We start from the raw sequence: 67,649 nt of genomic DNA, 5'->3' as shown, positions 1-67,649 counted from the left end.
TGTGTCATTTCTCTTCAGTTTTCATACACTCTTGGCTACTTCACAATGACCACCTCAGATAGATAAATAACAACATTTTCCCAGGCCAAGCTAAAAGCTCCTTGGTGTTAGATAGTCACAGCCACATGAAAACTTAATAGCATTAAGGACAGGATTTAAGTGTAGCGGATCAATGCTCAGGAGAGTTGTTAGAGTGAACTATAGAGACCTCAGCCACTGATGAAGGGAAGAAAACAACATCATAATGACAGAAAAGAAAATCATGCATAACATTTTCATTCATTTTGCTGTGCGTAGCAAAAAAAAAAAAAAAAAAAAAAGGAAGAAAAAAGTGCACATAGACATGATCTCCAGTACGCTCTAACAGATCAATCAGCAAACTACTCCTTTTCTACTGTGTTTTTATTTTTTAAGCTAAATCTCTGTGAAAATAAGTTTTTACTCATTTCTCCCGAAGCAACAATAATTGATGCTGACTGCGCTGACATGAATCGCAGCTCTCTGAAGGTTGTGGTTTGCTAAAGGGATGAACCTTGACCATGCAGGCAAATGTAGCTGCCAGAGCCACAGATCTGCCAGGTGGGAGATTAATTTCCAGCAGCCTGAGTCAGCAATAAAGAAATAAATACAAAATCCTCCCCAGACCTTTTAGACATCAACACGTCAGAGCAGATTAGCTCCCTTCATTCTGCTTTCTTTTCCTTTATTTATTTATTTWTTTTTCCTAGAAAACTCATCCCACTATTTTGGCTGAGCCAGTCAGTTTTGTGTAGCTTAAAAGTATGTAAATCTCTCTGCACATGCAGCAACCTCTTTGCAGCGCCTCCGCAGTGCCAGGGTCACCTCTCCTCTTGCTGGATAAAGAGGGAGGTGGGTACTGAATCACCACCCTCAGGATATGGTGGTGATGGTGAACATGAACCCGTTGTTTTCCTGCAACAGAGGCACGGCCAAAAGGCCTCTGTTGGCTAGTGAAGCATACCAGAAACATCATTTTTGCCCATTCTTCCAAAAGTTCAAAAAGCTTCCATTGGTTGCTCTATGCATTTCTTTGCAACACTCAAGAAGAAAGAGCCTAGTGAATAGCTGCTTATTTAGAGCGAGATCTTCCCCCTCCTGCACATGTTCAGCTTTTCAAAGCAGAAATAAAGTGAGCTTTTCCATGAGAGATAAAATAGTCTCCATGTGTGGGAAATAGCAATTCTGCTGAGCAGAGGCATGAGGAAACTGGTCATGCTCCCTTCAAAGATATCAGATGCTTACCCTTTCCTTAACAGAAGAGGAGATGGGTTGGAAACACATTACTCATCAATCTCTTAAAATAAACTTTCCAAACAAGTTCACCACCCGACACATCCTTATATGCAAGAATAAATCCCCCTCAAAAGCATAGACAACACATGCTAGAGCTGCCCTCATCTGAAGCACAGCAAATTATGAACTGTAGCTCCTTTCTTCTTCGTGTTCTTCTTCACCTTCTGCACAGTAACATTTCAGTCTAGGGTCCTCTTGTTGCAATCTACTTAGCAGTTTTAAGGGAGTAGGAATTGCTGTTTAGTTAAAGAATACACAAAAAAACATGCAGAAGGTCTCCTGTTTGCAAAATAACATCTCTTTGCAAGACAAAAGCATAAGGAAATTGGGTCTCCCTCTCAAGGAGAAGACCTGAGAAACACAGTCTCAGGATGAGGTGAAACATGGCAGCAAGGACAGAAATGATGGGTCTGTTTGGGGACCCAACTCCCCACATCCAACTCAGCAGCTTCTTTTACACAGTGAAGAGAGAGCAAAAATAGTCCAAGCTGGCTATGCCATGTGCATACGAGAACCACAAGCATGTGCATCTGTGGCTGTTGAAAAAGGGAAAGGGCAATAGCCCTTCTTTTCTTGATTAGAGATAAGGATATTTACTTTTTTCCTTAAGTGGAGTGTATAGTTTAGGTCAATGACTTTCCTACATTATTGTCCGTCACGATAAGAAGAATRTATTACTTAAAAAGAAGTCCTATAGAAGTTGAATTGGATTTTCCATCAACAATACCTAGCTCACATTGTCCCTGCTCAAAAAAAAAGGGTTATCAGCAACGAAGCTACTACAAACCTCTCTCTGAAAAAAAAGGGAGTTTCTGGGGAGTGCTGCAGCCCCAAAGGACAGCTGGAAAAGTGGACTTGGAAAAGCTGCATTTTCAGGAGTCAGAGATAATCTAGCTGTGCTATATCTGAGACCACAGTTGAGGAGGGGAGATGGAGAGTGAGAGGATGCTCAGGGAGAACATGACATCAGCTGGAATGGCAGATAAGCACTGCAGTACTGCCTCTGCTCACTGAAATTGCACAAGTGCAAAGAAATAGAGAAACATTTCCTAGGAAATTGGCAGTCTGAGGGTACAAGATAATAAATATCTTTGGAAATCAGCACCGTTGTTTTAAAAAACAAATAAAGTGGGAAAGTCTCCCGCATGGAAAGCAGAGGAGGCAGAGTTAGGAATGCTGGTTAGGAAAGCTGGATAGATGGTAGGGGAAGAATCCCTTCAAAGATCAGCCTGTCAGTCTGCTGCAGGGAAGGGTAGAACTAAGCTGGCTCTTAGAAGACAAGAATCCCACTCAAAGATTTTTTTTTTTTTTTTTTTTTTTGTGACTTAAGGCCACCTGAGCAAGTGCACGGCACGTTCAGAGCTTGTTAAGACTTGCCAGTTCTGAAATCGCATGAAGAAGGGGGCTCGGGAAGCCTCTAGATCCTCTTTAGCCACCCTGCAAGCTCTTGCGCTTTCCTACCCAGAAGTTCAGCTGTGTGAGCCACAAAAAGCGACTGCTGCTCTGAACTGCTCAGAATAGAGGGAGGCTCCAGCAGCAAGGCGTGAACCTCAGGCTCCTGCTGCTGCCCCCGRGTTTGCCTCCTCCTGACTCCCGTGATGACCACTTTGCTGCAGAGCCCCCAAATTCTGCACTCATTATAGGAATCGAGTAACTTGGGCCAGGGATCTTGCCACATCTGCTGTTGGCAATGCCCTTCTTTGGACCATGGACCAGTATGGAAGAAAAGACCAAGCATGGGGAGAGCCTGAACCAGGAGAGCCAATGATTTGTTTCCAACCATTAGCAGCAGTAGGGTGACCAGGCACCCAGACTCCATCTACCAAGCTGGTTTGTTTTCTTCTTTCTTGCCTGTGCTTGTCTTCTACTTATTTCCTCGGGTTTCTATCAACCCTTCCCTCCTTTAACTCTAATTGCCAACTATCCAGCAAAGCACGGTTCAAAGGGCTCACAAAAAGTTGTGAGGAGCTGCCCATAGAAAGCAGAATCACAGAATCATAATGGTTGGAAAAGACCTTCAAAGATCATCAAGTCCAGCAACAAACCCATCGTACCTGCTGAGCCATATCCCCGAGTGCCTCATTCTACACGTTTCTTGAGCACTGCCAGGTACAGCAATTCCACTGCTTTCCTGGGCAGCCTATTGCAATGCTTCACCACTCTTTCTGTGCAGAAATTTCTTAATACCTAACCTGAACCTCCCCTGGTGCAACTTGAGGCCATTTCCTCTTATTCTATCTGCAGTTATTTTGGAGAAGAGACTAAAATGATGTAAGGCTTTCTGTATTTATTCTAAGCCAGCTGCCTGGCAGCCCCTGCACAAGCCTTTGGGGACACACCACCCCTCATTCAGAGATGTGGCCAGTAGGCAGAGAGGAGACTGCAGCAAACCTCTTTCTTGTTGGGGTCCTCCAAAAAACACCTCTGGGGCACCCCTTGGAGTGGGCATTGGGCCAAGCACTCCCTTTGGATGCCCATGTGCAGCGCTTGCAGCAGCAGCACGGGAGCGCTCCTGCTACCCAGTGAGGTACCTGCAAGGTGCTCTGCTTTGGTGTGCTCTCACTAAGGCACATTTTCTTTATTGTTATAAAGAACTGAACTGTTTTTTGCTGAGCACTCCTTACCTACTCCTCCACCATCGGGCAGTGAAATTTTTACAAGATTAATAATAAGAGATGGAATGCATTAGACAGCTACATGCATTGCTACAAGCCCTACTGATAACCACAACAGACTCAGGCCAGTACATCATGTTTTATACACGTCTCTATATTAATAGCTTGAATTTCTTGTGGGATTTGGCAAGGGATATAAAGTTGTATTAATGTTTTTTCCTTGCCTCATCAATAAAAAACATACCTATTAAGCAAGGTCTTAAGTTGTCATGAATTCTTTCTATACAAAGTGTAATTGCTATTTCAAAAGGAGCAAAGTGCAGAAACTACAACTGTAGAAAAATAAGAGAAGCTATTATGGAGATTTAAAGCAAACAATACCTGTGTTATGTCCTTTTTCCTACAGATGGCACATGCCTGAATGGCTTTCAGATATTGCCTTTTTTTTTCTTCTTCTTTATTTRGTCTGAGCAACATATTGATTTTTTTATGGAATGACGTGATGAAATCTGAACTGACGTTACATTTCACTAATGCACAGCACCCTTGAGCCAATATCAATTTTGTCTCTGATGGCTTTGCAAAGGCGGAGGTCACTTAGTTCACTTTCCCCCTTAACACTGTAACAACCTACTGAGTTTTCAGAAGTCTCTTATAAATACACTGGACATTTCAAACAATGACCACAATTCTGAAAAGTTTCCACAGTTCCATGAAAAGTATTATTTTTTTCCACATTTTAGCAGTGAATATGAGAGGATATAAAATCTACAGGTGTTCACCACCTGCTCCTGTGCATGGAGACATCCTGTGGTCTGCACATGTGTGGCTCAACCCTGTGGCTTCACTTATCCAGCCATTGCTCCTACCTTCAGCATCCTTTGGCACTGAATTTCCAAAACAATCAGCCTAGCTGAAGGCTGGTGAGATGACATCTTCCAGCACAACATCCCACCATCCCAGAGACACTGGTTTGCCGAAGGATCAGAGCACAGGTCACACATCTCAGCTGGTCACTGTTCCTGATAACCCTGTTTCTCACTTTTCTGAAGTAACGCTGGCTAGAGCAGAGAGTTAGAGTTGTGGACTTTCTTCTCTGCCTCTTCGAGCTAAAGAGACCTGTATGTAGCCTGGGACCTCCCATGAGAAAGGGTCTGCTGTGGCAAACCTCCCAGCACCAAGCTGGAAGCTCTGCTCCTGGCCTCATCCAGAAGGGCAGTGACACATCAACATCTCTGCAGCAGCATCTGGCCACACTGATAGCTCATCAGGAGCTGCAAGCAGCCTCCCTGGAGAGACCTCAGCCTGGAACCAGACATCGCAGATACATTTCTGTACGGGCTCAGGGTGGATTTCATTTATCAGTATCTGCTGCAATGTGAATTTGAACTCACTTGACTAATGGAGTAGGTGGGAAAAGCTATTATTTTACAAATACAGGCCAGGCCAGACTGATTGCCTGATAGGCTCTAATTACTATTATTACTRTTTTTCCCTGAGTCTATTTGGGATCCCACCCTTACCAGTAGCTCTATCCAAGCCCACTCACATTCTGTCATCAGAGGTGCTTTTCCCACACAGCAGCTGACAGACCATCCCCAACAACACACAACAGCACAAGCTTGGCAGCCTTCTTTCCCTTTCCTCAGAGCACATCTCAAATCAAACTGGAGTCTCTCTTGTCTCTGTGGATACAGAAATCATCCTTTGCAAGCAAGGTACGGTAAGGTTTATATTAAATCAAGTCTCTGGGAAAATGTAAATATTTTTAGCCAGGTGACAACAGTACCATCAAAGCCCACTAGATCTTTCCCCTTTCTTTTCACCTAACAGCTCCTACCCACTATTCTTTACATTTATATTGGGTTAAATGTAAAGTAATATAAAGTACAGGGATCTGCCAGCATACAGTCAGAGCAGAGCCTCACACTCACACTCACACGTTACAAAATAATCCAAACACACTCCTCACCATGAATAGTCCAAGGTGGTCCCAATAGCCCTGGTCTTGTGTTGCATTTGTGTTGGGATATATTTAGGAGTCTTTATGCTTTTCCTGCCCCCAGAGCCGTGAGCCTGTAACCTCCAGCTAATGACGGCAGTGCTTTGCACCAGCACAGCTGGACCATCAGTCCAGTAAGACACTACAAGTTGGGGTAAGAACATGCCAGTTCYAGCAGTCAACCCTTGACTTGGTCAAAACTCTCTTAGTGTTTGTACATAAGTCATCTCCAAGTCCTTTTAAGTGAGCTAAAGTAGGTTTAAGAAGAAAGAGTCCAGCACATACCGCCTTTAATCACCTTGACCTTCCTAAAGAGGATACTTAGAGGAAATATTCAGAAATATTCCTATAAGGGCAGCTAGGTTGAAAACAGTTGCTTTCCTCCTGCCTCCAAGTAATAGAAACATAGAATCATAGAATGATTATGGTTGGAAAAGACCTTCAAAATCATCGAGTCCAATCATAAAACCTTCAACAGCATGCCTGCTAAACGTGTCCCTGAGCACCTCATCTACAGTAGAATCATAATAATAATATAAAGTATATAATAAATAATAATATCATAATAATAAAGTAATTGAAAAAGTACCAGTTCTCCAAGAGACCTGAAATGCATTCTTCAGGCTCTGAAAAGTTAAAAGGAAAAAAGAAAATATAGCCTTCCACTTGACTAGGACACAGCGAGGAATAACACGAAATGGATTATGAGTTTTCCAGTTCTTCAATAATGTTTCTTTCCATCAGCTAGATCTGATTAGATTAGGTGACTAATTTACTTAATGATGTGAAAAATGCTGGAGTTCAGAGGAAATTTCTTGTCCTTACCTGAACTCTCACCRGAGAGGAATTTTTCAACTGAGTAATGATGAATTCAAAACTAAGTTATCGGTCTCAAGGGAAGGGCATTTACGGGTTTAATTCTCAATAGTTTAGGTCTGATTCCTCAGTGAAAGATGCCACAATGCTAGCAGAAGGAAATTGCTTACATAGATTCAAAACAAGCTGAAAATTTGTCCTAAAGAACAACTTATAAAAGCGGGGAAAAAAAGCCAAGATATTAATAAAAAAAAAAAAAAGGCACATCAGCTAAAAAGGGGAATAAAAGTAAAACCACAGATCTGTGGGATTCATTTCTCTGATAGATTTTCTGCTTCCGTTGAGCACAATTAATTTGTATCAGATGGTTTACATCAGRCTTTCTTCTCTTGATCCCCTAGGGTCTTAAAGTTATAAGTCTGGGTAATGATCTTCAGCCTCCAAGAGGGTTTTACGTAGTTACCAGAGCCCTCTCTGGGAAAGCAGAGTTGCTTTCATCATGAGCTTGACTGGATCAAATCCACAGATATTACTTAAAATCAGAGGCCTGGAACCTTCTCAGTAGGTTTTGGCCAGCCTCTTACAAATTACAGCCTTGCTCAGCCCAAGGATGTCTGTTTTATGGGATTTCCCATGGAAAAAATCTAATTGCAGGTAGCATCTCGAATGCCAGAGACATTCGCCCTCTTACATGCCCCTATGCCAGGTGGTGATAATGACACTACCTGAACGGAGGGTTCCCCAGAAGGGCAGTAACTGATACTGGGCTCCTTGATAGTCCAAATGTACTATCTCTGTCAAGAAGTTGAATATACAAGTATTGCCCCAAAACATTACCTTGTAATTTCCAGGTGCATCCACTTGCTGGAAGCTTTCAGCAATGATCTCTGTCCTTTGCTGYGGTCCAGCGATGCCCCAGAATCCCGGGATCAGGGTTTCCCATTCAGAGCCAGCATCTGCCCAAGCACCAGCTCACAGATTGGGAAAAATCATCTTACATTTGCATTACTCCTCTCTGAATGGAACTTGCACCCAAGCACTCTCCTCAGGTGAATCCCACTCCCATTCCTCCTCTGTTACCAGTGCTCATTTCCTCCATTGCATCTCCCTAAATGSGGGTAATTCATTCAGAGATGAAACTCAACCCTGTATGAAGGCCTGGGTGAACCTAAACACTGCTGATGGGAACATAGGGGATATAGGCTATCCAAAAAATAAAAGAAAAATTTCACTCTATTTTCATTTGGCCGAGTTTTATGACCTTTGACGCAAGCTCTTTAGAAACATAGYCTCCATGTTTCAGTCCACTTTAAGCACAAAACTCTCCGCATTAAGGACTTTATGTTCAGTCCACCTTAAGCACAAAAGCCCTGGAAACATATTAATTTTTATCTTCCTTTCCATGCTTATTTTTCTCTAATTGTTAATAATTTTAATTAACACCAGAATTTATCAACAGCATGTCATCTTCTTCATTTTTGCYGTAGGTGTTAATTGCAAATTCAAGTAAAAGGTGAGAAAGAAATCGAGGTAAACATTAAAAGGATCTGGGTTATGGATGAACTATTAGTTGCACAGTTGTCTTTTGAGAGCGTTGGCTGATATATAACCAAGTTTTAAACCTATTTTTAATACCTTCATGTATGTATTATCTTCTGTAACATACATGTCAGGCTATATTTTTTCCCAAATAACTTCTTTTCACTTAGGCACAGCTCACAGACAGATCATAGGAGCATTCATAACTGTAAACCCTATCTACATTTTTACATTCAATGCTGACTTTGGGAGATTTGATCAGTAAGTGGAACCCTCAGAGCAATCAATGTTGGGGACTCCTAAAATCTTGGCCTAAGGATTGCCAGTTATCTCTGGTATGTACGTACACACACACATGCATATACACTGCTCTATATACACACACGTACATATGCACACACCAGCTCCTTCCACTGATTATATCTCAGCAATGACCTTATAGAAATACATATGCATGAAAACAAAGAATTACAGGATTATATCTCTCAAAGTGAAATCTTTGACTTTTGGACACAGTACAGATTTTAGGCCAGGGAGGCATCAGAAAGTCAGGGCATCTTTGATGAGGACAGGAGGGGGATGCTGCCTGTAAAGCCTGGCTGCAGTATCCAGTCCCATTTCCCAATACCAGCATTTTCATTCTACTTAGTCAGAGGTCTAGAGGAAAAAAAAAAAAAAARAAAAAGAAAAAAAGACAAAACCTCAGAAAACCAAAAAATTCCCTGAGGCTTCCCAGAAAACAGAGGGGTCAGCAGGTAGATGCTTCCCAACTGAAAGCTGTCACTGCAGCATTCGGTGCGTGGGTAAGACAGGAGGTCCCCAGGGCTGCCTGGAGAAAGGTTACAGCCTCTCCATCACCTTCCCTCCTGCCCAGGGATTAAACAAGGTCCCAGTTCCTGAAAGACTGGGCTCAACAGCACATCCACGATTGGTTTTCTCAGACCTGCCCAACTACAGCCATGTGGGAAGCTGATTCCCATCCGTCAAATGCCAGGAGCATTGGAAGGAGCTCCTCCTGCTGAAACGTCGCTCCTGGCAGTACTGCCTTCSTGGCGTGAAAACGCTGCCCTGGGGTAGGGTGACACAGAAGGAGGGGAGAAAAGCGCAGTCAGGCTCTGTGATTGCTGCTCACAGCGAGGCTTTTCTGTGCTGTTCAGCACAAGGGAAGAAAAGCAGCCTTTAGCATTTTATATTAAAAATGCATCCTGAAATAATGAAGAAAATGAACGGACATCTGGTAGATCACAACATGTCTCTTCCCTGCCCAGTACCACTGCAAAACTAACCAGCGAAGCATGTGCATATTCATAAGGGCTTTGCCTATACACGTTCTGAATTATATGATTGCCTCCTTTATGTCGCTTCCATATGTGCTGCTACTGCCTTAAGTTGCACTGTCCTTACTACTGAGGGCACTTAAAGAATTAAGACTTATTTATTCCTACTTGCAAAACAGACTGTCCCCCAGAAGCACCTCATTCTGCCCCATCTATACCCTCAGTTGTTCCTATTCCTTTTTATATCCTTCTAGGTTTTATTCTGCTTTGGTTTTGCCTAATCTTCTACTGTGGAACAAACAAAAGCACAAATCCCAACCTGCAAAAGAGAAACAGCTTCTTCTAGACACTGCTGAGCATCTTCCCATCACAGAGACTGAAACTCAGGCACTTCTAAGGTTACTGTGGCCACACAACTCCTTGGGAAAACCTGCCTCACATAATGAGGATTTGGCCTCTAAAGCATTCACTTTCCTCTCAGCATCTGGAGCTTTGACTCATGGTAGTTGCACGGCTAATTCAAGCTTAGGCTGCAGGATGATAACAAGTCTTCTTAGACCCTTGCRCCCTCTCTCTTCCTGCATTGCTGTATTTCCCCTAAAAAGAACTAATCACCTTCCGATTTTCAGAATTACTTTCTTGCTGTTTTCCATTGTGTTTGGTRCTTTTCCTGGGTTCTGCAGTTATTCAAACTGCAGATTGCTGGTTTAAGTAATTCAACAGCAATGTCAACCTGCTTTTTGGTATTTTTTTGGTGTCTCTAAAAAGGGATAAAGAAAGAACAGCCTGGTRACCACTGCTTCTCTCCTGCTGCTCCCCGGTTCTCTACACCTCTCCATCCCAAAAGAGAAACAGCATGGCAATGTGACAGGCAATCCATCATGCAAGGTTCACTTGATTTAACTCCAGGATTTCACAGGCCTTTCCAATCTAAGCCCTTGAAAAGAGTCTCAGAAGAAGCGCTGCTGCATGCTGCCCCGAAATTTCATTTTTCAAAGTCCTTGTCTAYTCATTAGACTCTCACTTCATGGCCTTTTTCTAGCCCATACCCTCTCTTTTTCCCCTCTACTGTTTCACATTATATGCAACACAACAGCCCCTCCAAATTCTCTTATCTTGACCTTCTACCAGCAAACAGCACAATCTGCTTTTTGAGGCAGYGGGAATCAGCAGAGAAGTCTGCACAGGATCGTCTTTTTGCATCATGATTCCCTGCCAGCTTGCCTCAATTCCCAGCACTTGCTTCCTGCTTTCAGCTCTTGCCTGCTCCCCTGTGAACTGTCACTCTGCTCTCCTGTGTTTTCCCTGCTCCTGCAGGGTTTCTTGCTTTTATTTCCAYTTTTTTTTCCAAAAGGAGCTAAGACCTGTTGTGCTTTAATTACCACTCTAGTTAGCATCCTCCAGCCTTTTCAAGTCCCTTTCATTTTCACTGCTTCCTCTCAATGGACCTGGCCCACTCAATTTTATAATTTCCTAAAATTTACTTTCTTAAATGGAGTGCCATGTGCATAAATCATTCATTAATTGATTTTTTTTTTTCCTACTGGGATAATGATACAACCCTTCTTAGCATTTTTTCATCTGTTATTATTCTTTCCTTCTTGGTAATTACATGCATATGTATACATATTTGGGKCAGGAAAGTAGCAGATAACAGGTCTTGCTCCAGAGGCACAACTCTCTCTCTTCACAGAGACTTTTAGCTCTTCCCAGAAGAGCTATTTTTTCTAATTCTCCAAAATAGTCCAAATAAGGTGACTATGGCCTAAAGGAAGCAGGATTTCCACTTGTGGGGTTTCTGTCCCAGCTCTACGGAGGACAGAGATTTATAAGCACAGTAGGGCAGACGTTGCTTTATAGCAAAAGATAAGTTAGCCAGAGTCAGGCTGTCAGCTGAGATAAATCAAGACAGATCTATTGTCTTCAAAGTAAATGCATCCATTCCTACCAAAAATAAAATAAAATACATAACTGGAGTTCTGCAGATGCAGCACAGCTGATGACCAGGACTACCTTTAAATCTGAAGAGTTTTCTTTTTATTTTCCTTTCTCTAAAAATTATGAGCTTACTCACTTAACACATTATTTTTTGAACCATTAGTAGCATAGCTTCTGATTTAGAAGCAAAGCAGCACAGATGACAAAATTATCACACCTTCCTTGGTCCTGGCAAGCCGCACAAGGGTGGAACGCTTGCACATGTGGCTTGCTGGCATTAGTGTGAAAACAAGCACTTTGGGAAAAGAAATATTGTATTTTATTATTCAAATCAGATCCTTTTTTTCATGTCACTTTATGACATGACATCTATTTTCATGATTCTTTCCTGTCAGGAGAGAAACATGCTCACATGTCTCTGCTTTCCACATTATCCCAGGACAAACAGTGATGAATAGCACCCTTGCAAACAAGTTCCCTTCACATGTGCTTACCTCATGGTGAGAGGGGAGAGAGAAAATCAGCCTGAACAGACAGCAAGTGGACAGAGCATGGCTATTTGTAGTATATCTGCAGAGAGCTTCAGGGAGCAGAGATACATCCCTGGGCTCCTTGCTGCTCCTGTAATACAAATAAGAAATATATAAAGCACCTCATAAACCAGCTTGTTGGATTTTATTGCAAGGAATCCATCAGCTGTCATATTACCATGCAGATCCTCTTATCGCATTGTCTGACAAGAGCATTTCGGGAAAAAAAAAAAAAAAGAGAAAAAAAAGAAAAGCAACCCGCAACATGGRAATAAATTCTGCCCTTCGTACGTATCACCAGCGCCCATTAGCAGCAATGGGAGGTGGTCTGCAGGGGCTGTCCGGGTGGGAATGGGCTGCCCATCCCTCTCCCTGCTCCACAGACCAAGTTGTGAATTGCTCCATACACATGTTTTTCCCCTCCTCAGAKATCAAAGCTGGAAACCAGGATAAAGAAACAAGAGTCAGGCCAGCTCTGTAACGCAAGCACTTAGAATTACCTATTTGCTCAGTCTTTGGCAGCCTCCTATCTTGGTGAGATAAAATCCCCTTTTTTTATGCCACATGGCTATCACATCATATTTGGGCTCATCAGACCAAATCTGGACAGTAGGACACAGATTCAGCTCGTGAACTGAGTATGCCAAAAAACATTAGAAAATTGCATTCCTCATTCTTCACACGAAATGTACATTCCTGAAAATGTAATTTCCTGATGAAAATTTACAAATCTCATCTTGAAATAAAAACTTCCACAGAACAGATTTATTTGAAATTTGGTATTTAAATCACAATCCATCAACTCCAAGGCGACACAGAGGAAAAGACATATCAGGTGTTTTTTCATCTTTTTGTCCACGTGTCTTTATAACAACTTTCCTTTTTTTAAAGAACAAAATAAAGAGTAGCTATCAACATTAAATGTCAACATTTAAATATTATGCAAAACAGCTACTCTATAGGTCTTTTTCCATGAAAACAGACAAACAAACAAACCTTCCCCCCTCCCCAATTTTCACTTTCTGAGAGACTGAAAGAATATGGACAAACTTCAGCCTAGAAAACGATGTTTTTAATTTCACCTCATTATTTTGAGGTTCATTTGATGKTTCCCAGACCTGGCATCTTCCAGGCTACCAGTTACCAGCATTATAGACATCAGAAAGACACTGTACGACTTGGTGGTGCTAGCTAGAGGATCACAGCCCGGCTCACAAGGGAAGAGTGGCCACCCTCAAGGTACTAGAGATTCTTTTTCCTCCAGAAACAAATGAGTTCGCTTCCTGGTGCCACAAAGCAGCTCTTGGCACCTGAAAGAGGTCTTGGCCTGACAAYGTGGAGAGAGGAAAACTTATGTAAAAAGAAAGGGTATCACAAAAGCAAGAGRAGGGAAAGGAGGTGCATCATGTCCAAGAGGCATCAGTGATCCACAGCAGATAGATGATGTTGGAAGGGACCTCTGCAGACCATCTGCTCCATCAGATAGACTGGAAGGTTCAGTTCACAGCTAAACAAGAGCAGGAGGACAGTCAGCAATAGCAAAAATTTATGGCCTTTCTCTGATCCGGCCCTTTGGACCCCCTTCCTGACAAGACTCCCATGAATCAAACTGCGTCTTAGCAGGCACCAGCAAGGGAAAAAATACTGCCTCCACCAAACACCATCTCAGCACCTTCCTGTTCTTTGAGTGATCAAACACAGCAGCATCCTGTCCCAGTTCCCTTTGATACGCCGTACCTAGAGACATCGTTAATATTTTGTATTTGTCTAATCCCAGAGATCTGAATAGCAATCTACCTTTTAATTTACATTTGCTGAATAAACAGGATAAGAAACAAAAAATGACTTGTTGTAACCTCAAGTGCTGATGTAGCTACAGACTCCATAAGATGGTTTAGTCATCAAGTGCACCACAGAGTCGGTCTTTTTTTTGAATTTATCCTTTTGATCATGGTGGAAACATAAAATAAAATTTACCATTTTTTATAAGATAGGAGAAAAAGTTACATGACGTATAAACAAATCCAGCTCTACCTTTAACCTGTGTGGGAGGAGGAGGACYGCATATGCATTTATCTTCTAGAAGACAAACAATTGGGTGATTGGAAACTTACTCATATACTTCACAGGCTTTTGTCATTGACTAAACAGAGCGTAATAAACCTTACTGGATTTCATATTTGGTAAGAAATSACTCTTTCATAACTTTGTCCCTTTAATGGGTACTCATTTAGGAAAGTGCTGTATACGTTTTATTGCATCAAAAGGAATAAAAGATTTTAAATGAATCTTAATGATGTCTCAGTCATAAAAGTGCTAGTGTCAGGGATTTCAAGCTAAACTCACAGCTAGAACCAATATCTTTCATAAGCTTTTGAATGTATAGGAAACTTTAGGGAATAAAAGTATTTCATTTTAACAAGCCTTCAAATCTCCTTTCTTGTTTGATTCACGAGGAACCTCTTTCACCTCTCCTCCGTTTCCTCAGCTTTGTCTTCAAGTTTCTCTTAAACTCCTTACTCTTCACTTTTTTGTTCCACTTTCCTTTCAGCCAAAGCACCAATTCCTGCAAAGATCATATAGTTTTCTTGCCTTGTATTTGAAAAGTATCTGTCCAGAGCTTACTGCTAATATATTTTCATATGCTTTTACTCCTATAGGGTTTCTATCAGCACATCTGGGAATCATAAAATAGCATGGTCTTGTCTTTTGGCATTGTTGTTCCTGGATAGTGAAAATGCCATGAAAGAAAGAAAGAAAGAAGAAGAACAAAYGCCTAGCTTTCCCACTTCCACAATCAACTCCCTCAAGAAAGGCACAAAGACTTCCCAGGCATGTAAASARGTCTCACAGACCTGAAGATGTCTTCTCCAATACTACTGACTGCAGCATTGAGGTTACCCCTTCCTCTTTGGATAGCATTTATTTGTGTATGTTACAGATGCTCTCATTTTACATACACAGCTACTTTCTGCATGTTTGTGATGACCATGGCCATGTCCCCCTGCAAAGCAACCAGGATGTGSTCAATGTCCAACTACTCGATACTCCAGATTGTTGTTCTTGTTCAAATCTTTTAATTCCAATTCAGTAATAAGCTTCCCTTCCAGTGACTCAGGAAATAATTTGCTTTGTCTCACATATCCCTGTGTCTACAGAAGCTTTGACAAGGGGTAAACCTACAGTTTATGATATAAATATATAATAATCCTAATGTTGTCAAGCAAGGATGGCATTTTTATTTTATTTTCAAAGAGAATTTAATCTAAGTTCCCAGGAGATTCTTCTTTTGTGTCATAACAAAGTCAGTTTGCAATGGATTTCCCATTTTTCTTTCGATCTTGAATAATGACAAAATTGCTGCACAGAGAAGTAGTGTTCTGTAATATGTCACAAAATGCAAGTGGGAAGTGACAGTTGTCTTTGAGAGGCTGGGCTCAACACAAACCTTGATATCTAGAATCACAGGTACTAAATTATTTAATATATCTATACAATTAGCCTCCAGCCAAACTTGGAGCACACGGAAAGTCCATATTTAATATGAAAGAAAGCAGACAATGGTGGAAAAATAATTAAAAAAAATCAATAGGTAGCACAAGGATCAAAACTTCAAGTATATAGATGTTGATATAAACCATCTGAGAAGCTGATTCATAAATATCCAGCTCTATCTGCCATTCTAAATAAGGCTTTTTTCATACTAAATTTATGTCAACTAATAGTATATAATGGAATTCATGTATCCTTTGGGGGAAAAGGACTTTGATTATATTCCATTAAAAGTCTTTATGTATCAAAGCACTAAAAGCTACTTCTCTCTTCAATGCCATGCCGTAATTTTCTTCAATGAATTCAAGAATTCTTTCATTGCTGTAGAGCATTCTAATAGAAGTCTAATATTTTCTACAGTGCTTGGATTACTAGATCTATTTTACCAGCTCACAAATGGTGTTGTTGGACCTTCCTGGCAGAAAGAACAGCCAGTGCTCAGGGTACGCAAAGTTATATTTCCCACTCAAGGGGAAAAAAATAGAATTAAAGACATTTTTTCCGGCTTGTTTTGCATTGCAGACCTCAGGCAAAAAGTTCAGAACGTAGTAATTAATGGTTGAGCAACCTTGCACTTACAGTACTCTTGTTSTGCAACATTCATTGCAGTGAAAAGTAGTCGTGGGAACCTGGAGGTAATGCACTGCTAATGTCCTCATCGTATTTCACTGTGCAATTACACAAAACCTCATTCACTGTGCTGGCTGTGCCCTCAACAGCACAGAATTTTTATTTATAAAGAGGTGATTCCCTGTCAAGCCTGGTCAAAACCTGAGGCCTCCTCACTCTCAAGGCTGCTCTCTCTTCTCACTGCTCAAGTTAGTGATTCCTGCTGGCTCTTTCCTGCGGCATATTCCAAACACTATATCACATGCCAACAAGTCTGGGATCATTATTTCCCTGCAAAAGGTGAAGACATCAAACCGCAGCCAACCAGCTTTCTGCACTCAGCTTCATACCCATGGCCAAGAGAGAAGCATCACTCAAGTCCCTCCAGCATTTCTTCCAAAGCCCGGACAAGACGGACTTCCTCCACATCCTGCAGCCCAAAGGCCAAATTTAACATCTGAAAGTCTCTGGCTACCCAGGCCCTGCAGTTGCCCCAGCCTGCTTGGAACCTTGTGTTGGAGGCCCTTAATGAGGTGAAGGACCTTGGGACTTGTCCACCACATGCTGAACTGCTCTCAACACGGAGAGCGGGAGTGAGGCAGGTAATTGCCCTGCACATCTGCCAAGCAGCTCCACTGCAGGATGAAATGCTCTGCACTGTAATTAACACAGGGAAGGCTGTATGGCTAATGAGCATGAGGCAGCTCATTTTCTTCTACTGCAACAGGAGGAAAGGGAATATTGGAACAAAGGGACCTGGATCTCTGCCCTGCTCCTCAGCTCCTGATACCCATGACTGTTCCAGAAGTGTTTGTGTCACTTGAATAGGTGCACAGGATTGGGGTTGGTAAGTCATGGGAKATATAGCCAAAAGGAGCTGGAAAAGTAGAATTTGGATTCTCTGTTGGTGCTGCATTCCTGATTTAAGAGCTTGGCTTTCCCTGTTCAGCACATTGTACCACGTTCCCCCTCCTAGCAACACAGAGCTSTCTATAATGAAAATCTGGAGCCAAGTTTAGATACACTCAGTTTGCAACATCTCCTCCGATGATGCTTGCAAATAACTTTTTGTTCTTTACCAAAGACTACCGACCCGTTCTGAAAAATCTGGCCAACAAACTCATTTCTTGTTTCCACCTACAAATCATGATACAAAGGGTGAGAGGGAACTTTCTATAGCTTCCACCAAGCATCGAGTTCATCCAGCCCTGTCACTGCTGCACAGGAGAGGGCTGTTGGAAGGAGTTACTGAAAGGGGATCTCACCGGTGCACACAAGCAACTGCGGTCCACAACAGCACRCTCAGCAGGACAGCTTCTCCAAACCTCATGTTTGCCATGCCACAGTCAATTCTTCCCTTTTTCCTTCCCTGCTGCTACATTCACATTTCCCTRCTGGTTGCCTGTGTCCCTTGCCACCCCTCCTCTGGGGACCTTGTTCCTGCTGCTGAGCTCCTGCGCTGGGCTAACTTGGCAGCAGTGAGGAGGCTCCTTCTGCTGGAAGATGCCACCGCAAGTGGTTTTGAACCATCCTCCTCTCATCCCTCCCACCGCCACCCACCACTTCTCTTTTTATATCCGAAAGGCTGGAGTATCACAGGATAAAGAGGCTGCAGCTGTGTTGGGGAAGGGAAACCAGTCACGCCTCAGCAATTTATGGGCAATTTCCCATTAATAAGAGATAATGGGCATGCAGTTCAACGGGTTTGCAATTGTGCACAGGCTCTGCGAGGATACATAGTGAGACCTGACAGCAGTTTGTGCCTCTCTCAGGAACAGCATTACCATGATTTTGTATATCCCATTGTACAAGGGGAGACTGGTACAGTTTAAAGCAGTCCAACAGGCAGCTGAGCAGAGAAACGCAGGTGTAGCAAGCAGATGAAATGACCCCTGATACTGCCATTGCAAGGGATGGATCAGCATGCACAGTYACAGGGCACCGAGTTCACACCAAAGGTGTTTTCTGGACCTTGTTACTYGGTGCTCGATCCACCACACCAGTGGTGGGATAACCAGGGACTCACATAGGCACAGGAGTCTGCTAATCTATGTTAATGCTTTTGCCTCTTCAGAGCCTCTCCAGACTCAGGTACACTGTCCCAGAGAGCCATACTGGGTAATGGTGCAGACAGCTCCACTCAATTTCAATTTGTTGTCCTGCAATAAAATTGGCCCTTAATACCTTCTGAGCAAGGGCATGCAAAAGTGCAACTTCTCCATCGTTCATCTTTTTTATATACAACTTTGATGCATCTCCCATTTAAAGCCTAGTTTTCCATCACTAAGGTTAGAGATGAGCAGAAAATTTCCATTTCAASTTCACATCTCCCAATCCTCTCTCATTCTGCAGCAGTGCGCTGTTTTGAAGATAATATAATCACAGTTTCCAGCATATATATATCAYTGATTATTTTATAAAGGTGGGATTATTGTTCTGCTATGTTTTATTCTACTGTTGCACTACATTTTGTTTGCTGCAGCATTTCATGCATCTCTCCAAAGCAGCAATAATGAAGTGCAAGACACTCACTCTGTTCCTATGTCCTGATGAAGTGCCTGCCTCTGAAGACAAGAGCTCTACACAAGGGACATTGCTAGCCACAAGGAATTGATCCCTCCACCCTGGATTAACTGCTGGAACAAATTCCAGCACATCCATTATGTTTTTAATTTAGAAAATGGGTCTGAAGTTCCTCTAAACTGAAGTTTACAGAGAGGTAAAAAAGTACTGGGGAACTGCACAAWTTTTTTACAGCACCTTTTAAGAAAATAAACAAAACACACACACAAAAGCAGAGAAGCAACCAAAACAGCGTCTTTTCAGAGCCAGGTACAAGTGGAATTGCAGGAACTGAGCACGTACTCATGCTCACCTCAATCTGAAACTTCCCCTCTATGCTCAGCCCGACTTCTCTTCATGACTTCACAAGCACGGTCGAAGTTCACAGCACAACCTCAAATGAGATGCAGTTTCCCATTTTAGCACTGGCCTCTCACAGTTACAGACTTTTCCCAGGGCTACACCACAAACACCTCCACGTTTCCCCTTCCATGACATGMTGAATACTCATCCTCTGAGAATTAAAACCCTTCCCTGGACAGAAATGTCACTTTCCATAGGGAAAGTGAATGATCAGAAACAYGTCCATTGCTCGAGGCTTGCATCTCCCCTCTGCCTTATTTCTACCTTCTGAGACCAAGGTGAGCTTTTTCTTTCCCTAAAATATCTATGAACATCTCATTTGCTCAGTAAAATATCAGATAGAATTTCCCTGCAGATTTTTAAATAGCTCAGTTGAAGACCTCTCTGTTCATGAAAAACAATAGCAAATTACTCAGTTATTATTGATCTCATGCACAGATGTAATTATTTCCCAACTGAGACTTTTATTCTAAAAAAATAATCATACAGATTATTTTGGAAAGATGACAAGCCCCCTCCTTGGCCTCCTTTTCTCTGGCTGTGTTTTAATTTGCATAAACATGATATCAAAACTGGAGAAAATGGCTTTTAAAAAAAAAAGGACACAAAAACCCCTCAACAACCACAATTACTCGATCAGCCAAGCCTGACAGTGCAAAATTCAACAGCACCATGGAGATGGCCATGGTGGAGGAGATAAAAGAACACCTGACAGCAAAACACCTCTTGCTTTTTCCAGGACTGCAGCTCAAATTCATGTTTTAGGAGCCTTTAATAGTCGAGCACTGGTAAATAGCATTATTCTTAGAGGCACTGCAGCAGAAATCAGAGGAGTGAGACCTCCACGCCGCGTGGATACCGTGGCAGGGCTCTTTCCCCAGGGCCTTTCTTCCATTAGAAACTTGGTAATTGCACCCTCAGTGCCAAAGGAGCAACGTGCTGTGGGAGTCCCCTCGGAGACACCCTTGGCAAGGCTGGGGGTTAATTGGCTGCATCCTCGTAGAGGATGCCATAAATCTGGATAATCAGTTGGTGTCAGCGTTCGGTAGGGGATGCTCTGCCCAGAGCAGAAGAGAAGTTCCGAGCTCTCGTTAATCAAAAGGTATAGCTTCATTATCAACTAATCCAATATTTTCATGCTAACCCTCCAGAATCGATGTTTGCTTTTTCTGTCAGCTTTCTATAAGAAACATCATGTGTCACAGTCAGGAAAGTTCACACSAAAGCTTAGTTTTAGGGCAGTGTTCTCAAAAGAAGTCTGGACAGGCTGTTTCAGCTCYAGTGTCTCTACTTATGCTCCCAACTTGGGTATTTTATCAGCACATAACCAGACTAATATCCTGGAGCTGTATTTCAGGAGAGCTCTGTTTCCAACCASGTTGCTGAGCAAGTTTTTAGCTACCTATATCCTTTGGGAAACTGTCTGTTTGTTGGTAGCCCTGATAGGCTAGGAGAATTTGGCCCTTTTTCAACTGCTTAAATTGGATAAGAGTATTTTATGGGAGGGAAAATATAGAAGTAGGACCATAACAAAAGGGAGTGTATGTTTGTGGGGGAAATCTTCAGTTATGGTATATGCAATTTTTAGATTTACTAAGTCAGTATTGCGAAGCAGGCCTCAAGGAAAAAAAAATAACAGGTACCTGAGGATGGCATCATAGGATACCTGAGACTGCATCCTATCCTTCCTTTCAGCCTATTTCTAAAAGAAATTTCTAGTTTGACATCTAGGGCTGGGTTGACAATATTGCTTTTGTCCTCCAAAATGCAGAGTCATCTTCTCGCCTTTAATCATTTATGGTATTATCTATTATCGCACAATATTTTCAAAGCAAAATACTCTCCCCAAAATTAGAAAGAGACAAGAAGGATCATTTGTTTCCCAGTTGTAAAACAAACAAACAAAMAAATATAAGTAGTAGCATTTTCATCTAGCAAAATGGGAGAGAGCAGACCCTGTGGCCTTTCCCCRTCCTCATAGGAAGCATCCTCAGAGAGCTCTCACATGGATCCAAAGTAAATCCTCATCTTACGAAAAATGTCTCTAGCTTAATGACAAGTAGACTCTTTTCTTGCTTCTGACCCTCCCGYGCCTGGCGAGAGGCAGAAAAGCAGGAGGAGCCAGGGGAGACTCCAGCCAGGCACTTCTTTACCCTGGGGTTCAAAGGCAAGCAGCAATATAGTCAGCTTTAATTACTTATATCTTAATGAGACTTCAGAAGGGCCAAAGATGTTTTCCTAAAAAAAGAGTCCAGGTCTTCTCTTCGGCAGATCTGTGCCCTTGGGATGCCAGCCTGGTACCTCTCCTACATTGCTGCATTGAAGGGATACTTTCTATTTCCATCCTGATATTAATTCAAAGTAGTAATGAAGTTGGGAGCATCACAAGGTTTTAGAAGTGTGTGGGATTAGACCAGGCTTAGATAACTGAATAAATGAACTGACTTAATTAGCTCTCCTGAAACAAATTATTATACAGTGCTCATTTCCAACTCTCGTATGAACCCCAAAGAGTTCTAGAAATGCATTAATTCCTTGAATAATAAGTCTTTATATTTTTGCATACCTGCTGCAATTATGGTGGATAATGAGATTTTAATTAATCAGACCCAGAGTTTTTTTTTAAAGCTGTTGAAAAATGTGGATACATTAGGGACCTATTTATTCAGTAAATCTTCAGTGGGGGAAGGGAGGAAAGAAAAAAAAAAGAAATTAAAAAAAGAAGAAAGAAAATCTCCTATGCAAAACTAGTCTGTATCCAATAGTCTTTTTGACAGCATCTATCATGCAAACATCCTTGTCTTGAACATAAACTCCATACACTATCAAATTCAGGATAAAGTACTAACTCCAGTACCTCTCTAAAGGTGAAATACTCTCATTAAAGATTATACCACCTGCAATGCACTCCAGCTTTTATGCAGATAAACTATTTCCTACCACAATTTGAATGCTCTGTGTACAAAGATTAYTTTCTTGCTCCTACATTCAAAGCTACCAGGTCCTTATGCTTGAGAAACACTTGTTGTTGTTATTATTATTATTATTAACATGTCAAAGCAGCTGTAAATACAACCATTAAACCTTTCACTCATCTTTTTCAAACCCTTCAGAGGAGATAGCTCAAGATCCCTTTCATATGAAGGTGCTGGCGTTACAGTTGTCATTAATTATAAATCMGTTTCTAATCTGACTGAGAGCGCCAAGATTGTAGGGGGTCTTGTTAACATGAGATTAGAATTTCCTTGAAGTGTAATTATTTTGCAAGAGAGTCTCAGGCTGGATTTATGAATACGCATCACAGCTCTCTGCTCACTGTGTTATTGGGGGAAACGTATTGACAATGTTCTCCGCTTTCCCATGGGAAGCTCTGGCACGTGGGAGGAAAAACTGGAGGGCAGGGGGGCTTCCATATCCATTTCCAGGTTGGCAAGAGAGCCCTGGACACACAAGGAAGGGATGGAGCTTATGCTGGAGACCAGATCTTCTTTYGGTCCCCATTTCCGCAAAACTGTCACCGGTTTGAAAAACCATTGCACTTGCTGTGCTGGAAAACTCTTCTCTACGAAAGTGCCAAAGGAGCAACAGGGATTAATTGCCAAGATGCTAGATGCCCGCAGACCTGGGGAAACCAAAGACACAGTGGATAAATAGTGCTGGGAAATCTTTTGCTGTAGGGATGGAAATCCAAGAAAAACACGAGTCCTTCCAAGGCAAAGAAGGTTTTGGCTCAGGCCTCCACGGGAAGTACCTTAATGCTTCTTATTAGCATTATTATTAACAAGATGCTCTAACCCATCTTGTTAATTCAAAGCCTCATCTATAAGCCGCTTTGATGCTGCGCTCAGCTCCGAGTCCTGAAATGGATTTCTCCTCCAAGTGCATTTTCCCCTGCTCCAGTTTGGTCACCCACCTCATTTAAATTTGCTTTCATGTGCTAGGAAAACAGAACAAAACCACCCCGACGTGTGAATCTGTCGCTTCTGAACATCTTGTCCTCTCGGTGCAGCATCAGCTGTGGAGCAGCTCTGCCATGAGGCGAGTGCAGGGAGGGCAGGCGCAGACGGGCTCCGGAGGCCACCACTCCTCTGGCCTCCACTCTGTCCTCCTTGCCCTGTCCGGCCTCTGCTGACCCCATGTGCATCCTTATTCCTCATCCACTTCCTCCCGCCTTCCTCCGGGGCTTGCCTGTCTGCAAAGGAGCATCACTGCATGCAGCTGGGGTGTCCCCAGCTCCTGCTTCCCTGTGCACCTGATGTGTTGGGCCAAGGGGGTCACCATGCCTGGACCCAGCAGTGCAGAGACTGTATAATGAATGTATAAGCTAAGTCACCCAGGAGAGCAGCTACAGAGCAAGCTGGAGTGGGAGAGAGAGGCAAAACAAGAAAAAACAACAACCTGCAAGCAGAGAGCTGGTCTTTTTGCACATCTAGACCTAAAGGCTACGTAGAGGGGGTCTTGGCAAGCTGCTTTGTGTCGCTTCCCAGCAATTTGGAGAAAAGCAGCAGCAGTAAATGCACAAGTGAACTTGAGCACCTCCTTGAACTTCTCAGTCGTTTTGAACCAATATTTTGGCTGGTATGAACAGCAAGCTTTCCTCCTTTGAAGTAAAAAGGGCAGCGAGGAATGAGACTTTGCCATTTCAGAATACCAAGCCTTAACATTTTGTTCAGCAGCGTAATGAGCTGATGGCCTTTGAAAAGGAGGGAGGGACTGGCATCTTCATCCTTACTGAGTTTTCCTTATGTAACTATTTTTCAGCTGAAATGAAGGCAAAAATGGATAGATCAGTTGTTAGCTCAAGAGGATCAAGTGTCCCTATGCTTGTGGCAGGCTGGGGTTTCTGCAAGGTGGGTGCATCTGACAGCATTTGCTCATGAGTCACACGAGATCCAACCCAAACACCTTTTTACCCACTCGTGGGCCCTGGCCAGTCACGTCCCACTGCACCCTTTGCTCCCAGCCCTGTCCAACTACCACTAGTGCAATGCAATGTAGAGTGACACAACTGCTAATAAATGAGCCCAGGAAGGAGCCGCTGCCACTGGGCTCCTGCTCTGCAGCAGGGCGATGCCACGATATCATTGCTTCATTTCATCTATGGAGAGAAATAAACATATGCACAAGGCATGTTTACTTCACCCTCTCAGATATAATTTTAACAAACATGGCATAATTTTTGCTGCGTAACAGAATGTCTCTGTTAAATATTACAAGGCACAGTGCTTTCCAATTGTGTTTGAATAGGCACAGGACGTATTTCTCTGCATAGTGAATGCATTTCGTCAAATAGTATAAATTTACACTTTATTGTAAATGAATGTTCATTTTACATTGTAATTTTTTTTTAGTGCAGAATGTTGCCATTTTAGTATTCGCTGTAATCACTCCGCTGTGTTGCAAGCAAATGTCATTTTTATGATATATAAAAATTCAGAGAATTAAATTTAAGGGATCTCAGTCTGAAGTATAAATTCATGCTAGCCACGTAACACAAATAAACTTACTCCAGATGGTAGCTTATAGCAGATAAAAATCAAATTTCTCTAACCTCAGAAATTAAATTCTCCGCTCAAACACAGACAATTTAGGATAGTTTGTGCTGAGAAAAAAAGAAAAAAAAAAAAAGCCCAGAACGTTAGCGCTAATACAAACATAATAATTGTAATGAAGTTTTTGTCGCTAAAAAGAGACCTAACGTTATATTTTCTGGATGGCTTAAGGGATTTTCTGCCTGAATGTTATTGAGAATCAACAGAGATTTCCCCTATATGCCCAGAAAACAGTTTTTGGGAAAATATCTGGAAACCAAGCACTATTGATACAGTAAAACAAATGATTTCAAAAGCAGCAGCTCCTCATTTGCTTGTCCACCACCGCAGCTGCCCCGAGCACTTACAGTACAGCCCAGGAGCATTAGCAAGGCGCCGAGCTATTTCTTTTCCATTGATAGCCACCCTATTGCTTTCAGGAGCTAGCAAATTAAACCTTCAAAATAACTCTCTTGTGCACCGACTGTAAAGCGAATTTAAATTAAAGTAATACGTTAGGAGAAAAGTGAGTACCTAAGTCCAGGACAGTGGTTCCCAAGCGGGGCTCACACCTCACACAGGATGCATTGCATCCCAGCCCTCGTGGTGCGATTGCAAACACCCCCCGCTGCAAAGCCCCAGCAGGGCAGAGACCAGGAGAGCATGGATGAGAAGGGACCTGCTTATTAATAATTAACTTATTAAATATTAATTAAATGATAAATCATCTGAAATAGCATTCCCTTTGTTTCTCTGTGCACATCTAACTCGCTTCCTGGTTCTTCTGCATCTATGGCTTGTAGTTTTGGGGTTAGACTCAAGAACTGCCTTAAAAATCCTTTCTTTTAGGTCGGATTCAATTTAAATGTYCACTGCCAGCAAGTAATCGCCTGCAAGTATCTCTGGCAAGTCAGGCTCTAGACACAGTCGGGGTGGGAAATGGGTACAAGCAAATTTGCACAGGCAGAAAGCGCAGCTTCATCAGCACTGTGAGACTCAGGCTTGGGACAAAGCCTGTACCACRGAACAGGAGAGCAGCCCTTCTCCTGGCACTGTTCTCCCACAGGCCTCGGGAATGCCAGAGGKTTCATGTTCTTTCCCTTTTCCTGGTCTGCTAAAGCCTGTCTCACCTCCTCCTCATTCACCTCCCAGCTGCGTATRGCTGCAATTATCAGCTCTTTCGGTTCGAGAGAAGTGCAGAGCAGCTAACAAGCTTCTCCCCTAGCCCCAGACACCACAGACTATCAGTCCCCTGGACCATCAGCTCAAGAAAACCAGGGCTGTTTCAATTAATTTTTAATATTCCCTTGAAGTCACGCAAGAAATTCCTTTATCACCGTCAACACACACCCTYGCTAGACTCTCTACTTGCCTTTAAATATTAGTAGCATATGAAACACTAGCTCATTTTACTGCTTTGTCCAGCACAGATTTGATTAAGAAAGTCTGTTCTGTACATTCTTGAGAAAAGGACAGTAATTGCTGGCGTTAGCACGGACTTGGCTCCTCCTGGGCTGCTCCTCAGCACTGCAAAGCAGCACATGTTGCTCTGTAAGACTGGATATACTCTGCTGCATTTCCCAAACCAGCATTCCAGGCTGGCCATTTCCATCCCGACTCCCTTGATAAGCTGTCAGTTATACACAGGATCTGCTGCAGAGCGGTTTACATACCCTTTTACAGAAAGACCCTGATATTACTGGACAGGAACCGTGTTATCCACCCCGCAGGCCACTGAGTACTCTGCGTTTGCTGCTAATTAAATTCACTGTTGGAAGCAACTTACATCTCCGCATGATACGTATCTGCGGATCTGGATGCTGCCCCTAATTGCCTTTTGTCATGTGGTTATAAAGCTCATGCTGCTGTGTCCAGATAGGGCAGGACCCGGGCAGCAGTACCCGAGCACAGATGGCATCCCTGTGCCACACACCTTTGTACCAAAACTGGGTACAAGCCAGGAAGGTTCAGACTTCTTCCAGTGTCTTCCTGCTTYGGTCATTTAAGAGCTGTGCTCACACAGGAAGGTTAAGGAGCACTGAAGCAAACCACAAGGTAAAGTTTTGCAGCATTCATATAATCTAAAGCATGTGAGAAATTTGTTGCAGTGTGGTCTTTATGAGCAATATTATTAGTTGTCAGCTTACTTGATTCCTATAATTGCACATTACCTTTCCTTTTCCCTGTGACCTGCACTGAAGCAAACTGAACGGGGAGCTGCAGCGGAGGAGAGCTTCACCTGAACCCGTGGACTACATCACTTGGCAAAGAGTTGTGTTCAAGCAATCATATATAACAGGACCTATCCCCCTTCCTTCTGCCAAGAGTGGGCTGCTGCACAGCTTGGCATCTGAGCAAAATGGGTAAGAGGGCCAGAGCTGACACAGCACAAAATCATTCCAGATGCTACTGGTTTTAGTCTCATTCTCAGCCCTGAATGTAGAGGGAAGAAAAATAAATATACAAAATTTTGATAGGTGAACCAGAGGTCTAGGTTCCCTTTACAGAGGGATAGGTGCTATTAGATCATGAAGGCTATATTTATTTTCTTTTTTTTTTTTTAAGCATATTTGAGTAAAATAGGCAATAGAAATGTATTCTTGGAAACAGATGTTGGGCYCTTCTGAATTTTGAGCACTAGCTGCCAGCTTTAAAAGGAGACTTCTCCTCTGCAGAGAGGAGTGATGCCACCCTCCATCTCTGCAAACCAAACTCATATTGCACACACATGCCCAACTGCAATATCAATTGGTTATTAGTTAATTAATCAGTTAACCACAGTCTAGCCTAGGAAGTGCTCTCTAGGCCTGTTTACATTAACATTTCTGAAAGCTTAGCAGCTTCAAAGAGCTTTGTGTGTGAACGAGGTGGAGAGTTTTAGGAAAATCTGATCAGCAAGCGTGACAAAACTAGACTATTACAGAGAACTGTATGAAAATGGTCTTATATCTAGGCAACAGCAATCATTTCACATACAATTTGATGGTCACCATCTTATCGTATTTATTATCTGTTGTTGAGCCAAAAATGAAGTCCAAAATTGCAAAATTCTGTAAGTAAAAAAATGGCAGAATTCAGTCCTGTCTCAAAAGACTTTATACTTAGAGATGCCCTTACTCAAGACCTAGATGATAAAAATCATAGCCCTTTGCAACACCTTGTAACTCAGTTCTCAGAGTCAAACCCATCAGCAGCACATCTACGACTGAAAAGCATCACTGAGCAAAGCTTGCCTTGCTCAGGAGCACCAGCTCACACCACTTTACATGGAGTTTTTAAGCTGTAACAGCAAAATGCTCACAGATGAAAAAGAGTTATCTGTCTATTCCTGCAGATCTCTGTCCTTTGCATTCCTGCCGGGAACTTGRGTAGGACTTCAGTGGTTTGAGTTTGCCTGAAACATATTTCCAAGGGAGAATTTAGGTCTCAGTTGGATCACGAGACTGAGAAAAGCAGGAAGACAGTTCCACAAAAGCACCAAACGCTTCTGCTTCATACATGTGGCAGAAACTTGCTCAATGATTCCTCAGGGGGCAATGCTTGTCCCACAGCCGCAGGGAGCGGAGGCATCGCTCGCTTGCTGCCCTGTGCCTGGAGCATCTGAGACCTCTGTGCAGTGGRAAACCAGGCCCTTAAGAGCTGCAGGTGCTTGCAGCAGCATCCCTGCAGCTCTAGAGGCAACTCCCCACACAACAGCCATGCCATGGGGCCTGGATCTCCCCAAGGCTTTGCAGTCCCTACCCTGCTGTGCTCCTGGTGTTGGGCAGGGAGATGCCACACAGCTGTGCAGCCACCTCTTCAGGAGACCTGAAAAAAAAAAAAACTCTACACTTGGCTGCACAGCAGTTTAGCACCATCTCTTAGACAGCATTTTATTACTTTTTATASATGTATTTAATTAGTTTCTTATGATAAGAGAAAATATCTGCTTGGAACTGAGCTGGAGCAGAGGGTTTGCCTTAGTTATTCTGTGGGTAATGTGTGTCAGCCTTCAGCTGATACGATGGGCACTGTGCAGAAGTGAAGGCAGAGAACCTCTGCTGTCTAGATCCTATAAATATCATAATTTTCACTTGGGACAAATTAAACTGCTGCACACATTCTTAGGCTTACTTAGTGGCAGAATCATAAAAAAAAAAAAGATAAAAAAGAGAAAGCAAGAAATTTTTACAAATACATATTCTATAAAGTACCCTCTGATGTTAGAGAGCTGCAAAAAGCTGCATAGAGCAGCTCTGCAGAGGTTGGTGGGAGCAGGTTTACCGGGCTGTTTGCTAATGCCTATTTGCAATTCAAGGAGGCTGTGATTGATCAGGCTGTTGTTTCTCCCCCTCTGACAGGAGCCTTTCCCCCCTCAGGGAAATACCAAAGAACAAGTAGTGAATCACGCATGGAAGGTACAAACCTGTGGCATTTTGGTGAACGTTTTCACTTAGGCTGGCATTTCGTGTAGTGTTACTAAATAGACTTGCACAGCCCAATTTCCTTTCCTCTGTTCCAATCAAAAGGAACTGCAGTACGAATCTCACATTGAAGATTATATCTGCAAATTAGKTTTTTTTTGGTGGGAACTAAACCTGTTAGTCTATGGTTTGATCAAAACTTAGGAATCAAAGACTCAAAATGAAAGGGTGAAATCTTGGCTTCAATTTGTGCAAGAGCTTCATCCAAAATTTCTCACAGCTCTTTTAACAGCATAAATGTTTCTAGCTGGTACATCTGGGTCCCTGAAACAATGGCAGCAGTATTTCAAATATTCTCAAAGCCAGATACTTGGATGGGCTTGAATTGGGCACAATAATTGTGAAAGTCTGTTTCTCAGGCCAAATAGAAACCAGCCAGGGCCACGCAGGCAGCCTTAGCTCTCCCACAGGAAACACGTGGGCAAAACAGGATGCCAGGGCTCCCGACAGGAATAGCTAGATGGGGCAGCACTGCTCATGCTGAGCRTCTGAAAATTAACAACTTCCCTACCACAACTTCTCCTAAGCACCCATGAATCCCATCTCCTGAGCACCCTGAATACACAAAGACAAGTRATGAGAGAGTAGTAGGAATAAAAGCAAAACTGAAATGTGTTCTGCAATTTGGGGCAACACAAAATAAGCAACACTTGGCCCCTTTTTATTTTACAGCCTTTATCCAGGCCTCGGGAGAAACACCAAGGGAAGTGTAGATGGGATGCAGTGCAGCAGCATGTACCAGCCCTTCCTATCAACAGGATCCCACAGTGTTGGTGAATGACAGGCCAAAAYAGATCATCTACAGCAGGTCATCAAATAGCAATACACCAGTTATTTGCTTTTACTTTTCTTCCTTGCATTTCTAAAACAAACCTTTTGTTAAGATGAATCTTGCCAAATGGAGGTACAATGCTGCCTAATCAGCTTGATAACCAAGCCAAATCCTGTGCCCATGTTTCCAGCAACTGCCATAYAAGGATCCTGTTACAAACCTCAGTTTCTTTTTGCACCTATGTTATTATACTCACAAACCTCTAAAACTTGTCTGCATATGAGCTTGAAACCAAAATACTGCCAGGCTAGCAGACAAGCCAGGGACCTAAATGTTCCAAMACATTAAGTGACACGGGCCTTAGGTGGCCCACAAGACTTGCAGATGCAGGAAGAGGCATTGCCAGACAACTTGAATTCAGTATCCCTGTAAATACCAGCTCCCCTAAGCTACTTAGGTAGCTGGTAAGGTAAAATATCCCTCCCTAACAGCTAACCACAGAAGTTGGATGCTCAGAAAAATAAAAGCCAATGCTGGTTACAGCTCACACATCTCCCTTTCATGACGGCAACAATCTTGGGCTGAGGAAAACCCCAAAGACTCCCCTGTCCTGAGGCTGCCCAGCAAAGTGGAGGGAACTCATCCACGGTCAAGCAGTGCACCTGGACGGAGGGCAACAGGTCTACCCTGTGTTAATTGCACCTCTGCTCTGCTTTGATCACAACTGCCTTAAAAAATAAGCAGGCCCATGGGGATTGGGTGCTCACAGTGATAAACGGTGCCTGCTCTGATCCTCCTCCTCCTCCTCCTCTGGGGGAGGATTCAACCACCAACTTCTCCTGCTGAAATGATGCTTTGATGATGCTCTGTGGAAAGCTGGCCAGAGTGACCATTTAACTTCACACTGCTGTTTTTACTGTGCAGACCTTATRGGCATTAAAAATGCATGGCTACTTATAAATCTTTGATTGGGCCGTGCACTGGGTCTGCTCAGTCTCTCCCTGCACACTGAACCCTGCGGTCACACTGGGCTGTTTCTGGCAGGACCTGGTGGCTGCAACACCTTCCAGTCCCGCTGACAGAGCAAAACTAAACCTAACTAGCACAGTRGGAAGGCAGGATTTCAGAGGTGCACCCACTGCCTGAGAGAAACCCCTTTGCAACTCCAAAAGCAGCACATGCGGTACCTCCCATGACATAAAGGTGTGGGATAAAAGTCCTTCTCACTCAATCAGGAGGCTGCAAAGAGCAGTTTGCACCTGAGCTGGAAATCTGGAGCCAATTTCCCCTTCTACCCTGCTCTTAACCCTTGCAGCACCTCAGGGACCAGGCACCAGCACTCACCCTCTCTTGCTCCACATACTGCAGCACGCTTTGAAATAACCTCCTCGTGCCTCACTATTGCACAGCTTTTATCCAGACAGCTTTACCTTTCCCCAGTCCCCTTGCTTTCTCAGGACACCTGCTCTTTGCAACCGCCTGTTCCCTCTACCAGGAGATTACAAAGAAATAACATATTATTTTCATGAGGGCTGACACAGCCATTTTCCTCTCTTTTTCCTTACAGATTTTTTCCCCTGATGTAGCACATTGTCTGAACAGCTCTCTCACTTTATTTTTTCCCCCCAGAAACCAWTTTTTTTTTAATATCCTTTAGGAATCATATGCATTATTTAGCATACTGCAGAGCAAGGCTGAGCCAGGTGTGAATCATTTCACACTGCAGAAAAACAACCTCTCTTTTGTATATAGTGCTCAAAGCTGCATCTATAGAGAGCTTTATTATTATTTTATTTTTTTAATGGGTAGGCTACAGCACTGCATTACTTTGTGTTATGTGGTGCAGCTCCAAAGCTGGGATGCCTCAGCAGTGAGTTGGAGAGGTGGATCACTTAGAAACTGGGGATCTGCCACAGTTAGGGGGAAATGGTCCCAGCAAGGCCCCACTTCTCCAGCAGCGGGTCAGGTTCACTCAGGAGGTGGAGCTGGATACAGAGGGACACTATCACTTCCCTCCTCTTCTGCCATTATTTGCAGAATATCAGTTATCAGAGAGAGAGGAAAAACATGGCTTTAACAGGAGCTAAAATGTGCTTTAATGTGACAGAGAAATTCTTCTTCCCAGACCTGGTTAAACACAGTAGTTGAAACCACCACTTGAAAGGCAAGTGACATTATGCAACAATACCATGCAGACCCCATCTCATCTCTGTTAAACTCGCCTAAAATTGCACTTCTCCCTTCACCACATCATTCAAGATTTCCCCTTAAAAAAGTATTTTTTTCCACATTTAYCATCATTTTCTCTTTAGTTACCTCTTTAGCTAGAGTTAAAACAGAAGCCAGTTCCTTCAATTTGAAGATTGCCCCCATGACACTGCTTGAGAGAAATTAATCCAGGTTAATTAGRGGTGTGAATTCAGAGCAGATGTGTTAATCTGTATGAGTCCACCCTCCCCATCCTATCACAAACCTTTGCACGAGATTGTTCACCTCAAGGCAAGCAAGCAGTTCACATACCTTTGCCTCTTGATCAAACCACAGGCTCATCAGGGCTTGATCCAGGACAAGACTGGGTCTAGATGAACCACTTTGAAGTTTTAATGGGTGTATTGAAGATGCTGGTCTATTTTCCCTGCTCTCAAAAAGCTCACTGCAAAGTCCAGTCTACTTCAAAATGCAATGCTGTTATTTGTGCACTACAACCAAGTTGTTCAAAACTGTGTACTATGGAATATATATATGGTCCAAAATTGGACCAATGGTCCAATTACCATGTGCTACCTAAAGCTCTTCTGTAAATCTGACAACTGAAGGGTTCTTCCTCTCACCTCCTGGGACAGCATCTCAGCACGAGGCTATGGATTAATTCTCGCATGGCAAGCAGATTCTGCAGGAGTACCAAAAAAAAAAAAAAAAAAAAAATCTGCTACTGATACTGTGATTATAGCCTTGTTACAAGAAATATCAAAAACACCATGCAAGACATTCTAAAAACACCACAGCTGTTCATGCAAGACATTCTAAGAAAAAGGGATGTCTTGTACCATAGCATAGTGGTGTGAGGTGCCCCACAGACAGATGAACTTCAGCTGAAGATGCATCATAAATCGTGCATGGACCAGCCCTCAAAGTAGCCTTTTTTCTGCATTTGGAATTGCATGGAAGCGTTTGTGTGTTCACAGATGTGCTCTTGGGCTAGCTACAGCAAGAGCTGTATCTCTGTATTTCTACCATCAAAAGGATGTGGGAGTTTTGAATATTAGTAAGATATTATCTCCCCTCTTGCTTGTGCTTCGTTCAGCAAGGCAGGCCCCACTAAATGGCCCATAAATCTTCACAGTCTGTGATCTGTAATAAAAAGATGGTTTTGAAAAAGAGGGTTTTGGCAGAGTAATATCCATTTTGTACCACTTTTTCTTGCATTCCTGGTGCCTGTCTCTTTTTATTCTAGAAGGAAACAGAGAGTTGACCCCCCACACACTTTTCTTCCTTTTTTTTTTTTTAATCCCAATCTTATTCTTGTTCCTGATATATAAGAGCACTGATACAACGTAGTTTTTCATTTTGGCAGCGTTTTTTAAATGGATTCCATAGCATGATCTGACCAGTGACAAACGACCTGGCGCTTCCACTTGGAATACTAACGCCGAATTATTGGACTTCCTGGGGTCTGATGGAGACGCAGTGAGAATTAAAAAGAAATCACTGCACCGGAGCAGCAGTGACTGATGCAGGGTCTGCACACAGAGCTTGTGACCTCCACTGTTTCTACAGTAACTGTGCGCTGCATTGTGCTTTCCTCATCTCCGATTCGCATTGAAAGCCAATTAAATTAAAAGGCTATTCATTTCATTACATTTGTCTCCAGCATGCTCAAATAGAAACGCAAATGGTTGCTGTTGGGAGAGCTCCCTGCATYGGAGACATTGATGTTGTACTGCTAATTTGTGAGGACAATATAAGCTGATACGCAGCCTGCACTGATTTAAGGGATAGGTGCACAGGGTGTGCATTGAACTTAGAAAACACTGATTAGTGAGATTATGCAATTAAACCTTCCAAAAAGCAGATCATGCAATTAAACCTTCCAAAAAGCACTTGTTTCTAATCCTCATGCTAGCTCTTTTTCTTATTTTAATCAGATAGCTTACTATTGTAACTCATGTGTTTTAACAACCAGACTCATCAATACTGGGGCATACGGATGAATAATATTGAATAGTTACAGTYCAGGAAAGCTTGGTGAAAGTAGCAGCTATAAAGAGGTGGTTGTGAGCACCGCACTGCTTTAAAGATGGCAAGACAGGAATGGACAAAGGGGAAAATATTTCTGATTAAAAATTAATCAGGAATCGCCTGTGGGACTGACCCACCACTATGAGCAGTGTAGAGGGATATTCATATTCCCAGATACATCGTTCTCCTCAGAAACTGCCTTGATCTCTGGCTCAGGGAGGAATTAACATTTATGTCAAAAGAAAAAGACATGCAACTCTGTTCTCCTGGCTATACTTCCTTTTAAATCAAGCTTCATGGTACAGTTGCTCATGTTAGTAAGAGCAATAGCAGYTCCTGATCTGGAGGAATGACCTTCACATCGGAGAGAAGAGAGTGGACTTTCAAACCAGCCAGTAGGATAGAAAATAACAGCCTGTAACATGCCATTTGGAGATCATTTTTTGCAGGCTAGCAGCCACAAATTGAAACTTGCCTATCATCAAAGCCAGATCAAATTTTAGGGCTTTTGTAATGGTCACAGCACTGAAGACTTGCTGATAGAGTAGATGTGGGCTTATAATGGAGGCAGCAGCCTTCATTACAGTTTATCTAGATATGGTTGGCAGGATATAATAAACTAAACGGGGTCGAAATGACAAAAATGTCTCCAGGCTTATGAAAACCTGGAGTACTATTTCCTGGAAAAAAATGGCAGTTTAGACAAAATKGACCAACACTTAACTCCCATTTCAGACAGGTGAAATCATTCTGGGCCAGAATCATTCTTCCGTAGCTCAGAAATTCATGGCTTTTCCATCTGACACAAATTTGCAGACACTTCTTCCCTCCAACATAGCTAAATGTGTTTTGCTTTGCTCCCTCCYCACTCCTAAGTAAGACCTCAAGTTTTTTATTTAGCTAATGACATTTTTCAGTGAGTACCAAAATACTCAAGACAGCAAAAACTAAAACATCGGGAGAAAAGAATTTCTTAAAATGGCTTGGATATTGAATGTATGAAAATTTCAGGAAGGTCATGTAAACATCTCCAGCCCTTCGCCACTATAACAACTAGAAGCCACTCAAGAAAATGAAAGGCATCAGTTTTAAAGAAGACTGAAGATCTTTTCAACAGTGTGGTATTATCCAGAGGAGTTTATGCCATAATGTAGCACTAAGGTCAACAATTTAGCAGGCTTCAAAAAAAGTGTTAAATAATCCATCATCATGCAGTGTAAATCAAAGCACGGAGGGGAGGGTTGTGTGTGTTCATGTGCATATGTATTTCTAATATAGCATAAAGCAAGCACTACACAGGGAGGGTTAGAAAGCAAGAAATTCTCTGTGGGCTTATTTTTCTATAAACTGTCTAATGGTAAGTTTCTTGAAGCACATTCTGCTGTGGCTGAAAGGAGCCCTGCTAGGAGAGAGCACGCCAAATAGAAAAATCTAMAGGTCCATGCAATATGGAGTATTCAATTTTTTTTTATTCTTAGYCATCCAATTCCCTTGCTTCTTGATAGAAAACTTTAATTTTCCTAATTATTCCTTTGTAGAGCATTAATCTTGAATTTGACAGAGGTGAACCTTTTTCTTCCTACCTTCATTTCACAATTTAGCCAATGAGGTCTTCAAGAAGGAAGCTCCTTCTTTGATCATCTATTTCTGTTTTTCTAAGTATAGCAACTCTTTTCTATTAGAAGCTCCAATAGCGTTTCAAAATTTTTATTTTTCTAGATAACACATTCCAAACTGGGACTTTTCCTGAAGAGGATTTTATTTGAAAAGATGGGACAGGAGCAGCCCACCTTGGGATTCTCCTTTCATTTTTTAAATAGTAATAATAATAAAAACTGTTTYAGAAATAAATTTTATTTTTAAAGTTTTTTTAGTCTTTAGATAAAGCTGGAGGGGAAACTCAATGAAACTCATTGCTGCAGTGTAATTGAGGTCAAGAACTTAGGCAGACTTGAAGGACTGCATTTTATAGGAGTAACAACATTCACAGTTGTAATAGGTAAAGATCAAAAATAAAAGAAATATACTGAGAAAGAAAGTTTTTCCTTTTCAAGTATTCTGCACATTTATTTAATCACTTTGTACTGACCTGTGGAGTGAAAAGGCCTTGAGGTGGACAAATCACCARCCTGGAAGCTTATTCCTTTGAAATAAGCAGAAAATATATATGCTTTTAAATGAACAGAAAACAGGGAAACAGCCTGAGAATCCTGCTGAATTTGGATATTGAGAGCGTTAGCAGACATTGTGCCATGCAGAAATTCCAGTATTGTTTTTTTGCTTCCACATTTTTGCTAGGACAGGATAGAAGGCCAAGCTTTTTTGCATCAAAATTTCCCATGATTAGGATGGACAGGAGAGAGGTCTGGAGTTGGGACGTCACATCCCAGTCCCACTGAGCTCAATCACTTACACCAGAACATCAGCAGGGTTTTCCACTGGAGCAAAACCCAGCCCAGACGAGTAGGATTCCAGCAGTGAGGAATGCGCTTGCCCCACAGTTCATTGCTTGCACCCAGAACAAGGTTGGGTCCAGTTCTTTCACAAGCACTTGGAAGATGTTCCATCACCTCTGGAGAAACCTTATTTTGGGAAAGGGCAGCAGGAAGCTCTCAGGATGCAGCGTGGTCAGGGACAAGAGGACACAAGAGCCTTGAAGACTATTAGAAAAGAAGCACAAAACAGATAGAGTTAGACCTGTATCAGCTTCTGAGGGGGAGCTTTTTTTTTTTTGTGAATGTTCCCCTTTTTTTACCCTCACTCCCCTCAAATACTCTTCTATGCATTGAAGCACGTTGCCTCCTTGTGTGCCAGGGTGGTGGATTCACATACAAGGTACACAAGATTGTGCTGATAGAGAAAATCCATCTCTCACCAAGAGTAGATAGAGCAGGCTACGCTATCCAAAGCACTAGTCTTTGGTGATACAAGGTAGGACATCTCTAAAAATAAGCCTTCTTGCAAGGAAGATAAAAAAGGTCAGAGACACTTTCAACAAAAGYTTATCAAAGAAGAAACCTTGAGACTGAACACAACCTCACAACACAAGGCCCTTCTCGCTTCTGCAAGTAAGAAGGGTGCTTAAGTTGCCAAACGTCACGGTGCTTTCCTGGGAACATTATGGAGCTAAAAGGAACATCACTGTAGCAGAGATGGCTTTGGAAGYTCATTTGCTTAATTAGAGAAGGGCCAGGCCACTTTATTTCTATCAGCCACTTTCTGMCTGTCAATGTCCAAAAACTCTGTTCTTTGCTGCTCAGGCTTTAGGAATCAGGTTGATAAAAGCGACAAAACCGGAGGGTGTTTCGCCCAAACCTTTAGTTAAAAGGCTTTTCATAGCAAGTCTCACCTAAATTAAACATTGATGATTTTTAGGATAAAACAGCTTATCGACATCTTCATCCCTGACTCTACAGCCAAACAGCAGAAAACACTGGAGCTTTGCAAACGCATAAGGTGACAGAGCTCATCAAAATGCAACGCTTACTGCCGTGTGCGTCACATTGGAATGGCACCACTTATCTTCATAACCTTTTCTTGACGGTTCATGTTGCCTTTCTTGCTTTGTTCTGAGCGCTGGCTGCTGCGCGGGGCTGGGTGGATGATGCAGAACATCATGCAGCAGCAGCACGGAAGCGAGCAGGGGCAGAGGGGAGCATCTCTGGCCAAGGGCAGGGTGGCATCTCCTGGAATTCACGTAAGCTGTGAAAGGTTCCCATGCGTTGCAGGCTGATGATGGGTGGGTTGCTAATYGGCCTCAAGTCTTAATCATGATATGAGGACACAACTCTGCTGAACAAGCGGATCAGGAGATTGGCAAGTGTCCATCAGTGAGCACAGGAGAGCTGCATCGCTCCTGCACCCTCCTGCACACTTACCTGTGAAGAGAAGGCTCAGAGGGGATAGGATTAATATGTATAAGTTCAGGAAGGGAGAATGCAGGGAGGAAGGGGACAAGCTGTTCTCAATGGTGGCCAGCGACAGGACAAGGGGTAATGGCCATAAACTGGAGTACAGGAAGTTCTGTCTCCAGGTGAGGAGGAACTTCTTTACTGTTAGGGTGACAGATCAGTGGAACAGGCTGCCCAGGGAGGYTGTGGAGTCTCCTACTCTGGAGGTCTTCAAAACCCGCCTGGATGCCACCCTGTGCCACATGCTCTAGGTGTGCCTGCTTGAGCAGGAAGGTTGGACTAGATGATCTCTAGAGGTCCCTTCCAACCTTGAATATTCTGTGATTCTGTGAGACAGCCTGACACCCTCCTTAACCCCCAAAACCTAACCCCCAAGCCCTCTTGCTCTGTGCTAACCCTTGGCACCTCCTGGAGTCTCCTGCCCAAGAGAAAGAGCAGCTGTAGAAGTATTTACCAGGATATCTGAGCAAAATCACCCACAAACTTCCATTTCTCAGCATCTGTCTTTATTTCATTTATACCTACAAAGGTTGTCTAGGAGCTAGCATTGTATTTGCTGGGGAGCCTTCAGCACCATGTAGCTTCCTGGGTCACTTCTTACAATGAAGAAATAATATAATTTTGCTGTCATCAAGGACAACCACTTCTTGTCACAGTGTTAAGTATAAAATATTCATCAGTGATTACACAAGATTTTTGGCCTCCACACACTGTTAAGCAGCTTTGCTTTTGCCCATGTCACACCTGCTGCAGCYACCGAGTGTTCACTGGCAGTCCTAGGTGAGGATTACAGAGATTCTTAGGAAGAGCTGAAAGAGTTGGGGTTTAAGGAGTTATCAGTAGTACTGATGTGTTTCAGCAATAGGAGACAAGGGGTTAGCTGCCTCCCAGCTAAGTTATTTCATGCTTTCACAAGCAGTCTGATTTCTGCTGCTGATTTTGGTCTCTCCRCACTAGATTTCTTTGGCTGGATAATTCCACCTCGAATTCCAAGTGACCTAACCCTCGTGAGCATGGTCTGGTAACAAAAAGCATTGAAACAAGCAAACGAAACAAAGAAAAACAACAAAAATTATTAGCAAGCTGCTTGTGAACCACAAGCACATGCACAGAAGCGGAGTGGAGCACATGGTTTTCTGAAAGGCCTGCTGTGCTATTTGGAGCATGAACCCAGCAAGAGAGAGCTACATGGCAAGMAAAATAAAACAAAAAAACCCACAAACTCTAAAATCTCATCATCCAAAAAGATTTCACTGTAAAGAAAGGATAGCAAGAATTTGCTAAAGCACTTGACCTGCCAAAGTTGCACAAGAAGAGGAGGTAAMTAACCAAATAGTAACATATTCTTCCTCAAAGCCTTGCAAATTGATACTGAAAACTGTTATTGCAATCTTTTAAACTGAAAAATGATGCTGAGGCTCCATTGCCAATACTTAAGGAGAAAGCTACGCTTTTGGAATAAGCTCTAGCACCATCCTGGAGGAGCACATCAGAGTAACAGAGGGGAGCGAGATAAGAGGGACACTAGTCATAAGTCAATGAAATGAGCCTAGTTATCCAGGATCTGGACAATCCAAGATTTATAGACAAATGTTTCCATACAAACAGCCATGTGCAGGTATTCAGATCCAGAAAAGCTGAGCTTATCCAAGAGAAATATATGACAGGTCTGGGTAGTGCCTTCTGAGGGCCTGAATTTACATCCTCTCAAGAGACAGAGTGGCCTATGTGGAGCCCAGACAGTGATGAAACATCAGATCCAGGAGGCTTTCTCCATCCTATACATTGAGAAGTGAAGGAGACTGAATGTTCACCAATCTCATGACTACTCTCTTTGTGCAATAATATTCTCATTTCTTTTTCAGTAGTTAATTAGCAGATAGATAAATGAATTCCTTGGGATAAAGCTAGAACCCTGGAACTATTCACCATGAAAAAGGGCTGCAGGAAACACACACTCACTCCATTCGTAGATAATCCCCAATCAGCAAAATTCATTGACTACATTATATGTGGTTAATTATTYACCAAACTCCTTCCACACAACTTGCTTCCCCCCACCTTGGACAAATCTCCAAAAATCAAAATGCTGATCACGTCCCAACAGTTTATACAGCCTCTCGCCTTGCTTGCTCCCTTCCAATTTCTTCCCTCCGGTTCTATAGCAACCCTTCTGGTTCAGCAATTTGGTAAAACAGGGAAACTTTTCGTTGCAATTAAGTGCTGCAAGGCGTTCCAGTCAGCAAGGACACCATCCAGGAGACCCACAGCTGCAAAAACGCAGCAGCTGCTTCCTAGCACAGGGCTCGCGTTGGCGACGCAGCGTGCAGGCCTGAGAGCATTGATTTATCAGAGCGAGAGGCAGTGTTAAAACTCTGTCAGGCCCATAATTTGCTCAGAATCTGCTACCCTACTTCAAAAGTATAAGATTAAGTGCAACAGTCCACACTTTCCTCGGCTCTGATCTGTTGGCAGGTGGTTTGCTTCTTTACTGATTCAGAGTAATTACTTGGGAAGAACCAGTCTTGTGTTCCCTACTATTCTGCACCCAAATGTGGAGCTGCTAAATTCCCCTTTTTCTCTCCCCACCTCTGCAGGCTTCATGGCCAGGCAACAGATTTCTGTGTAGTTTCCTGAAGCTCAGACCTGAATCCAGGCGCACTTCTTGTGGCAGCACTGCCAGGTAGTGCTGCTGGAGAAGCAAAAGCCAAGTCAGAGCTTGGAGCCTGACTTGGCTGACTTCTATCCCACTGCTTGCATAGGCTGACGTGGCATGTGCTAAAACAGGAAAGAAAGCACCAACGTCAGTGAACAGTCTCTTCTTGACTCATCTCCTGCTTTGTTTCACATCCTGCTCCAGGGAGCACTGTGAGCTCTTCGATCTTGGTCCTCCTCACTCACACAACCATGAAAACACTAACATTCTTCATTCTTACAGCATTTTTTTTTTTTGGTTTTTGTTTTTACTGCATATTATTATCACCTGAATATCAGCATTCATATCTTCAATCTTCAGGTAAAGAGGGCCTTCTTACAAGTGCACTTTGGGCTCCCTCCTGGTGTGACGAGGGGAGAGGAGGCAGCTGAGCCTGTGATCCGAGGAGAGGCAGGTGCCTGCAGCCCTTACCTGGCCATTTTGCAGCCATCTCTTTTCCACATGGTTAATAGGGTTATTTACTCTTCTTTGCTTGCCTCACTCCTAATATTTTCAATGTAAGAGCACAAGCCACCAGTGCCTGTGCTTGGGTCCAGCCCAGGTCTTGACTTCACCAGCATTTGTGCAGACTAGCTGAGGAAAGAACTTAGCTCGACATAGCACTTACAGTACATGCTGATCATAAAATAGCCATCAGCTCTTGATTCCTGCGTGAAGATGTAAATCCCAAGTCATGGCATAAGCTGCCCTTAGAGTGTGTTTGCAAAGGCTGTTAACTTGGCAAGTGCCCTCCGTTCACCCATCCGAGGAGGAGATATCTTTTAAAACAACGACACTGTCCTCCCTGCTCCTCTCCTGCAAAGGGGCTGCCAGAGGCCGGGGCAAACATTGCACATCTCTCTGCCTCATTCCCCACTGGGAACTTGACCTAAATTCTGACGCACGGCGGGAAAACTAATTTGAGATGGAGCACTTGATATAAGGAAAATGAAAAGGCGAGCGCTTTCCTGCGACTGAGATTGCACGGTGTACTGAGTCATTCCCAGGAGTGTCTCAGATGCTCTGTGCCTCCCTTCTCCATTTGTAGAACTTCTCCCTTCACACAGGTGCTAATAAGATGATTCAGCGTAGCCCACAAACCAGCACGGGTTTAAGTCAGTATAAACCATCAGCATTTTAAAAACTTCCACAGTACTCAATTCACTGTTTTGTAGCACTGAGTCTGTTCAGCTAATGTGATTTGCTCTGTAAATCCATAGCTGCTGAATAGAAGGCACCAGGGGAAGCAGGGAGAAGCCAGGGTTTCTATAGGAAATGATCAGGAGCAATTAAGTCATGTTGGCTATGGATTCTGCATCAGTAGATTCCAGTGCAAGCCCAGTTGCAGCAAGCAGTTTATATTTTCCCCCGGCTCTTGCTCTGAGCTGTCACCACATGTTCACTGACCTCCCTAAATTGCTCCACAGGCCACTCGCRCCGGAGGGATTTTCCTTGCAGCTGATCCCCAAAGGCTGATGGTGTCTCCAAGCTGAAAAACTGATGCTGGGTGGTCCTGGTGTAATGTGGCTCAGGGGAGCTCTGCCATCTGACAGCTGGGTCTCATTTACAAGTAAAAAGCAGAAAAAGTGGGGTCTGAAGAACAATCCTGAGATGAAGGAGGGTCCTACCATGAAATCCAGCGTTGCAGTTTCAGAGAGCAGTTTTTAAAATGCCTGTATGGGAAATACTACCTGTAAGAGGCAGTGTCCCGCTGGTCACAACTCATTGCCTGCCCTTGTGCCAACAAAACTGTCTGCAGGGGAGTCCTGCACAACAAAKCACCAAAATGCTCCAAGCTGAGGGCAAAACTCGGTCGTTTCCCCAGGTCCCTCCCAGCGCAGCCCCACAGCACCAGCATGGGCACAACCAAGGGAGCACTAAGTCACACCGGTGGGGCAGGAGCGTGTGAACATCCCCATCGCTATGGGGCTTGCAGCATGGAAAAGAGCTGCTCTCAGTGCCTTTTCCAGCAACGAGTTCTCCCTGAAATCATCCTCACCCACTGCCAGCACCAGGCAATCGATGAGAGCCCTTAGCCTTGCAGTAATCATTAATTAAAAAAAAAAAAAAAAAAAAAAAACCACCATAATGGAGGCCCTTTTCGTGACACACTCTCTGCAGGGCTGTCTGTGTATCATTAATAGCTGATAAAAAATTAATCCAGAAATTCTCCATGCCTTTTCCAGTGTCCTTTGCATTGCTGGCTGGTAGCTTGTGGAAAATCTGTTCTAGCCAGAGCTTTAAATAATGCACGGACCAACCTGCAGTTAGCAGCTCGCTCCGACTTAGATTTGATATTTTTCTTCAGGATTAAGAGGGCTACTTGCAGGGACAGAAAACTCACCAACTTCAAAGCTTACAGTCTTAGTTAAAAAGAAACAAATTACTTCCCCGGTGAATCCTCTCAAGGGAATTCAGCAGGATAAACCTGTGGTATTTGCATTAATTCATCTTTAAACAGCAGAGATTCTATTTCTGTAATATATTTTTACATTATTTAAATCACCTTGTTTTAAAAGCCAGTGACATGTTTGCTTTGGGGGTATTTTACACTTGTATTTACCTTTTTGTCTGGCGTTTCATTTTCGTAGCCCTACTGGAACTGAGGCAGGTGAGGATGGCAGAGATGCCAGAGAGGCTCCACATAGAGGCCGCTTCCATCCCGATTTTCAATGAACTTTTTTTTCAGTTTAGCAACGTTTGAGAGTGCTGGAAACCTTGGAGTGACAGCGCTGTCTCTTCAGGCCAAGGAGCTTCCTGACTGCCCCATTTCCTAGGATTGCTGTCCTGGGAAACCAGAGCTTTGCTTTCCTCCTCTCCAGCCCAGCCCCACAGAGACTACTGGGGTTTAGGCAGCTGCAACCCTGTCAGCCTTCAGGTTTTCTCCTGGTTGTCCCCAAAACATCAGTTATCACACAGAAATCAGATCAGGCCACACTGATTTATGTGGGCACAGTCCTCCCGTGAAGGCTTTCTCAATGTAAACGTGAGGATCTGTGTTTTTAACTAAAGCTAACAACTAAATATCTTGAAGTGTTGGTGGGAAAAAAGAAAAAAAAAAAAAAAAAACCAACAAAAGCAACACCCAGATCACCGGGGAAAAGCTTTGAGCTCTTTACTGGTTTTGAGATTTACTGTTTCGCCACCCCCCATTCCTGACATGTGCAAATGTTTGYGGTATTAGCAGGAGAAGAGTGATTTGTGGGCAGTGCTTGGGAACCACGACATCAATTTAACAGGGCCAGAGAGGGTTAGCACAAAGCGAGGGAGCAGCAGGAAGCACTTAAGAGTTTCCCCTTCAGCAATCAAAGCCCAGCAATTTTGAGCTTTTGCCTCCAATAAAGGCATGTATTGATGAGAAACCAGGTCTGATAATGACCATGGAAAAGCCTCATCCTGGCCTTCTGTGGTAATTCATTCCTGTAACTAGCTGGTCCAAGAGCAATCATCTACACAGTCCTTCAGCACCGTGACTAGTGGCAGAAGGCAAGGTTAGCAGATTTTTTTTTCCCTTAATGTGGCTGTCTTTTTTTGTTTTCTTTTAAAAAAGGACCCTACTTCCCAGCATCTCTGGCTGCTCCTCAGTGATCTGTCAAGCTCCTCATACCCGTTCAGAAATGCAGGCAAATGCAGCCCCATTAGGAGCTCACGGTCAGCTCATATTTGCTCAAAACATTGTCAGGTCCACGGCATTGGGGACCATCCRCTCCCCCTCAGCAGGCAGAAAGGTGACGCACAAACCACAGGACTTTCCAAGGCCACTTTGTGTGTCTCTGCTAACCCAAAGAGAGGTCTYGGTCTCAGTATGGTAGGTCTCAGTATTTGGGACCCGCTCCTTGCCATCATCTGCGAGGGGTGAGGACAGTGCTGGATGTTGTAAAACACCTACTAGCCTCACACTGACAATCACGGGCTGCATTTGAAAATTGCTTTCCTAGCAGGGTCACCCAGCTTGCTCCAACTCCGGSACTGAGGAGGAAAAATTGCTTATGTGGCACATTTTGTAAAGAAAGTACTGTATGAAGAACCGAGGGAAAAAAGACAAAAAATACATAGGGTCTCTAAGGCAGCAAAACAACTTCTCCCCTTGCAGGGTCAAGGAAGGTTTCAAGCATGAGCAACTCTTCCATTTAAGTAGTTGACTCTCACCTTACGCCTGGTGATGTGGTTCCCGTGATTCCTGAACAGCTCTCCTGAAGCCAATTTACTATCTGCCATCCATGCCTGATGAGACCTGTTATTTCCACTTCGATTTTTCCCCTCCATATTCCAAATCTCTGACCTTTGTTCCTCTCCCCGCTGCACTGCTCGTTCTGGGGCACTAATGGTGTCTGATGCAGGTACCACCACTCGTGTGCCCTGATGAGCAGGGAGAAAAGCGAGAACATGTTGCACCTCAGCTCAGGACTGCAAGCAAAGGGCAATATTCTGGCATCTAGCAGTGCCTCTAAGCCACGCTATCCCCATGTCTCACTCTTCAAGTTCCACACTGTTTAGTATTTGCACTTTAAATATAATTCCTTTTATTCTTTTTATTCCCAAAAGTCTCCCCATAGAAAACTAGCAAGCATGTCAAGTTCCATCTCTGCAGGAGGCTTTTTCATGGCATTGCACCTTTCCAAGAACAAGGCATTTGAAGAGAAAGCACCTGTTTTCATGTGCAGTTTTAAGGTAAACAAGCCCTGCCTGTCTCCCACCTCCACCCCTGAGGCCGCTGGCACCGTTCACATTTTAGAGASTGAATTAACCTTCGCAGCATCCCAGTCCTCGAGCTCTGCAAAAATAAGTGAAAAAACGCTGTTAGCTTTCCCTCTTCAGTACAAGGCCCTGGAGGAACTGGGCTAGGGAATGTTAAAATATAGATGTATAGACGCGTGGCTGTCCTGCTTCCTCCTGCCACGCTGGCCTCGGCGCCCACAGGACTGTGTGCAGGCAGCTTGTCATCCATGCTGGCATGTCCCACCCTCGCCAGCCAGTCCTTCCCATCAGGACCTCAGACCTGAGCAGAAGAAATGGTCAAGGAGAGCGGGAGACCTTCTCAGAGCAGCAGTGGGGTGCAAGGGARCTGTGACACAGGATGCCCCTGTCGTTCAGCTCATGAGAGCTGCCTACCTGCAAGAGCCCCGCGTCCTCTGGGGCATCCGATGGCATTTCAGGCCTTTCCGTTCTCCACAGCTGCTAAGATGCTCCACCAGCTAAACAGCTGCCAGCAGGAGGTAACTGAGGAGCTTCCCCCTCAGGGGGATGGAAGTGCCTCCCTTGTACCTACCCATGGCACTGCAGGGAGGAAACCTCCTCGTGCGAGTCCCGGCTTGCTGCTAGCACAGGAAGCTGCTGCAGTTGTTCTTCAAACGCTGATGATCCCCGAGCAGCACTTCCCATGAGGACAGAGCTTTCCAATGGCATCCAGGAAACGGCATTTGCCAGGATCTGTTCAGACCTCGCCGGGCCAAGACGGAGGTCTCCCAAAGGCCAGCTACGGTACTGCTGTTCATAGAAAGCAACCGGAAAGTTAATTTTAATATGCTGCAATTAAAGGCTTAATACAACCATGTTTCTGATGCTACCCAAGTGCAGCAAACTTCAGGAAGCTCTTTCAAAGTAACAGTGGCTTCAAGCAAAATAGCTCGTTTTATTTCGCCTTTGTTCAGAATAGACCATCTGCGATTTACACGCACCTTCTAATTTGAAAAATACTTTATCTGTAGCACGTGTCCTGTGTGCTGTGAATTCCAAAACACAGGGTGTAAAAATCTACATAAAAGCTCATACAGATTTATTGTTCTGCCTTGAGATTTATGGCTGAGGATAAAATATTTCTTATTAGTATTTGAAACTAGAAAAGCCTTAGAGACAGATAAAAAATCTCCCAGTGAGCAAGAATTTTGGTTAAGATTTACTAGAAAGGTTTCTACTTKTACTTTAGATAGTCACATTACTGTGTAATGTCATAAATAACTTTTTTTTGTGTGTGTGTGTGTGTATGTGTGCGCGTGCCCATTCTGTGTTTTCAGGGAACAATCACAAAAATGCTGCAAAGGAAAACCTCAGGTTTAATGAAATTAATAGGACAAGTCTTACCGATTTCAGCTGGGTCAGGGCTTCGCTTTATAGGAAAGCCTTGGTGAGAAAATAATTGTGGAGTTTGTGCAGCACTGGTGGGCTGGAGGACTCCTCTCAATCCAAGCCAGGAGGTAGCTCCAACATTTTRTAGCATTGGCCAGGAAAACCCAGAACGTGCTGGAGATAGACAACTTAAAGTAGGCTTTGGTTTCAAGACAGCGTTAGTATTTAACAGGAACACTTAAACCTCCYAGAAGAGAAATTGTTGATAGTCAGAATTTTGATTAATATTCCATAATTAACTTTTCAGCACAGAACAGCCTTTGGCACCAGCCCTTCTTTCTTCTGACACTTCAAAGACTGGAAACCGTGGTCCTTCCCATGCCAGTTGTCTGGTGCCAGGGTAAACACGAGACCCTCCCCCTTTCATCTGCCCACACCTARAAATACTAATGCTATAGACAAGGTCTTTAATGAAGCACGTAAATGATTCATTCACTCCAGCTTGTTGGCTTAATCATCAACCTCCTTGCAGTGTAACTGACTAACATTTTCATTGTTCTTCCTTGTTTCTCCCTTAGACTTTCACTTCTCTGGGGATCCAGAGATGTCCGAATACATAAGCTCAACATATCAGCATACAGCAAGGGAAAAGAGGGAGCTAAATAAAGGCTTTCACAACTCAAGCTTCAAAGATACTACAGGAAACCACCATTTAAGAAACAGTTTTATTTGCATGTTTAATGTGGTTATACACATTCATGAGTCCAACAAGATCTGCACTGTGACATTAAAGGTACAGTACAATAACATTCAACATGAGGTACTTCTTATTTATACATCTGTCCTTTATAAAGAACGCCGTCAGTCTGCTAAGGTCGAACACTGCTCCAGCACAAATGGGTGCTGTGACCTGAAGTTACCAGAGTTTACCACAAAAAAAAAATAAAAAATAAAAAACAAATCAGTGCAATAAGTATGTAGAAATGAGAATGTTGACTTAAATACTGGTTTCGATATGCAGAAAGTATATTACATTATTCTCTCTAACAGAGACCCCCTCATCAGCAAAACCCAGCACAGGAGTAGCAAAGATGGYCCAGGTGCAGTTGAAAGAGCATCTACAGGGGCATGTCCAACACTTTGCTCCACTCCATTGCACTCGTAAGGCCAGTGCTCACAGACACCGCTCACCGTGCTCAAAGTTGGACACGACCACAAAGCAAACGCTTAGCAAAAGCGAACGCTTAGCAAAAGCGAACGCTGCACGCTGAGATACCCGTTTCAGGGGCAAGACGTCCTAAGGGGCCTGGCGGCAGCCCCGGCTGCTTCAGGGGCGCCTGTCCGCAGCCCCGAGCTGCTCTGTCGGGATCGGCGCGCGGCAGAGAGCGCCCGGGTCCATGAATCCAGCCCAAAAGCTCGAAACGCAGGCAGCAGCTCTCAGAGCCTGGAATGGGCTCGGGGGAATTAAGCCAGAGGTAGCTCTCACCCTACTTTGTTGGAAAAACGTAACAAAGGTAGCAAACAAAAATCATAACTAACAGCTAATTGTCTACATTATTACAGCTATACAGAATTCTGATCTATCTGCTCCAGCCCTTAATGCGGGAGAGCGCTCACCTTTATTTGCAGATAAGTAAAACCCAACAAATAAATAAAAGCGAGAATCCGAGCTTATTTATCCCAGCACAGCACTCCGATCTGTCCCACCAGCTGAGGCACCTCGTTTGTTCCAAAGGGACTCAGAAAGCAGCCTGCGACTGCGAGCRACCTGCAACCACTCCAAGCAGCAATCAGATTGACTCCTGCCAACTGCTAAAGGGAACTTAACCCATTGATTAGTGTCTCACTTGGCTTTCAAACGTATTTCACCTAAGCAGAACTGCTTCTCAGACAGTGCCTACAAGCAGACGACCATTTTCCCACAACAGTCCTGCAGTTCCTGTTGCAGTCTCTTCAGCAGCTCTTTCTCCAGTCCATACAATTATAGCCTGGTTATTTTTGGCTGCAGATCTAAATATAATTAACTGGAGGGCTTTTTTTTTTTTTTTTTTTTTTTTTTTTTTAAGTCTCTCTCCGGGAGTTTTCCATGCAGCATTCTGTTTAGATTTCACTAGCAGCCTGCTTTATGTACATCTGTTCTATATAAAAAAAACTATATATTTTAAGAGTGTTTTCAGAAAGAATGTTAATTTGCTTTATATATATCTTATATATATATAYACAYAYAYAYAYACACAYRTGTGYGYRYACACACACAYATATWTTTATTAAAAAATTAACATGAAGATGGGTGAAGAGCACGAATCCTGCAGCGCAGTTTTTCACTTGGCTCTCCTGTCATTACCTAGAGAGAAGAYCTGGGCTTTTGCCCTAAAATATTTGATGTCTACACTCCAGTTTTCCTTGCTTCAGACTGTACTTTGGGCGCTGCAAAGATRTATTGACATTTGAAGATGGCCAAAGGCCATACAGCCAAGAAACACTTAGAGTAACAGTATTAAGCTGGTAAGAAATCATACGAGGAAAATAAAATATATACCAAAAACTGACAAGTGAATTGAGGGTTATGCTACATTAATGTGCTGATATAACGTTAGTCTTCGATGCATCTAAAGATTCATTTGGTCCTCCCATTTCTTTAACACACACACACACACACACACACAAACAGAACCCATTTTGGAGACGACAGGAACGCGATGCACTGCAAGAGCTCGTGTCCCTTTTTGGGGCAACTCTCTCAATGCAAAGGTGGAGAATTTCCTCATGTTTCAATAGTACCTGTATCTCCTATTTATACTGATTCCTTCCCTGATAGAAAGCCATGATCCCATAATACATTTCCATAAATGATAGAGACAAATGACATGAAGCTTGGATAAGAGTTCAGGTACAGGTTTTGTGACACAATCCTCCGACTGATGTTTAACCACAGGAAAGAGATTCAACAGCAATATATTGGAGAAGACTCTCTGCTCCTCATTGTTACTGCATTTAGTGCATGTCATCAGATGTGACCCTATATGGGGATTTTCTCACCTTTGTCTACCTTCCCATTGATTACGTATAGTTATAAAAGGAAGACATTTCATTTTATGGAAAAAAAACGCCCAAGTCAGTACATTCTTTCACTCCTCTACAATCTGCATCTAAAATGTTTTGGAGGAAGAAAAAAAGACTCAGAAGAAAGRAAAAAAAAAGCTATCCTGTCTTGGATTTAAATAGTTACTCAAACTAAATACAGCAAAATTAGGTCATGGGAGCAAAAGTGTAAAAGCTAAAAGCTTCTTACACAATTTGTGCACATGCACGGACATCCCTGCCTCCCAAGTGGAATTCCTAGAATGTGAATGTGGGGGAAGCAGCCGGGCGCAGCTCCTCCACAGCGAGCTGTGCAGCTCCCGGAGCCGCCTGCTTCTCTCCCTCTCCTCCTGCAGCTCTCCCGAGCAGCCGGCCAGGGGAGAATCTCGCTGGGGGAAGGCATGAGCTGCATTTCCATCTACTTACTGCTGAGGTGCTTCTTTCAGCTGCCAGGATAACAAGTGATCAAGCTTGTTAGGGTCTCTTAAGTCTGAAGAGCAGACAGAAGAGAGCCGTAAAACAAGGCTCTCCACATTCTTCCTCTCTCTCACTAAAATACTGACAAACAGGCAGTCAGGGACGAAGAAAAACTGATCACTGAAGACAATGTTTAGTGTAAGGAGCCCTAGAACCCACGGCATCATCTGACCATTGCATCAGCAAAGGAGCGTCGGCATCACCGCCAGACAGGAACACGCTTCTCACAAAGCTTGAGAACCTGCTTGTTCCAAGGAGTTCCAGTTTAGAGTTAAATATTACATGTAAATTTTATCACCAACACCGCTACAAGTACAGCAAGCCAGGAGCTTGTCCACAGCGTTTAGTTGCATACTACCTGTACTGCTCACGTATCTGCAGGTAAAGAGCTAAGCATTGGGAAGTCTGAACCAGAGAAGTTCCTCGTCGCAAAAAAGCTGCTTCTCTGCACAGTTTTGCTCAAGCATAAAATATGAGCTCGGGAATCTGCCCGCCCTGCACGCCAGTGCCATTGGTACTGTCYGAGGAGCACTGGAACTGAACCGTCACTTTGCCACACTGCACTTCTGTCATCCCTTCTTGCCCGAAATAACTCAGCTCGTTACCGTCCAGAATCACGCTCGCCGTGTAAAAGGTGTCAGGCTCGATCTGCACCGGGTATTCGAACCACACGGGGAAAGTGTTACTAGAACCGTCCGAGAAATATTTGCTCAGGTTCTGGCCCAGGATGACTCCTTGCCGCTTGAGTTCGATCTTGGCGCTGTACTCGGCCGAGCCGCAGCTGGAGCCGTAGAGGCCGAAGCCGGCGATGAACACCCTCTTGTCCACAGCAAACTGGATGCTGTCGCAGCGGCCCCGGTAGCGCCACTGGTTGCTGCGGTAGGCGCAGGACTGGAAGCGGTGGCACCGCTGCGGCACGAGGCCCTTGCGGGGCTTGCTCACGAACTGCAGCTCCGGCTTTTTGGCCGCCGTGTACCAGAGGAAGATGTCGTTGGTCTCGTTGAGGGTCAGGATGCCCGACTGCGCGGCGCCGTTGGCGAAGTCGTCGAGCGCCATGGTGGGGATGCGGATCAGGTAGAGGGCCTTGCCCAGCACCTTGCGCTTGTTCTCGATGGTGGCCGTCAGCTCCTGCCGCTGGCACTCGACCTCGGCCCAGCTCAGAGCCGCCTCGAAAACGACGAGTTCTTTGGCATTCAGAGTCTCCCTTCGGAGGATGCTTTCGAGCGTCTGGAAGTCGATGTCGCAGAAGCCCTCGGATTTCAAAGCCAGCTCGGCCTGGGCATCGATGACCTCCCAGCAGCGCTGGGTCAGGTCGGGCTCCTCRAAGAGGCAGCTCTGGGAGAGCAGCACGCAGGCATTCTTGGCGCTCAGGCTGGTCTCCAGGAAGGTGACGCAGGCGCGGGCGAGGTGAGGGACGATGTACTTCTTGGCAGCGTAGAGCGTGGCCAGCACTGTGTCCGCAGCCAGGTCGATTTCATCACAGTAAATGTACCTGAAACACAACACACGTGGGTAGCAGCGCTGCTGAATGCCAAGAGCACCATTTGTCAACAACATCTGAAAACGGGAAACAAGGAATTCTTAAATGACTCCACACCAGAACTAAGCAATGCCCTTGGAGAATATCCATTGAATTCATAAGGAAGGTACAGGCCAAATTCACCATTGACATAAGCCAATGGAAGCCAACAGGTTACAACAAGCAAGATTTTACATTTCAGGCTCCTGYCGCACAGATGCTGGTTCCATTCCCAACCTGGAGCCCCCTCCAGCTCTGCCTTCCTTTGGCACCTGCCGTGCCTAAGGCAGGACACCCTGCCCAGAGCAGCTCACACGGCCACACGACCAGCCTGGTGCGCGGGGACGAGCTCTGCCCGTCCCGTGGTGCCAACCTGTGAGGGTTCACTGAGACAGCCAAGCAGCCTCTCACAAGGGAAACACTATCCGAGCACATCAGCTGCTGCCCACCTTCATATTTGATGACTACACAGTTTTGTCACAGGATGGTGAAACCCACAGGAAAAGCAAACCTGAAAATAAGAATTCTGTGTCTCTATTAACGCTTACAACATCGCAGCTCTGATAACAGAGCTTTTATTCACAGTCTCAGTGCATAAGGGGGAAAAAAGGCTTTACTGCTAGGCTAGTATGGTGGAAGAGATGAAAGTTAAATGCTATTTATGTGACTAAACTGCCGAGATTCATTGCTCACAGGGGAATGAAGAAACAGAGTTTGTTTTTTTAATAACTCATGCTTCGGGGCCCCATTTGCAGCTGGTAAATGCAGTGTGGTAAAACCACATTAGACACAATTTTACTCTTCATATGAATAAAGAAGTCTTGATGGTTATGGCTGATCACTGCGACTTTCTCCAGTAAAACTGAAGTTAAATGAAACCCAGTACTAATTAAAATGTTCCAGTTAGCACGTTTGTCAACACAAGACATTTTCAGAGAGCTGAATAAACACTATAAAAGGGAATTAGCACTTACACTGATCTTACTATATTTTTAAATATCTTCATTTATATTTTTGCAGAGTGTGATTCACTGATATTCTGACCTGTAACCTGATTTCTAGTTAGTGATGAAAATGACAGCAATGAGTAAATTACTAAGAGCAGTTATAATTTCTAAGGTAGAATAAATTCTGGTAAAATTGGATCTATGGTTAAAATAAACTTGCAAGAATGCTCTTCCCCAAGTCGTATTTTGAAAAYAGGCTTAGAGCAGATCCTGCCCAAGCAGTACATTGAAATGTAAGTGGTTACCGAGAGGAAGAAGGCTGACACAGGCCCAGCTCTTCTTGCCTGCCTTCCTTGGTTTCAGCTGGGCTATTTGTACCAACAAAGATGACACGTATAGATCACAGGTTACAGGCTTAGCTCCTTTACAGCCCCAAAAGTGTTCCATATTTTAATTAATTCCTTTTCATGACTCCAACTCTCTTCTCCCTTTCATTACTTCTCTTTGCCTGTTAATAAAGCAGAAACTGAGGAYGCCTGTTTTAAATTTAAATAGTATAATAGTTGTTAATGTTTGTGAAAGTGAAGAACTAACATCACCGAATTACAACAGACATGGACAGCACGGATCAGCTGTCTGCAATATTCCTCACTTCTCATTCTGCCCATGCACCTTGATCCTGGACTACAACTGCTGATATTCCAGTTTCAACCTTTTTAGTTCTCAAAACACAGGATTTGATGATACACTCCATCCTGGGATAAAATGGAATCATGGTTCTCATGTTAACAGTCATAAGTAAGACAGGATACAATACTTCAAATACAAGAATTCAATGCATGAGAGCATGAATTTAACAACCCCTTAACCCTGTTTTTAAAACTGTAGGAAACAGCCAAATCAGTTTTACAGGAGGAAGAATTAGTATCTATCAGTAGGGACTATATTAAATATGTTATATGGAGCAATACTTTGAGACTCATATTTGTCATCAGTGTGCCCACCACACAGCTGAAGACAAATAACATTTAAGGCAAGAGAATTCATGGTCCATCAACAACGAATAACAATAATTGAATGTATTTGCTCACAAAGATTATGCTGCACCTCTCCTGACTATGCAGGAGTCTCCCCAAAGAGGAGGGCTACTTAGGGATAGGTCAAAGCTTTTTCCTTTCCAGCCTCTGTGTTCCCAGCCTTCCGCTTTCCAGCGGCTGCAGCCCCTGCAAGGAGCAGAGGGGAGGATTTGCCGCGGGAATGGGAGCAGGGATGGGGCGGGAGCTCCCCGCCAAGCTCCACCCAGYGCAGCGCATGCACCGGGATGCAGGGAATGCTGCACTGCATCCCTCCCCRCGGCTGCGGGCAGCTCTGCCATCCGCAGGCCCCCGCGCGCTCTGCAGCACCGCCAAGGTTGTCCCAGCAGCCACAAAGACACAAAGTTGGCGGCTTGTTYCAAATAAAAGCTCTAAGGATAAGGAACTCGGTGGTTCTGGAAAAAGAGCACTGCAAAAAGCAGCGCAAAAAGCACCTGCAAAAGCAGAAAGGCCCCAAGTGGGGATCTGTACTGCACCTATGTACCCAATACTGTATCTTAACTTTAAAATCCAGACCTATACAACAGCAGGGCGAGTTTAGTTTCCCTGGTAGCCGCTGCCCAAAGCATTTCTGATGGCCACGCTARCCCCTAAAAACACTGTGCTACAAACTCCATGTGCAGCTGTGGACATTCATCCACAGATGCCCTGCAACACACAAGAAAAAAAGGTATTCCAGCCGTGAGCGAGGCAAAACAGCCTATGAAGTGCATTAAGTTCTTAGCTAGGGATTGCAGCAGCACATGGAACAAAATAAGCAGTATATTAGAAGGTTTCTATCACTTCTGATGTATACGTTGAATGCAATGATGGTTGCTAAAGCTGGAGAGAGAAAATCTCCAAAGCCACAGTATTCCTGTGACAGAGAATGTCACTTTAAAAATTGGAGTTTCTAGATACATTCAAGGGTAATTCAGCAGGGAAACTGAGTTTCACTGAGTTTGCTTAGGAAAAAAAAAAAAAAAAAAAAAAAAAGAGAGCTGTTCTTATTCAGCCTGTGGGAAGAAATAAAATACACAGAAAAATAATGATTATGTAAACTGTCTGTCTTCCATTAGTAAAATAAAACCCCAATCATTTAAATAGTCTCTTTATCACTTCCCAAACACGTCAATATGATACGTGAGCAGAAATTTAACCTTCAGAGTCTGTATTCGATAATTTAGGATCATTTTTCTAAGTTCTACATACAGCAAGCTTACGAAAGAGCTAGCACTATGTCAAAACATAAATTCAGCCATTCTAATTTTTTTTTTTTTTTTTTAACTTTTCACTATGCTTGCAAAGTACAGCAGGCTTTTTTGTTACAGCTGACAATTCTTTTTAGTACCTCCATTCCTTTGTGTAACATGTGTAGTGACAAATCAAATCAATAGGCATTACAGTATACAATGTGCCCAAAGATCCCCTGTCAAAGTCATTATTTATAACAGCCTACATTAGCTAATATGTGTGTGCCTCAGAGTTAGAAGGGGAACCCAAAAAGAGGCAAAAATGAAAGTCTGAAATACTTGAAACACAAAAGGAAAAAACATTTTTAAACAGCTCCTTCCTGTCATATATTCATCTAATACTTTAACCGTGACATTATCAGTGTGAATATCAGTGTACACATCATAAAGAAAACACATATCTAGCAGATGAATGATGCTTACTTCAGCATAGCGAGAAAAGCAGCAGGCTCAACATCTGGTATACGGATCTCATCTTTGTCCTCAGCGAGCTCTCCGTAAAACATTGCATGGAATACAGAGCTCCCAACAGCAAGGACATACTGTCGAGAGAGGGGAAATCTTATTTCATGCTCTAAACTGAAAGCACTGCCAATAAAAACAACGTGGGAGAGCCACTCTGAATGTGCGGGCTYCACCGACTGACACGCTTGCATGAGAAAGTCAAACTTAGGAACAAAACAGCATATATTTTCTTTGCATTTACCTCTCCTGGGCACACATGCACTAGCTACTGGGAAAAGCTGGCATCTTTTACAGAAGTTCCTTATTTCGAGTGGAACTTCAGGAGTAATATTAACCAACCGGGCAAGCGGTATTCTTAGCTTTACAGCGAGGGTCTTATCGTGACAAATATAATATTTAACTGGACACACACAGAAGGGTAAAGGGCAGGGTTTCAGTGAATGCAGCTGTTTAAAACAGAGTGTGGGTCTGTCCCGGGAGGCGCCGCCGYGGGAGCCCCCGGCCACCCTCCCTACCAGGGCAGCTCCTCCTTACTTTGTGTCCCGGCAGCCGCTGCGTCGCACCTGGTGGCCCCACCACGAAGTGAACATCGGCCATCAAATCGTTGTTGAACATCACGGCATTTCTACAAGCAGAGGCAAGGAGTTAGCTCCGGGAGCCCAGTGATCCCACGCTTGCTCCCAATCCCAGGGACTGAAGCCCTAAATGCCATGAAGTTGGGGAAAGGAAGGCAGCTCACACGTTGCTTTGAACTATTTTACACATCACCAGACACATATACAGGGGGAGGGGGGGGAGCAAGGTTGAGGGAATAATAATAATAATAATAATAATATCAATAATAATAACTTATTAAAACTTTTCTGAAAGTGAAAATCACAAACAGCATGTATCGCCACAAACCTACACTGACACCTAAGAGCAAATCTCTACTGCTATGTTGCAACTTGCAATTTTTATTTACTCAAGACAAACAGCTGCACTGTCTGAAAAACAGACCCTAAATGTTTTCCACTACTGCAACATTTGCTTAATGCAAAATAAAAGAACTGTGCTTTATTCAGGACATAAATTAAAAACTAATGTAAGCACGACAAACATTTTGACACTGTTCACCCCTCAATCTAAACAGCAAAAATAAACTGTCCTGAACTTACCTCTCCCTGATGGTGGGGTAAAGTCCTTGCCAGTTAGGTGCTGGGATCGTGTTGTTGTTATTGAGGTTTTGCTGGTGGTACTGCTGAACAGCAGTTGTATTCGTGTTGGCCGGCTTCTTTCGGGGAAAAATATCAGCAGCCATCTTCTTCTTCTTTTTGGTCTTCAAGGTAATGATCTCATAGCAAACCGGAGGCAATTTGCTGCTGCTGCTGCTGCTGCTGCTGTTCCCCTTCTTAGAGCTCTTCTTGGACCTGTTCTTGACCGTCTCTGGAAGCATCAAGAAGAAGGTGAGACATTTCATGTTCTTTCCCTTCTCATCTACCATGAGGATACTTGTCTGGACAGCTAGACAGCCTAACTTGCTCCGAGCATCCAGRAAGGCGAGGAGGAGCCGCTGAAGCTCGGGCAGCGGAGCCAAGAGTTTGCGTCTTCTCCGGCAAGGCAAGGTGACCTTCCCCAGGTACCGCGGAAGAGCCYGGCTCTAAGTTTGATCCAGTACTTGAATTGTTAAATTCCCCCCCATCATTCCGGGCAGGCCTATTCCTCCTGTGGGGTCGTGGCGGGGATGGAGGGGCAGGCGCGCGGGCCAGCGAGGGCGAGCGGCGCTCCAGTTGTGCGGGGACGAGCGAGCGAGCGGCGCACGGCGGAGGCAGCGAGCGGAGCAGAGCGAAGCGGAGCGGAGCCAATGGCTGCAGCCACCGGCAGCGATTGGAGCCGCCGCACGGTGACACCTTTGGGAACGCGCTCGGCCCCCGCGTTAAAGCGGCCGCCGCGGCGCCCCGAGGTCCCCCGAGCGCAGGGAGCTCGGCCAAGCCGCTCCGAGGAGAGGCGCAGCGAGGCTACGCGCTGCCGTGGGGGTCGGTATGAGGGCTCTGCAGACCCCTCCCGAGATGCTGGTTCATCTGGGAGCACTATAAGGACCAGAGGCGAATTGCGCCCCRGGAACGGGCAGCAGCGAGGAGCTCCCTTACATGATCCCTCTGGAGCAGCCAGYGATCCGATCCGGTGGGACATGAATAGGGATGAGGTCAGCGCTCCGGCTTTAACTCCTTGCGCTTCCCTTTGCCAGGACCCCCAGGTCTCCCCCCCGGCAGCACTAACAAGGGCAGCCTGCAGCGGGCATGGACACGGAAGGGCCGCCCGGACATGCAAATCAGGCCCCAGCAAATCCCAGCGARCACGTTTAATCAATATTTCAAATCAGTATTTCAATATTCAATCAATATTTCAAAGGGCTACATGGAAAAGTCCAAATGACTTTGAGAGACTCCGGTAGAAACCACTCCTTGAGAGGCAAGTGGGCACAGATTTCATTAATAAATACTCCTGAAATAAAAAGGATAGAGGCTTAGCCAGCCAAGCCATTTAAATAGGCAAGAAACCTATTTTTCAGTCATTAGTTTACTAAGAACTTAAACTCAGATTGGATTTCCTTAATAGTAGGTCAAGTGTCTAGAAAACTGGCATGCATGACCACTAAAAAAAAAAAAAAAAAAAAGCAAAGGAGAAAAAAAATTAGATAGCAATTCTTCACATCTTAAAATAACATTGTTTTCCCTTCAAAAAAACACAGTTCAAACATCACTCTGTACTGTTAAGAGGAGGCTTAAAGAAAAGCCTCCTCTTTGCTATCAGTACAAGCTCACCCCCATTTAGCCTTGATTATTTTTCCTGGACAAGAGCAGCACAGTSAAGTAACAGGGATGGAGATGCTGGAAAACGGGGCCAACCTTGCTGAGATCCATGGCCAAATCCTGCCTGGCCTAAACCCAAGCCCTGGGATGTCCTTTGGGCTGCTCCCCCAAACGCCCAATGTCCTGGAATCATCTGGACACTAGTGGACACCCCTACTGGAATCACCCAATGTCTTTAACCCAAGAGGTCCAAAACCAAAGTGCAAGCAAAGATTCACTGATAACTTGGTTTCCTTGAGCCACCCTTCACCTTATAACTAAGTTAAGCCACCGGCAGACGCCAGTCYGCGCCTACAACTGCATGGCCTTGAGTTGGTTTTATTTCCAGCTGCCCCCTGTCTCTGGGGTTATGGGAAGGGGGAAACACAGGGAAACGTGTCTGCGCCTCAGTTGCTCCATTCCCCCACCTGACACCCCAGTGTGACATCCCTTTTGCCGGCAATTTGCAGGAAGACGGTGGGCGGTGCGTGCCTGGCGCTGGGTTATGCAATTTCCAAAGACTCCTTTCCTAACAAGCTCTTCTCTCTCCCCATCTTTTTTTTTTTTTTTAAATCTGTGACAGATTGATTTGGGAGAGAAATAAACGGTCTAAATCCTGTTGAACTGCAGAGGCAAAAAGAGGAGCACAGGAGGAAAAGCAGCGTAGGCCCCAGATGGGTTGTTTATAGCTGCTCGCAGCTGAGAGCTTCTACTGGGGTCGGGGCAKGTATTCCCAGTGTGAAATCTCGGCTGCTTAGGTTTATGCAACTTTTTTTTTTCCCCTCCCTCCTTAAACAAGTTTCTGGACCTCCTGATTATGAAAATAACCTTTTTGCCTCTGCATAGGAATGATTTTTCACAAGAAAGAAGCTTAAAAATCTTTAAAGATACACTAAAGCAAGAAAGAAGGAAAAAAATGAAGTGTGTTCTTCAGAATTCTTCCAGCACTGCCAATGGCACAAGAAGGGTAGYGGAGTTTGGGAGAATCACATGGGAGATGTGCTTGTAATTCCGTGCATCAATCTCATTTATTACTAAAGCACACACCGTTTTTTTTTTCCTCAAACCTTCTGACCAATATGAATCCAAAGATTATTCACATACATCACTATCACCAGATAAGGACACASGGAGGCTTCAGAAATAAAACAGGGTGACTGGCCCGCTCGGGCTGGGAAGGTGCAACCCGTCAACCTGCAGCAGTAGGAGCCACGACACCTTCAAGCTCCGGGATGTCCAGCACACGCTCTGCTTCCCTGGGAAGGAAGGGAGGCACCAGGAGCCATGATCGAAGGTTATCCAAAGTCATGCACAAACTAGTATCCAAGAAAATAACTTGGGTRGGACAGGACTGGAGTCTACTCCTGCAAACAAATGGTGCTGATTCCTCAATGGGCTCCAAAAGTTCCTACAAAGGACTGCAAACCTCTTAGTTTTTAATACCATCTTCCACCAAACTTTTTATTAAGTGTGAAAGAAGATGTCAACCATCAATCATTAGACACACTGAGTCAAAAAGAGAAGAATTTGTGCCAGCCACCACACTATGCTTTTTGCTTCAGTGGCAACTTCAATCTGCTTCCCATAACGTGGCGTTCCTTTAGCATCCACACACTCTTAATGACTTCACAAATCAATACGCTAGCGATCAGCACAAATAAGCCACGAACTACTCCCTGCCGAAAGAAGGGTCAAAATCCCAAGTTCAAATCAGTCTCTGTCTGATGAGAGGATCAAGGAAATTGATCTCATCTCATTGGAATTTCTCCTATTCATTTCTCAAAAAAAAAAAAAAWAAWAAAATAAAAAAAATCTCACCATGTGTTCCCAAGTCTCTTCGATCATTCTCATTTTTCTTCATCAATTCTACATCAACAGAACTTCATAAATGCCACTTTAAAAAAAAMCACTTTGCAAAGGCACATAAATCCTGATTTTATAAACAATTGCAGTCAAAACAGAAGTATTTTGAAGGGTGTAGGAAATTCCACATTTAGACATAGGTATCATGAACATGTAAAATGCCAGATGTGAAGAGCTGAACAAAGGAATATATTCTAAGATACTGAGCTTCAAAAGTCTCGTTATCCTTCAGATTATTGGGGGCAATTTATAAGCCCCTGGAAATCAACTCCCGGTCTTAAAAATCCAAGTACCAGTTTTGTTATTTAAATGATAATCTGTGTACTATCTCTGCCACTCTGGTTTGATTTATCCTTTAAAACCATCCTGTGCCTTGGGACTGCTGTGAAGGGTGGCAGGGGAGGCATATTCTAGTGCAACTCCTGGTGTGCAACTGTGAACAGCGTGCCAGCAATGGGATTAGGTAAATTCCCATTGAGAAATAATTTAATTTCCAGGTTGACACAAGTATTCTTCCTCACATTACATCAGTCTCTCATGCTGCAATAGTAAGTCTCTCTCTCTCTCTCTCTCTCTCTCTCCTCTTTTTTTAATAGGCTGGTTTTGTTTGTTTGTTTTCCCCCTATATCTCTCATATTTACAGCTCAGTTTTTCATGTAGTATCATGAACTGGGCGATTCAATAAAACCCAAAATTTAATCAAAATCTCCAGTTTTCTATCACAACTAGTTCCTGAAAACAGGAATGAATTCTAAGTAGGCAACGAGAAAATGCATTTATTTCTCCTCTGTAAAACTGCCAAGTCTCTCCCTTGGCACAGTTGTTATGTCTATGCATTATTAAAATTCTTTGTTTAAATCCTGGATTATTATGAAGCACAATTTAGAAAGTAAGCCTTGATTAACCAACATAAATACATGTCAGCGTTTAACAAAAACTACCTGTTCGCTGCTACTTTTCATTGAATTCAAGTTTACTTTAATCAGTCATTTAATGATAACATATACGATTAAAAAAAAAAAAATGCTAAGGAGCCTAAATCTATTTAGGAGGAAGCCTAGGCTGTGAATTGTTTAGTCACTTTAAATCTTGCCAACCTCCTTTCCAAGTCTTCTGTTTGCAAAAAGAGCCCCTTGGGAAGGGGACTGAGAGCTCTTCTCCTGCCTTCCCTGTGTGCAAACACAGCACAGGCAACCAAACCTTCCAGTGCCCTTGCTCCTTCATGGGTTTCTGATGGGCRGCACCAAAACCAACCCAATTCCTATCAGCGTCTACCTGCTGCATGGAAATGCTGGACTTGAACTCTTACTAGAAAGGACTCCTACAAAAATAAATAAATAAAAATAAAAGAATAAAAAAAGGAAAAGAGAAGAGTAATTTTGTAAAGACTCGGAGAAGCTAGAACTTAGGAAAAGAAAAAAAAAARTGTTTCTTTCTCCAAATTGCCAAGAGCTGGGAAGAGCAGAGTAACCTCAAACAGAACTGTAATTTCAAGTCCACGCAGTGGTTCTTCTAGGGCTGCCTGTTGAATCAACACTTGGAGCTTCCAACTGATGCCCAAAATAGCTACATGCTGTTTTGCTGTAGGTCTTACACTGTTGGTAAATATTCCTCCTAACTCTGCTTAGTGATTGCCTTGTTTTAGTTTGAGGCTTCATCATTTTGCAAGATCTCGTGCACAGAGATGCTTTTACATTTCCTTCCTCCCATCAAATGCCCTTCATGCTTTAAATAAAACAAAACCAAGGAGGCTTGAGCTGCCAAATAAACAGATAAGTACGGCTAGAAATCAATTAGATATTTAGTTGTCTTTTCATTCTCTGMTTCTTGTATTTTTTGGTAGTATGTAGGCTATATCTCTGCATGTATGCAACTTCTTACTGATCCTGTAATCAGAGCAGGCTTTATCTTTTTATTCCATCCATCCAAAAAACCTTTCTAAATTTGCAGTCATTTTCATGCCCCTCCTGACTTTTACAACAATATCCTCTTTGAAACAAAGCAATCAAAACACAACATTGTATTTAGGAATAAGGAAACTGCTTATTCCTCTGCCCACATGGCGTGAAGGTTTCCCTCTGGAAAGATTCCAGCTGATTGTTTTAAACACCACGCAGGCCCACGATGGGGAGGAGAGCAGGGCTCCAGTTCACTAATTCCAATAGTTAAACGAAAAATAAAAATAATAATAAAAAATGCTCCCAGAAGGTCCAAGGGAACTGATGTGCCCACCAAAAATCCCTGGAAACCTCCTAGACAAAACTGGCTAYCATGAGGCTGTTCCCAAGCCAAACRCCACCTCTCCTCCTGCCACCTTTTTGTGAGCTTTCTTGCTCACCTACCTGAAGTTCACTATTTAACCTTAGAGTGAGTTGGTCCTGGTCAAAAATTTCTAATTTAGGCTGAAAGCATGTCAATCTAACGGAAACGAAGACTCCTACACTGTAAATTTTTGTCTTTAATATTTTCTTCCAAGCTGGACAAAAATAAATATAGCTAGCATACTGAAGTGAGAAAGAAAAATATGTTTAAAGGTATACTTGTATATTCATTWTAATTTCAATAACATGCTTGCTGCACAAATGACAGTCCACATAAACCACAACTATATAGAGTATGGTTCAGGTCTATGCAACCTACAGTGCTGCAGTCTCRTATTTGATGCTGCTACAGTGAATTATCATACAAACATTCTCCCCTGTACAAATGGAACAGCATAACAGGATAAGTTTTATCACAACACAAAATAGATGATTTTGTTACATATCCCCTAATGTCATAGTTTGGCAACTGCAGTAGAAAATATCTCAGAGCAGAATTCACAACTTATCCCATAAACATTAACTTGCTCCTTGATAGTTCAAAGTAAAAGCAAGAATTACAAATGAGCTCAGAGATGAGAAAACCTGCAACTACAAAATGAGAAATTCAATTCAAGGTTACAGGAGATAAGCCGCTTTCCTACAAATTTGAGAGACAAATATTACTTTTCTTTCCATCACYGATGCTTTAGGTTGCACATTTCACTTAATAATGAGTTTTGCTCCTATCAATCTGTGGGATTACAGAAAAACAAAAAACAAGCAACCAAAAAAAMMCCCTCTCTTTCTCAATGACTATCTTTCTTCTTTTTTTTTTCTTTTTTTGCTTCTAAATACACAATATTGCCAACCTGAAAGCATTCAACCCTCTGTCTAAGGCAGAGGTCAGCTTTAATTCCATTCTGCCTCTTACCAAAGCTGGTGTACAAAGAAAAGATCAGATAGCTCAGGAAATTGGTAATAAGATACAGTGGTTTTCCGTCTCTAGGTCACTAATTCTAAATTGACCGAGGTCAACAGTAATCAAAAGTCATTAGCATTTAATGATCCTTCTGTGCCTTGTGAGAAAAGAGCAGCCAGTGATCATAGGGCACCTCCGAAACTGCCACTACCACCAGTGCTCACACATCCAGACCAGCATTGGCTGCCCAATGGGCAGAACTTCCCTTCTTATCTCACAGCCGGATAGCACCCGTGCAGATAAACSCTCAAATTTTAACTTTTAACCCTTAATTTTAACTGGAATCAGAAGCTCTTCTTTAAAACCCAAGTTACAATAATACAGGGTCAGTGGAAGATGGGGTTGAAAGGTCCCGTTCCTTTAGATCAGTGGTTCCCAATCCTCTTTGTCCTCCCACACACAGCTCCATGAGGCTGTAGAATATAAAATGCTAACACAGAAAAAGAGAAGACAACTTCTCAGTGAGTCCCACCTTGGAGAACTGGTGGTTCCAAAAGAATAACCATCCCATGAGGACCCACAGAGGCGACTGCATTACTGCTGCTACACCAGTGCATAATTCAAGGACTGCATTTTCCATGTCAAATAATAACATGAAGAACATGAGAAATKTCAACCTCCTGGGATGCTACAAGCACCTTCTACTGGGTTAAGAAGAATAGAAGGGGCTTTTTTTTTTTTGGTAAGGCGCTGCAATGCAAGTGTAATTATGCTCTCTCATTGGAAAACCATCTCACGTTAGTCTTCCTTTAAGCGGTAATTCTCTAAACTTCATTACCCATCTTCCATTTGGATCTAGAATGGCGGTCCCACAGGTAAGATTAAAACCTGGCAACATTTTTCTTTATCAACTGTTTTAGAAAACACCATTTACCTTCCTATGCTGCATCTATTTCAGTCACTCCTACCTTTTAGATCAGCAGTACTTTAGTATTGGTTAGGTTAACTTCTTTAGAGTTGAACAGCAGCTTCTTTGCAATGATGAATTTTCAAGATGAACATACACGTACCCATTAAAATAATAGTTTCAATACCTACATATGTGCATACATATATTTCAGCCATTAAAATGTATTTGTCTACAAACATTGACACATCTTAAATGCCTGTTCTCCCTCTCTTGAGAACCTAGGACACGTCAGAACTGCCGTACAGGAAAAGATAAAGAGCAAGGAAGGAGCTAGTAATTGCACATAATGGCATGATGCTATTTTAAGGGACTGTGCAAGTTAAATGTATATGCACAGAAGCAATGTTGCAAACTTTTATATTGTATGGAAGTCTTTGCTCCTTTTTGGTACAGATGGTGCAGTATTGACTTCATGTTAAAGAAGAGCACTACCGAAGACAAAAGCAAGTAGTACTAAGGGAAACTGGGTRCATATTTACATACATATTTATGTTATGCAACCATAACATCACACTCTATGGAGCTATGTGCCTTGACAGAAGCTTAGGAAACTAAGAGGGCAGCAACTGCATTCAGCTCTGCATTAAAATGTATGGGAGGACCCTAAAGGGTGGCAAAACACTGCACAGCTTAAGGCACCCTTATATAAGTTATATGCAACTATTTTTAGTGCCTTCCCAGTGTTAAAGAGCCTGTGCTCCCCTCTATCCTACATAGAGAAGGTGGCATGCCATGACTGGCACATGGCATGCCATGGGTTAGGTTTTAACCTCTGGCATTTTGTTCCACCAACTCTTCCAAGCCCACATACAAAACCTCACAGCTACCAGGTATAACAACCCAGCTGAATTTTATCCAACAGAAGGGTCATTTTCTATTCAAACTCTTGGAAAAACTCTACAAGCAAGCAGTTTTGCAGTAAGTAGGAGACAGCCTGGCTCTAGAGAATGTAATTTTTTGAATCAAAGTGAGTCCTTTAAGTTGCTTTAGATTATGAAGAGCAGACATTGCAGCTAAGGCGGATACAGTGCAACCCAGTAACCAAATATCCTGTCACTGAAGGATCAGAAAGTCATTCAGAAATTGTAACCAAGAGGCAGATAATCCTCTCGTGGAATAAAACTTTCACTCAGGGTACAAGGTAACCTCAGAATTTGGGCAAGTGGGCTGGGCCAGATGCCCCCCAAATCTGTCCTCTCTGATTCTGGGCCCTGCACATCCAAGCGTGTCAATAAACCATTCCCGTGTCACCAACCCACCTACAACTGCTTTAAAAACACAACTGGGCTCATTTGGTTCTCTTTTACTCCATTTTGCAGATGGGGCCATATGAGCAGGAAAGCGGCAAGGCCGGGCCCAGGAAAGCGGCAAGGCCGGGCCCAGGAAAGCGGCAAGGCCGGGCCCAGGAAAGCGGCAAGGCCGGGCCCAGGAAAGCGGCAGCTTTGCAAATGAGTGAGGACGCACTTTACCTAAACTCCCAGTTTTCTGATAGGGGCAAGTGGAAAAGTGTTTTCTGATACAAAGAGGGTTTGCAATTAAGGCAGAGACGGGAATTCACCTTTGTTTATGGCAAGAAAACAGAATTGGAGACAACTGAAGATGATGATGAGACTGGAGCATCTTCGCTATGAGGAGAAGCTGCCAGAGCGGGGCCTCTCCAGCCTGCACAGGTTCACAGAACATCTATCCCCTACATGTCCTACGACAACACAGCACCACCAGACCTCTGCCTTAACTGACCCTACCCTAGTAGTGCCAATTCCATCACAGATCTGTTTGTAGCTTCATTTAATCAGAAGCAACCGTTTGTAACTTCATAAAAAGTTTGTTCACGAGCTCTAACAAACTGGTGTGCGCAGAGCAAAAACGACTATTGCAAACGGGATTTTTTCTGAGCTTTAGTGGGGAAGCTGCAGGAAACCCCCATGTCTTGCAAGAGGCATTTCCCCAGGTGAGAGCTGCTCTGCTCCACAAAGTTAATTTGCACTTGGCGGCCGCGCAGTGCTGGGGATAAACAGGTACTGCAGCCTCCCAGCTCCACAGCTCTGGCTCTCTGCAGTTCAGCGGTCCTGCAGAAACAGGATTTTAAGAACATGGACCAAAAAAGTCATGAGAGATTTAACCTGCAAAGTTCAACTACCTAATTAAGCAGCAATGCTATTATTTGTAACATAATGCACTTTCTTTCTGCAGGAAGTGGTGAGACCAGCTCTTTCCCAACAATAGAAGAACCTGGCTCAAATTCGTAATAGTAAAAGCAGTGCCAAATACAGCATTTTATATATTTATTTTATATATTTATATGTGTGTTTTTTATATATATATATGTATACACACACACACACACACAATCCAATACCACTCTTCTCCACAAACACCAGACAAAGAGCCTGAGAGGCGGCTAAAAGTTCAGTATAATACTAAACTATGAAAATAAAACACAGGGAAAACCACCAGCCACACATGACACCCTTCACCAGTGTCCTTCAGATACAGTGCACAAAACCTTAGTTTTAATCAGATATTCCAGCAACCATTTTCCAAGCATTCAAATATTATCATCACATCTTAAACTTTTCTTCAAGTGAATTTGGGAGCTCAGCCCGGAGGTCATCACAGAGAGAAGTGCTGCCCGTTCTCCTGCTTCTTGAAAGGGGACAAGCAGGAAAAATGTAGATACCAAAGGCAGGGCCCTTAACCCAGGCCACATTCTGCAGACACCTGCGGACACTTGTCTGGAAGTCCAGGAAAATGGAAAGRGGCAGTTGTGTTCACATTAAACGGGGCATTAGTTGTACTTCTAGGAAGTTTCACTTAAAGGCACTTAAAAAATAAGGCAGAGAAACGATACTGTTTAGATGTACGTAATTCCAAAGGACTTTTTCCAATTCAACTTGTAGCAACCAAAGCAACTTGTAGTGACCAGCCCCTGGAGCAGCGACGCCTTCCCGCGCTCGCCCTGCACGGGCCGGACATTGGGAACGGGCACGGACAGAGCCCAACTTCGCTGCTACGCGTGCCTCCCGCTCGAGGTTTAGGGGACAGACCCCAAAACTGGGGCAGACCCCAACTTCGCCGCCCGCTCGAGGTTTAGGGGCAGACGGGGCTGGTTTGCAGAGAGCAGCGCGCGCGGCGGGCGACTGCGTACGTTCAG

At 43.5% G+C, this 67,649-nt stretch overlaps 1 protein-coding gene across 1 annotated transcript; it reads right to left on the bottom strand.

The window, feature by feature from the left end:
• Window positions 1–49,057: 49,057 nt before the first annotated feature.
• On the bottom strand, window positions 49,058–57,313 carry BTBD3 (BTB domain containing 3). The gene is made up of 4 exons (XM_026052900.1): window positions 56,767–57,313; window positions 56,144–56,234; window positions 55,568–55,686; window positions 49,058–51,844 (listed from the first exon to the last, which is right to left on the bottom strand). The coding sequence occupies exons 1-4, from the start codon at window positions 57,090–57,092 to the stop codon at window positions 50,812–50,814; spliced, it is 1,569 nt and encodes a 522-aa protein (XP_025908685.1). The 5' UTR covers window positions 57,093–57,313; the 3' UTR covers window positions 49,058–50,811.
• Window positions 57,314–67,649: the final 10,336 nt, after the last annotated feature.

Source organism: Nothoprocta perdicaria, unplaced genomic scaffold, assembly GCF_003342845.1.
Source record: "Nothoprocta perdicaria isolate Ctin4 unplaced genomic scaffold, notPer1 scaffold_93, whole genome shotgun sequence".
NCBI classification, from domain to species: domain Eukaryota; kingdom Metazoa; phylum Chordata; class Aves; order Tinamiformes; family Tinamidae; genus Nothoprocta; species Nothoprocta perdicaria.
Note: the sequence above shows the minus strand (reverse complement) of the source record. Positions and strands in the feature narration are given on the sequence as shown.